General features: G+C 45.2%; 1 long non-coding RNA gene across 1 annotated transcript; it reads right to left on the bottom strand.

Moving 5' to 3' along the window:
• Nucleotides 1-4,705: 4,705 nt before the first annotated feature.
• On the bottom strand, nt 4,706-48,623 carry LOC141160999 (uncharacterized). Its single transcript, XR_012250609.1, has 3 exons — nt 48,341-48,623; nt 47,976-48,041; nt 4,706-5,360 (listed from the first exon to the last, which is right to left on the bottom strand). It is a non-coding gene; the product is annotated as an uncharacterized lncRNA (long non-coding RNA).
• Nucleotides 48,624-72,089: the final 23,466 nt, after the last annotated feature.

Genomic DNA, 72,089 nt, shown 5'->3' on the forward strand with positions numbered 1-72,089 from the left:
GCAGCAGCACAGCCACACCTTTTTTGTGGGTGTACTATCTACCAAAAAAAACTTCCCAATCCAAAAATGGATTTATGTTTTCTCTTACTAATAATAACAATTCATGAATTATAACTTTTAAAGGGGTTATTTAAAGCGGTTATCCAGGACTATTTTTTTTTTTACTACAGGCCTATGAACTTATCTCTGCCGGCACAGAACGGGCACAGATCACTCCTGCCGGCGATTCAGCAGCTTCCGCTAACATCACGTCGACCGCGCAGTGGCTTCTCGGCTTCTCTTCTGCTCTGCTGACGGGGTGTGATTATCAACGTCATGCTGACAGCCAGCTCCCAGCTGCCTAACTGTGGGGAGCAGGCTGTCAATCAGCATGAAGTTGGCAGTCAAGCCCTGTCGACAGAGCAGCATGGAAGAAGAAGACCTGCTCTGTTGATGTGGAGCAGCTGAACCTTTGGCAGGAGCAGTCAGTGATCTCTCTGAGCTAGTACCGGGTACATGAGGCAGGTAGACCCAGAATAAATAAAATAGTCCTGGACATTCCCTTTAGTCTATTTCTTCAGGAGCGTACCACTCCCCAGCCTTGTGACTTCCTGCCTGCTGGGGGATGGTGCACTTCTGAAAATTGACTGTTCAGACCAGCAGAGTGACCATGCCACTTGTAGAGGTGCAAGCGATCTCCTGTACACCCGAAGATTGTATTGCAGCTACGTGATACTAAAATGTGTTTATAAACTTAGTGAAGTGTATCAAATGCCTTGTCTTTTCTGTGTTATACACATCCTGGGAAATTAATATTTGATATAATTCTGTTATTGCACTGTAATCCCTTTAAGGAGGACCTTTCACTAAATTTTTCATGTTGAACTGGACACACAATGTAATAGTGGCTGCAGAACAGTTGGTAAGGCCTGTTTCTTTTCTGTGATGTTTTTTGAAGTCATGTTGTTTTCTGTGAGCCATTTTTAATTTTAGAGTAGGGACTCGCAAGTATGAGGACCCTTGACGTGGGTTGCGAGCTTGCGTATTTTGGCCAAAATGTCAACCAATACCTCACGTTATGTATTTATCCTATACTCAAATTGCCTCTTCAGAGAAAAAGAGGACTTGTACTCTATAGCTCCACCTATTGGAAGCAGCAATCCCAGATTTCCCAGAGGAGCATTGCATGGCGAATAAGCCTCCTTACCTTGATGTGCCAGAGCTGGTGTGTCACTCTCCATAAGGAGAAACGCTACCCCTTAGACCTTTATCCTATACATTATTTTTCATCTTTTTATTGCACATTTTCCATTTTTTGCAGGATGCAGCCGGGCCCTCTAGTGTTGGTTTGGTAAATTGGGGCATCTATCTTGTGGGATGCACGTATATAGTGCTGAACAGCCCGCCTGATTTAAAATTATGGACGTCATCAATAGGCTGTAAGCCGGAAACTGTTCACCACACCTATCTGTGTGACTGGCGTTCTATGCAAGCCCCATCTGTGTGCATTTGTAATTCTATACAGCCACTCATATATCTGCCAATTCATGGAGGGGGTGGCTGTCGCATCAGTATTTCGCACCTGTGCTGCCCCCACCTTTATCATGGAGGTCTGCTGCATCCTTCTTGTGCATTGGTAATCTGACCTGGTGTTGGTAAGACCTGTTTCTTTTCTGTGATGTTTTTTGAATTCATGTCCTTTTCTGTGAGCCATGTTTAATAAAGTTAGTTTTAATCACCAAAAACTCTGCAAGAAACTCTTTGCTTCAGCGCGTTTGCGGCATTATTGCACTCTCATTACCTTCTATGGGTGAAGAAACGCTGAAAGAATTGACATGCTGCAGATTCAAAAAAATGCTGCAGTTTTCCAAATCCGTCCGAAAAAAAAACAGTAATGAGATTTCTGAACTTTCATAGCTTTTCTGGTACTGTAAAAAGCAGGTTTTAATTTGTATTTTTTTTTTTAAATGCTGCAAAAAAAAGCAAATGTGTGAACATAGCCTTAAATTTTGCCTCTGTTGCAGAGATATTAGCAATTAAAGTATTTGGCACCTAATATGTTAACTTTTGTTAAGTCCAAGTGGGTGTTATCAGGTAGCAACTCAAGAAGGGACAAGAAATACATGCCTCCGGGTTTCATACAGGGAGAAGAAATACATGCCCCCAGTTTTCATACGGGGAGAAATACATACCCCCAGTAGTCATACAGGGAGAAGAAGTACAGGCCTCCGTTTTCACACTGGGAGAAGAAGTACACATCCCCAGTTTTTATACAGGGAGAAGAAGTACATGCCCCCAGTTTTCATACAGGGGGAAATGCATGCGCCAGTACTCATACAGGGAGAAGAAGTACACATCCCCAGTTTTCATACAGGGAGAAGAAGTACACGCCCCCAGTTTTGGCACTGGGAGAAGTACACGCCCCCAGTTTTCACACTGGGAGAAGAAGTACACATCCTCAGTTTTCATACAGGGAGAAATACACACCCCAGTGCTCATACAGGGAGAAGAAGTACACGCCCCCAGTTTTCATACAGGGAGAAGAAGTACACACCCCCAGTTTTCATACAGGGAGAAGAAGTACACATCCCCAGTTTTCATACAGGGAGAAGAAGTACACGCCCCCAGTTTTGGCACTGGGAGAAGTACACGCCCCCAGTTTTCACACTGGGAGAAGAAGTACACATCCTCAGTTTTCATACAGGGAGAAATACACACCCCAGTGCTCATACAGGGAGAAGAAGTACACGCCCCCAGTTTTCATACAGGGAGAAGAAGTACACGCCCCCAGTTTTCATACAGGGAGAAGAAGTACACGCCCCCAGTTTTCATACAGGGAGAAGAAGTACACGCCCCCAGTTTTCACACTGGGAGAAGAAGTACACATCCCCAGTTTTCATACAGGGAGAAGTACACATCCCCAGTTTTCATACAGGGAGAAGAAGTGCACATCCCCAGTTTTCACACTGGGAGAAGAAGTACATGCCCTTTGTGAAAACGCCCACCTGGACCTAACTAAAATTCACTCAGATGCAAAATACTTTGATTGTTAATCTCTCGGCAACGGAGAGGTAAAAAGAAAAATAAACTTTTATTCCCCTCTGCAGCCACTATTGCATCCTGTGTCCAGCACAACATGAAAAATTCGGTGAAAGGTCCTGATAGTTGTAGAGTGAGAGATCAACATTTCAGACACGGGGTCAGGGAAGACTGAATAGTTATGCCAGGCCCTGCAGCAGGGAGGGGTTTTAAAGGGAGTCCACATGGACTTACCACTTCTCATAGAGAACCCAGGAGCAAGTGGCCTAGTGGGACAATTGAGATGGCTGTGAGTCAAACAATTGTTCGGCCCACAGCCATCTAATGTGTATGGTCGGCTTTAGATGGGTGAAACCAGCCTAAGTCCAGTCATATCATAGCCTACTAGGAATCCATTCACTACTCTAGACCACCAGGGCTGTTACTCATTATCTGTCCACTTTCCACAGTTAAAATAGCAACAATTTTTTTTTACAGTCATTAGAAGATATCAGCTGTGGGAATACTGGCAGAAGCCCCCTTCACGTGCTATTTTTGCACAAGGGCCTTTGGTTATCTGTGTCCACTCATGAGTCCATGTTGTGCATAATTGTCCCGTATGAATTATGTATGTTTTTCCTTTAGTGAAAATGTGGACGGCCTACCAACCTCATAAACGTTAACTTCATAGTGCACATAGGACATATCTGCCGGTTTGGGACTTTATCTACTGCAGGCGACATGTAACGATCTACAGGAAATATCCCCTCCATCTCTAAAGAGAGTTCCTATTGCTTACAGGTTCCCTACACAATGCGCACAGGATATTAAAGAAAGTAACACTCACTTCCTTGTGTTAATCTCATGACAGGTGCTTTGTTTGGTGTGTTGGCGCCCAGGTGTGTCATTTGCAGATGCCATGAGCCAAAAAACACACATAGATGTGTCAGCTTTTAATGTGATACTGTTTAAAGCAGCTTTGTACCATAATCGCTCCTAATTTGCTAATTTTATGTGTGTTGGTATTGGGTGTTAATTGGTGCGTTTACGATAGCTCGGTCTGACTATTACGTGAACATCAGAAATGTTTTCTTACTGTGTGGTTCCCAAATTAAAAAAAAAAGACAAACACGCTCCAAGAATTGGTCTGTCTGTCTTAGAAGACACGAAATACAAGCTATTTTAAGCCTCAAATCTATTCTACTTTTATGCATAAGTGGAATTTGTTGTCTTAAAAGAGATTTAATGATCCTTTGTGATTGAGCTTAAAGGAAATGTATCACCGTAAATTAGCTAATCTCATTTTATTTTATTATTTTTATATATTTTTTTATTCCCGCCATTTTGATAAAGTTGCACTAATGGGAATGCAATTGGGCACAGTGTCCTCAAGCTTTAGAGGTCGGCTCAGGCAGTGAATCACCACCTGAGTATTCAGGTAATTAGAACTACCTTCCAAAGTAGTCCAAGTTTTCAGGATAATTACACCTTCCTGAAACTTACAATGTAATTCTTATTAAGAAGTGTAATTAATGGAAAATGGCAGTCAACACCCATTATGTCCTTTGGCCTGTGCAATGTTCTAACCATATTCTACAACTGAATATTAAGGTAGTTTGCGTCCAGTCCATACTGTGGACTGCAGACCAGCTATTAGTGGCCACCTGACAAAGCTAGCTCTGCACTTCCATTAACCAGCTCTGCTGTACTGGACTTTCTGACAATCCCCTATAATGCTGATCAGCTCTGCTACGCTAGACTCCTCATCTCTTTTCTACCACTGTGTTAACTCTACCGTACCCCTGCTAGCTCTGCAGTGGACTTCATGACAAACATAGCTCTGCTAAATTTTTAATTCAACTCTGCCATGCTGCTGCCAGCTCTGCGTTGGACTCCAACAAACTCAGCTTTGCTATATCACTGACTTTACAACACTTCTGGTCCAATCCCACCATAAAACCTCTTATGTGACTCAGTTTGGTTCCAAATCACTGAGTCTCTTCTGCTTCGTTATGGTTTACAACTCTTTTACTCCTGTGACTGTTTTTGCAACTCGGCTTCATCTGTTCACGTGACTCCCGTTTTCTCTCTTTGTTGCTGTTCTGCCACCAGTTTCATTTTGCAAAAATTTTCCATACTTCCTGGCCTTTCTGTTCTTAAGGACATCTATCCATTGGATCTCTCCTATTCTCTTTTTGAGTCCCTTAAAACCTGCCTTTCTGTAACCCAACCTTGAAGTCAAACTTCCATTGTTCCATGTGGATCTCTCTGAAGTATCAACATCATCTGTCCGTGTTGGATTCGCAACTGCTCATCCAGACCAAAGGCTTCGAAGATCCATCTCACCAGGCGAGATGTAACACCTATAATGCAGAAAACAGGGGGCTATAACAATCATTAATGAGCTGGCCAAAGAGGTCAATTCCTTTACTGAGATCACTTCATTCAGGCTAATAGTCAATGTTTTTGGTCTAATGGATAAAATGGTGTGACACTACTAAGAAGGCAGGATATTCTGGTACTGAGAAACCCAAACAACTTGTTAAATATGCTCTATAAAAGCCTATTACACCCATTTGTCTTTGATAAAAACCTAAACCTAATACAATGGATTTCTGAAAGATAACTGTCCTTCCTTGGTGTCTGATTACATATGACCCAGGAGACTAATTTTAGGCCATTTTGTCTATAAGGATACCTTCACACAAGTACAGCCGTTATAATTAGACCACCTGGGCACATGCGGGGATTAAAATGACACCTGACCTGTCAGTAGCCTCTAAGGACTGGTATCGGTAATCACTTCTGCTCTCTCGCTGTAAGCCCCCAAAGGCCATGTTTTCTGGGTTTTAGTTGGTTTGAATTAGTTCAATTGACAATGAAAATAATTATTGCTCTTAAAGGTCACACACTTGAGAACAGGAATGGTAATCTGCAGATATGATTACTGGAAGCAGCTCATTTCCTATGAATGGGTCAATTACCAACAACAGCAAATGTATTTTATGCAACCCAGATAAGGTCATGGATTCTTACAACCTTCCAGCCATCGTCAGCATACCTATCGTTTCAGGTAACTTTTCGGAATAAGCTGTGGTGTTTGTGTGCATGAGGAATAATATTATTTCTGGTCATTATATGTCTTGTATTCTCCATTTTTCACATGTTTTCCCTTTTGTAAGCTCCATCTCTAATTTTCAGTTCACTCTAAGCTAGTGGGTGGAGACAACTGTTCCCTCTAAATTGTGCACTCTGGAAATGGTAGAATTAAAGAAAGAATATCAAACTCTACAGTGAATTATATATGTAATTGGGCTCATTAACCTAAAAATTAGGCTGTTTTATTTCTTTTCTTTCCAGATTGCTAAACTTAAAGGAAACTTTGGTGGAGATTTCAGGGAATCTGTCAACAGGTTTTTGCTTTGTAATCCGAGAAAATCTAAAACAAAAACAAAATGAGAAAATACCCTGCAGTAAGTAAATAAATAGCAATAGTGCATGAAAATAACATAGGGTACTTAGTTAACATTGTTTTGATAAAAAAAAATGTAAAAACCATCCTACCATGTCAAGGTGACCCTACTCGGGATGGTACTAACCTCTAGGATTAAAACCTTACCATGTGTCAAATGACTTAAATGTAAATAAGTGCCGAGCAGAACTATTGGACACCCAGCAATGGGAAGCTATATAAACGTAATGTCCAGCTCAAAGAAAAGAGAGGCTATACCATTATTTGCACTGACTGCAAAAACCTAAAGCAAAATGGTGCATGTTCACACTGGCCATTAAACAGACAAAATCTAAGATAAAAACAACATAAGAAAATACCTATGTGAATAAGGGCCAAGCAGGTTTTTGCAAATAAGGTCCCTGAGTGTCAAATAGTCGGGGCCCCAGTCCTGCTCAGTCCTTATGTCAAATGGCACAAATGTCAATATGGTAATGTTTTAGTACTAGAGGTTAGGACCATCCCAAGTAGGGTCACCTTGACGTGGTGAGATGGCTTCTACGTTTTTGTTATCAATGTTAGCTAAGTACCCTATGTCACTATTGCTATTTATTTACTCACTATAGGGTATTTTCTCATTTTGTTTTTATCTTAGATTTTCTCTGTTTATTGGCAGCTGTGAACATGCGCCTACACGTTGCATGCATACTAACTTGTATGCCAGTTCTTTTCTTTCGATTTTGTCAGTAGCATGACGAAGAGGCTGAGAGCCTGATTCCAGCGATGTGTCACTTAGTAGGCTGTGTGTTGTTTTAATAAAATCAGTGCTTTATCAACAGTAGATTATCACTACAGAACTAGTTGTCTCCTGCCTCCTAGTCTTCCTGCTCTGTGCAACTCCGCCCACACCACTGATTGGTAGCTCTCTGTCAATGTACAGTGAGGTGTGCACAGAAATCTGCCAATCAGAGTTTTTTTCGCAGGAAATTCAATTTACTGCAAATCAAAATTAGTTCAAAGCCTTGAAAAAGGTGTATGACACTTTTCTCTTTTCCACACACTCAAATTTTTTTTCACCGCTGTGCTATCGCATACCATTTGTAATGTTTATTCAGTGTTTTATGGCTTTTTCTCCCTATCTCTATAACTAAGCTATGAGCTTTGACGTCCACTCAGTATCCAGATTCTCAAAAAATGGCTGCTACATTTACTGTTTCTGCTTTTATACTGGCTATCAAAGTCCCTCCTAGTGTTCTATACCATGTAATATGATAGCTGCAAGGAATTATAGGGAAGTCTGCCTGAGGTCAGATGATCTGGCTCGTTCAATCTTCTGCAAATGGTTCACCAAATTCCTAAAAAATTGACACAAATAAGTAAATTGTGCTCCTCTCTCTAGTTTTGATGTGTAAATGTATATTCCATGTACAGTGGTGAAGCATGGCATGTATATAATGGTGAGACTAAACTACGCAGGAGAATGATGGACTTATCTGCTAACAAATTTGTTCATCAGGCAAACTTGATCTGCTGGCCTATCTTGGCATGAACCACCAAACTTAACAAGGAAGTGGGTCTTTGGGCCCTCAAATCATCTATTTTCAATCTAGTATGCAGTGTAGGGTAGGGGCATACCATGGGCCCACCACAATAACAGATTCTAATGGCCAACTATCTATTGATGCAGAGTGTACAAGTCCACTCTTACAGAGTAGCTTAGCATATGTCATCAGTGGCGGTTAAGTTATTATTATTTATTATTATAGCGCCATTTATTTCATGGCGCTTTACATGTGAGAAAGGGGGTATATGTAGCACCCTGAGGGCTCGGTTGCTACAGAGGTATTGCATCTCATCCAGATGTGCGATATCTCACTTCCAGGTAAGGATGGAGTGTGGATCAGGACCCCGACACCTGCATGCATTACACCACATTTCCGGGGGGCAGGGCGACCGATATGCTCCAAGTAGAGCATGACAGTCCCTGTCCCTGGCTGGAGTGGGGGGAGGGAACACCGAGGTAGGGGGAACCCTGTAGTGCATAGGAGGGAGAGGGCAGTTCCTGGGTGCACCTAGAGGGAGGTATAAAAGGGGGGCACCATCTTAGAGATAGAGAGAAGTTGAGTACAGACAGAGAGAAGAGGGAGCAGGAGGTGGGAGCAGAGGCTCTGCATGGGCTCTGCTCCGCAGGCAGGCCTAAGAGAGAGGCCGGGGCCTGGAGGAAGCAGAAGGAAGGAGAAGGAAGGAAAAGGAGCGGAGGAGGCTCCAGGAACAAGGAACGAAGGGACCCCAGGGGTGTGGACCGGCAAGTCGCCACCACACGCCCGAATCTACCTGCATAGGGGGGTCAGGCCAAAGGGGGGAGACCGGTCCCCGAAACTAGTGGAGGCGGGGAACTACCCTCAGCTAGAAACCGGAGGCTGTGACATTTTACATGGCGCAGCCCCTAGCTACACCCGCTAGGAAGGCACCATATAGGGTCTGGGAAACTGGCGCCAAGGTTTACCAGAGAAGGCCCGAGGCAGCCGGACAGAAGCGAGGTCACTGGCGGGGTATGACAGGCCAGAGAAAGGACACACAAAGGGGGTCCTGTGAAATGCTCCAAAGTTACCTGGGAGTAGGCCGAGCCCCTCACCTGGTGAGCACAGTGCGACGTGGAACGTTATGACCAGCTGTAGTAACGTGGATAAAGAACTGTGAGTAAATACCCTGGACTGCATTACAGGACTCTGTGTCGTTACTGCTGCTTCCGCGCACCATCACCCCCAACATCCCCACTTGCTGCCCTGAGGCTATACTCCTCCCGTGGGGAGTTATACTATCCTCTGCTGCACTCACAACATCAGCCTCTGCGGTCTGCCCTGCAGCGGCGGTTCACTCTGACCGCAATCCACGGGTGGCGCAGTCGGACATTCAGCTTATAGACTGCCATTTGGTTTGACCGCCCAGGGCACGGACCGGGTCGCCGCCACGGAGACTACAACCTCCAGCGTCCACAACAGGCCCGGTTCCGGGTATCCCCACACACACACGGCCCAGGGGGCGCGTCATATACATAGCAAAAACAATTACAATAATCTTGAACAAACGTGACTGGTGCAGGAGGAGAGACAACCCTGCCCGCGAGGGCCCACAATCTACAAGGGATGGGTGAGGATACAGTAGGTGAGGGTAGAGCTGGTCGTGCAGCAGTATGGTGGACAGGGGCAGACCTACCGCCCGTGCAGCCGGTTCATTGAACGGGGGCCCCCGAGGGAGAGCGGGCCCCTCCAGCCTCCAGCAGGGCCGCCATCAGGGCATGACTGCCCTGACTCCAGCATGGGGCCCGGCCGGTCGGGGCCCCCTCGGAGCCCCGTTGGGGCCCCCCTCTTGTGCGTCTCCTCATGGGGCCCCCCCGCCGTCACATGACCGGAGATGTCCCTGCACTCAGCATGGGCCCCAGGCCCCACGCTGAGCACAGGGACATCTCCGGTCATGTGACGGCGCCGGCACAATACTTACCCCTCCCCGTGCCTCCGCAGCGTCTTCCGCGTCCTTTGACTGTGACGTTTCAGGTCAGAGGGCGCGGTGACGTCTTTACACCGCGCGCGCTCTCTCCTGACCTGTCACAGTGCAGAGCAGGAAGACGCGGACGATGCTGGAGTCCGAAGCAGCGCCAGCAGCAGGTAAGAAGTGAGGTGAGTATTGGATTTTGTTATTTTTTTCATGTATGGGGGCATGGGGCATTATATGGTGGGGGGTGTGTGTGACATCCTGCATGGGGCATTAATTATAAGGTGAGGGGGGGTGACATCCTGCATGGGGCATTATATGGGGGGGGTGACATCCTGCATGGGGCATTATATGGGGGGGTGACATACTGCATGGGGCATTATAAGGGGGGGTGGTGACATACTGCATGGGGCATTATATGGGGGAGGGGGGAATTGACATCCTGCATGGGGGCATTATATGGGGGGGGTGACATCCTGCATGGTGCATTATATGGGGGGGTGACATCCTGCATGGGGCATTATATGGGGGGGTGACATCCTGCATGGGGCATTATATGGGGGGGTGGTGACATACTGCATGGGACATTATAAGGGGGGGTGACATACTGCATGGGGCATTATATGGGGGGTGACATACTGCATGGGGCATTATAAGAGGGGAAGGGGTGAAGTGACATCCTGCATGGGGCATTATAAGAGAGGGGTGTGACATCCTGCATGGGCATTATATGGGGGGGTGACATCCTGCATGGGGCATTATATGGGGGGGTGACATACTGCATGGGGCATTGTAAGAGGGGAAGGGGGGGAAGTGATGTCCTGCATGGGGCATTATAAGGGAGGGGGTGTGACATCCTGCATGGGGCATTTTAAGAGGGGGAGGGGGGAATTGACATCCTGCATGGGGCATTATATGGGGGAGGGGGGAATTGACATCCTGCATGGGGGCATTATATGGGGGGGTGACATCCTGCATGGGGCATTATAAGAGGGGAAGGGGGGGAAATGACATCCTGCATGGGGCATTATAAGAGGGGAAGGGGGGAAGTGACATCCTGCATGGGGAATTATAAGGGAGGGGGGGTGACATCCTGCATGGGGCAGTATAAGAGGGGGAGGGGGGAATTGACATCCTGCATGGGGCATTATATGGGGGTGGGGGGGAGTGTGACATCCTGCATGGGGCATTATAAGAGGGGAAGGGGGGAAGTGACATCCGGCATGGGGCATTATAAGGGAGGGGGTGTGACATCCTGAATGGGGCATTATAAGAGGGGGAGGGGGAAATTGACATCCTGCATGGGGCATTATAAGGAGGGTGGGTGTGTGACATACTGCATGGGGCATTATAAGGGAGGGGGTGTGACATCCTGAATGGGGCATTATAAGAGGGGGAGGGGGAAATTGACATCCTGCATGGGGCATTATAAGGAGGGTGGGTGTGTGACATACTGCATGGGGCATTATAAGGAGGGGGGGTGTGACCTGCATGGGGCATTATAAGGGAGGGGGTGGTCTGACATACTGCATGGGGCATTGAAAAGGGGGTGTAAGGCAACGCTTGTCATCATCCTGGGGGATACTCGCTTCGCTGCGACAATCAATGCACACGTACAATGTCTTTCCGTTTTTTCACAATGCTGCAGTTTATTGCTTCATAAACCACATATGACCGGGTCCAACTCAGTGGCACGCCGACACACATATATACAGTATTCGTGAGCCAAGTGGCACACAGGCCCACTTGCTCCAGGTACAGCCTTCAGCAAGGTAATCATATAGCAATGTCCATAGCAATGTCCATATAACGTAGTGTATTATCTTTGCCGGGTTTACCTGTCTCAGTCTATTAGGTTTTCCACCACTGTGGCTTTAAGGCTTACCACACGTGGTCTCCTGACCTTATCCCATCCAAGACCACTGGCATCTCTCACACACAGATCCAGGCTCTGTCCTCCAGGACGTTTACATTCCAGCCTCTGGCACTCCAAGGCTTACTGGCATCATGTTCACACTCTCAGCGATCCAGGCTTCACCCTCCAGGAGTCCACCAGGCTTCCCCAGGCCTCACCAGGCCTCACACGAGCGGTGTTCCCCCCACACACAGGGAACAGCCTCATGCCTCTCACACGGTGCCCACACGGGAGCACCTAACACAGGAACTCCCAACACAGGAACACACCTGTCACAAATCACCCAGGGTTTATATATCCTGTAGCACACACACACACACACACACACACAGACAGGACCTTGCTGATGTCACAGTCATGTGATCAGACAGACATTCTGTGCGCACAGGACCTGAGCTATGTCACAGTCATGTGACCAGTCACCTGAGGGGGAAGAAAATAGCATAAACAGACATACTAGATCATTATAGCAGGGGGAAGTGACATCCTGCAAGGGGCATTATATGGGGGGGAGAGGTGACATCCTGCATGGGGCATTTTATGGGGGGTAGAGGTGACATCCTGCATAGGGCATTAAAAGGGGGGTGTCATCCTGCATGGGGCATTATAAGGGGGAACAGCCTGCATGGAGCATTACATGGGGGCCAATATTCTGTATGGAGCGTTATATGGGGGCCAGTATTCTGTATGGAGCGTTATATGAGGGCCAGTATTCTGTATGGAGCGTTATATGGGGGTCAGTATTCTGTATGGAGCGTTATATGGGGGTCAGTATTCTGTATGGAGCATTTTATGGGGGCCAGTATTCTGTATGCAGTGTTATATGGGGACCAGTATCCTGTATGGAGCGTTATATGGGGACCAGTATCCTGTATGGAGCATTATATGGGGACCAGTATCCTGTATGGAGCATTATAAGGGGGTCAGTTTCCTGTATGGAGCATTATATGGGGCCCATAATACTGTATGGAGGACTATACTGTCCGGTCTGCACTGTGCGCTGTGAGGATTCGCCGGTTTCTGAGCTATTGTAGAATTTACAATAGATATCGCTCATGTAATGTAGTAAGTGAAATCTTTGGCCTTGTACTATATATATATATTTCCCTGCGGTATCTGTGCATCGTGAATCGTGGTATGTGTTAAAGGGGCCCACTGAAACTCTGTCACCCAGGGCCCACAAAAACCTGGAGCCGGCCCTGGGGGTAAGTATAACAAGTTGTTTTTTTTTAAAATACAATTAATTAACTAGGAGTGGGGGGAATCAGAGATGCACGGGGGGGGGGGGCTTCATGCCCCCTATGAAGGGCAGGGGGGGGCCCAAAAAAATTCTTGCACAGGGGTCCACTACAGTCTGTGTCCTCCCCTGATGGTGGAGCAGTGGTTACTGCAGGTTGAAGGCTTGTCGTAAGAGGTGGGTCTTCAGGTTCCTTTTGAAGGTTTCCACAGAATGCGAGAGACTGATATGTTGGGGTAGAGAGTTCCAGAGTAGGGGTGAATCATGGGAGAAATCTTGTATGTGATTATGGGAAGAGGAGATAAGAGGGGAGTAGAGAAGGAGATCTTGTGAGGATTGGAGGTTGCGTGCAGGTAAGTACCGGGAGACTAGGTCACAGATGTATGGAGGAGACAGGTTGTGGGTGGCTTTGTATGCCAAGGTTAGGGTTTTGAACTGGAGTCTCTGGGCAATGGGGAGCCAGTAAAGGGATTGACAGAGAAGAGAGGCCGGGGAATAGCGGGGGGGACAGGTGAATTAGTCGGGCAGCAGAGTTTAGGATAGATTGGAGGGTGCAAGAGTGTTAGAAAAGAGGCCACAGAGCAGGAGGTTGCAGTAGTCGAGGCGGGAGATGATGAGGGCGTGCACTAGTGTTTTTGCAGATTCATGGTTGAGGAACGTGCGGATCGGAGAGATATTGTTGAGTTGGAGTCGGCAGGAAGTGTAAAGAGCTTGGATATGTGGTTTGAAGGAGCGATTATAGTCCAGGGTTACCCCAAGGCAGCGAGCTTGCGGGACTGGGGAGAGTGGACAGTCATTGACGTTGATAGATTGGTCAGATGGGGTGGTTGAGTGAGACGGTGGAAAGATGATGAATTCTCTTTTATCCATGTTAAGTTTTAGAAATGTAGCAGAGAAGAAGGATGAAATAGCGGACAAATATTGAGGGATTCTGGTTAGTAGGGAGGAGATATCGGGTCCAAAGAGGTAGATCTGTGTGTCATCCGCATAGAAGTGATACTGAAAGCTGTGAGACTCTATGAGCTGTCCCAGGCCGAAGGTGTAAATGGAGAAGAGCAGGGGCCCTAGAACTGAACCTTGAGTGACACCGACAGATAGGGGGTGAGATGAGGAGGTGGTGTGTGAGTGGGAGATGCTGAATGTCCTGTCTGTTAGGTATGAGAAGATCCAAGATAGGGCCAAGTCTGTGATGTCGAGAGATGAGAGAATCTGTAGTAAGAGGGAATGGTCCACTGTGTCGAAGGCAGATGACAGGTCCAGGAGGAGGAGGACAGAGTAGTGCCGCTTTGATTTGGCGGTTAGTAGGTTGTTGATGAGTTTAGTCTAGGCAGTTTCAGTAGAATGGTGCAGTCATAATTTCTAAGTCATAATTAGTCATAATTTCTAAGTCAATCATTGGTCTTTCAATTATGTACCTTAAGGACCCAGTACTATATTAAAACGTGGGCCTACTGGAGAACATATGGGTCCTCTGGTGGCCTGTCCAACTGGACTATTATGCCCAAATTGCATCCAACTATGACTAGTGTTGAGCATTCCGATACTGAAATATCGGGTATCGGCCGATATTCGCGGTATCGGAATTCCGATACTTAATTCCGATACTATTGCAATATCGTATACCGGAATCGGAAGTTCCCATAATGCAATGAGACATTTTCATTTTATTCAGCCAATGAGGATCCTAAGAAGTGTGGGCACATCCTGTTAGGCATGTAGGCATCTTAACTAATGGCATGGCTGTGATTGGCTGCTGAAATGATGTCATGATGCACTATAAAAGCCACCGCCGCCATTTTGAGCTCACTCTGCTGTGAATTCAGTTAGGGATAGGACGCTGTTGTTCTGAGGGACAGTTTTAGCTACCTATTTGCTCTATACTGCTTTACCCAAGCTACTTTCTAAATCACTGTGCCTTGCAGTGCTAGTGCACAGTTCCCTGTGCTGTTCACCGCTATCTGCAAGGTCTGTGTGTGTGAGTGCAGCTCACCCTGTAGTGTGTGCTTCAGCCAAGTCTGGTTGTAGTGCACTCAGTGTGTGTCACTGCCTCATACATTGTCCTTTTTTGCCAATTCATAATTTTTCCTGATATCTCCTATTAGTGTGGTGGTTCCATCTGTATTCAGCTAAATTGGTTCCAAACACACTATATAGGAGTAGATAGAGAAATTTTTTTCCGTCTTGCAGCACTAGTGCACAGTGCTCTGCATCTGTACTGTTCACCGCTGTCTGCAAGGTCTGGTGTGTGAGTGCAGCTCACCCTGTAGTGTGTGCTTCAACCCCGTCTGGTTGTAGTGCACTCAGTGTGTGTCACTGCCTCATACATTGTCCTTTATTGCCAATTCATAATTTTTCCTGATATCTCCTATTAGTGTGGTGGTTCCATCTGTATTCAGCTAAATTGGTTCCAAACACACTATATAGGAGTAGATAGAGAATTTTTTTCCGTCTTGCAGCACTAGTGCACAGTGCTCTGCATCTGTACTGTTCACCGCTGTCTGCAAGGTCTGGTGTGTGAGTGCAGCTCACCCTGTAGTGTGTGCTTCAACCCCGTCTGGTTGTAGTGCACTCAGTGTGTGTCACTGCCTCATACATTGTCCTTTATTGCCAATTCATAATTTTTCCTGATATCTCCTATTAGTGTGGTGGTTCCATCCATATTCAGCTAAATTGATTCCAAACACACTATATAGGAGTAGATAGAGGAGCCTTTCTGCAGCATTGGGCCCTGCAGCCCCAGCCAGATTAGTATTAGCCTATTTTTTGCAGCCTCATCTATTGCATTGTAGGTTACCTTCCTACATTGTAATAGCTACAAAAAGTTTGTGATACTATCGTTATTACATCTTTAGGCACATCCAGTGTCTTTTTGTGACAAAAAAAACCTAAATAAAGTTCACCAAACACTCCACTTTACAGTTGTGTAGGCCACATTAGCTCATATTAAAGTCTAGTCCACACTTTATAAAATTAGTGTTTCTTATACCTGTTAGCAGCTGTTCAGGAATAAGCACACTAAGCCCTTAGTACTTTTCTGCCTATCTTTATCAGTCTACCAAGATGAAGAAGGCAGGGAGTAAGGCATGTGGTCGTGGTCGTGGGCGTGGGCGTGGAGTTTCTGCAGGGAGAGGACGTGAGGATTCTGTGCCTGCAGGGAGAGGACGTGGGGATTCTGTGCCTGCTGCGGGCACCAGTGACTCAGCATCCCCCAGTTTTACCAGGGAACAGTCCTTTATGCGCAGCTTTGTAGGAGCTAGCCGTACCCCACTGCTGCGCGAGGACCAAATTGAAGCCGTTGTCGGATGGATGGCAGCTAACGCATCGACTTCAATTAGTTCCAGATCCTCTCAGGTCCTGAGCACTGAAGAGCACCCATCTGTCTCTTCACCACCTGCCAAATTGCCCAGGCAGTCAGAGAGCCCTGGACAGGAGCCATCTCTACTTCTGTTCTCTGAATCTCTTGGCTTGGAAAGAGGGGGCCAGCCAAGCAGAATTCGAGAATTTGAAGAAGAGGTAGTATGCAGTGATGCGCAACCGTTTTGTCTCTCTGAATCTGAAGAGGCGGGTGGGCCAGTGCCTATGGTCAGCAGCACACCTCAGTACGCATCTGATGATGAGACTCAGGTGCCACTTTCTGGTGCGTACTGTGCTGTCGAGACTACCCAGGAGAAGCAGTTGTTTGAAGAGGGTGGTGTAGATGATGAGGTCCTTGACCCATCATGGCGTGAGGGACAGGAAGGTGGTGGGAGCAGCTCTGAGGAAGATATTCCCCGAACGGCCCAAAAAGGAGGGAGAGGGAGGGGGCAGACTTGGTTGCCTGTAGCCTCCACTTCGGCACCCATTAGGAGCATGGCTCTTCCAAAATCCAAAGCGGGCGCTCCCAAGACTTGCAGTGCCTGGTCCTTTTTTGACACAGTTGCAGATGACATTTGCTTTGTCAAATGCAAGCTGTGTAATCAGAAGGTGAAAAGAGGGAAAAGTGTCAGCAACCTCAATACCACAAATATGTGGAAACATGTGCGGACCAAGCACGTGGTGGAGTTACACAAACACACTGAAGACCTAGGCCAACCTACAGCGCCACCTACCACCTCTTCAGCTCGTGTTGTAGCCTCTTCCTCCAGCTCACACACAGCTGGTTCGGCTTCCTCACAGGATCGCCATGGAAGAATCTCTGGCACTGTTGTACAGAGACACAGTGTAATTCCACCCACAGCACCACTTTCCCAGTCATCCTCACACTCCCAGGCCAGTCTACAGCCATCGTTAGCACAGGCATGGGAGAAAAGGCGCCCATACTCGGCAAACCACCCCCGAGCACAGGCTCTGAATGCTGGCATTGCTAAACTACTGGCCCTTGAAATGCTATCATTCAGGCTGGTGGAGACTGACACATTCCGTAACTTTATGGCATTGGCAGTCCCACAATACAACGTGCCCAGCCGCTTTTATTTCAGCAGGCAAGCCGTCCCTGCCCTGCAACATCATGTGGAGGGAAAAATTAAACATGCGCTACAAAACGCCGTCAGTAGCAAGGTCCACCTGACCACTGATGCGTGGACCAGTAAGCATGGACAGGGACGATACCTTTCCCTCACTGCCCATTGGGTAAATGTTGTGGAGCCGGGTACAGATCTTGAGAGTGGCGCTGTACGTGTTCTGCCAACTCCAAGGATTGCAGGAATCCAGTCTGTACACATTGACTCCTCCTCATACTCCAGTTCCTCTGAATCAGCGCTGCAGGAGCCGTCACGGTCTACCTCCACATCGACCCGTGAACGGTTACCTGTTATGATGACCGATATGAGCACAGCCGTGGCCAAACGTCAACAGGCCGTATTAAAATTAATTTCTTTGGGGAATCGAAGCCACACAGCGCAGGAGCTCTGGAATGCCATCAAGCAGCAGAGTGACGTGTGGTTTGTGCCAGCGAATCTCCAGCCAGGCATGGTAGTGTGTGACAATGGCCGAAATCTGGTGGCAGCTCTGGGCCTAGGCAACCTCACTCACATCCCATGTCTGGCACATGTGCTCAACTTGGTCGTGCAGAGTTTTTTGAGGGACTATCCGGATCTTGATGCACTGCTTCACAAGGTCCGCATAGAGTGCGCTCACTTGCGGCGTTCCAGCAATGCAAGATCACGCATTGCAGCTCTGCAGCGCCGATTATGTCTTCCGGAACATCGCATCATATGTGACCTACCCACCAGGTGGAATTCAACGTTACATATGTTGGAGAGGTTGTGTGAGCAGCAGGCAGCAGTAATGGAGTACCAGCTGCAGCAGGCGCAAACAAGTCGCAGTGCGCGCCGTTCACACTTCACCACCACTGAGTGGGCCTCTATGAAGGACATTTGCCACGTTTTGCGTGCCTTCGATTATTCCACGCGGATGGCGAGTGCAGATGATGCACTAGTCAGCATGACTATCCCCCTTATCTGCCTGCTTGAAAAAACACTGCAAGCACTAAGGGACGAGGTTTTGGAAGAGGTGGAGGATGAGGAGTCACAAATGCCATCTGCTTCTCTACAGTCTGCGCAACGTGGTTCCTCACAAAGGCCTAGGCAGGGGACACTTTGTGAGGAGGATGAGGAGGAGTCAATGGATGAGGAAGACATCTGTCCAGAGGAGGGAGGTACACAATGCTCTAGTAGTCAGTATCTAGAGCGAGGGTGGGGTGATGCAGAGCAGGCAGAGATCACGCCTCAAGCAGGGGACAGCGTTTCTTGGCCAGTTGGCAGTCTGCAGCACATGGTTGATTTCATGCTGCAGTGCCTCAGAAACGACCGCCGCATCGCCCACATTCTCAACACGGCTGATTATTGGGTGTCCACCCTCCTAGATCCTCGCTACCGGGACAACTTACAAAGCCTCATAACACCATTGAACCGGGAGCGTAAAATGCGGGAGTACCAAGACGCACTGGTGCATTCCATCATGTTCTCCATTCCAACCGAGAGCAGTGCTGCTAGTGCTTTACAAAGCAGCTCAGTGCGTCGAGGCAGTGGAGGAAGCTCTGCACAAAGAGGGAGCAGAAGCAGCGCCTCAGCACAAGGCAAGACCAGTATGGCCGAAATGTGGCAAAGTTTTGTGTCCCCGCCGCCACAAATGTCTACACCATCACAGACAGCTCCAGTCAGCAGGAGGCAACGTTTCCGTCAGATGGTGACAGACTACATGTCTTGCCCTCTTAGTGTACTCCCAGACGGCTCTTCTCCCTTCAAGTTTTGGGTCTGTAAGCTGGATACATGGCCAGAGCTTAGTCAGTATGCACTGGAGGTGCTAGCTTGCCCTGCTGCTAGTGTATTATCGGAACGCGTCTTTAGTGCCGCAGGTGGTGTACTAACAGACCGTCGCATGCGACTATCCTCCGATAACGTTGACCGGCTTACTTTTCTCAAAATGAACAAGGCCTGGATCTCTCATGAATTTGCCAGTCCTCTTCCAGAATAAATAATTGGTTGGCAACAGTATCCAGGTCTCCTGTTCTGTTCATGTTTCTACCACCTGAACTGTAATCCCTGAGCTCCAACACCGCCAGTTGGCGCTCGGAAGTGCCGTCTGCACAGTCAACACTTGCTGCCGTGTTATTGGGGTTCAGTAACGTCAGCTGTTCTCCTGCTGTGCGGACGGCAATTTCTCCTGATTTGTCCACATCCACTGTACTACACATTTTAAAGTTGCTCCAATTACTCCTCTGGCTCCTCTGTTTTCATTCTTATCCCTGGGCTCCAGCACCGCCAGTTGGCGCTCGGAAGTGCTGTCTGCACAGTCAACACTTGCTACCATGTTATTGGGGTTCAGTAACGTCAGCTGTTCCCCTGCTGTGCGGACGGCAATTTCTCCTGCTCTGTCCACATTCTCACTACTACAGATTTTAAAGTTGCTCCAATTACACCTCTGGCTCCTCTGTTTTCATTCTTATCCCTGGGCTCCAGCACCGCCAGTTGGCGCTCGGAAGTGCCGTCTGCACAGTCAACACTTGCTGCGGTGTTATTGGGGTTCGGTAACGTCAGCTGTTCCCCTGCTGTGTTCACGGCAATTTCTCCTGCTCTGTCCATATTCACTGTGCTACTTATTTAAAACTTGCTCCAATTACACCTCTGGCTCCTCCGTTTTTAGTATTTACCCTGGGCTCCAACACCGCCAGTTGGCGCTCGGAAGTGCTGTCTGCACAGTCAACACTTGCTGCCGTGTTATTGGGGTTCAGTAACGTCAGCTGTTCTCCTGCTGTGCGGACGGCAATTTCTCCTGCTTTGTCCACATCCACTGTACTACACATTTTAAAGTTGCTCGAATTACACCTCTGGCTCCTCTGTTTTCATTCTTATCCCTGGGCTCCAGCACCGCCAGTTGGCGCTCGGAAGTGCCGTCTGCACAGTCAACACTTGCTGCCGTGTTATTGGGGTTCAGTAACGTCAGCTGTTCTCCTGCTGTGCGGACGGCAATTTCTCCTGCTTTGTCCACATCCACTGTACTACACATTTTAAAGTTGCTCGAATTACACCTCTGGCTCCTCTGTTTTCATTCTTATCCCTGGGCTCCAGCACCGCCAGTTGGCGCTCGGAAGTGCCGTCTGCACAGTCAACACTTGCTACCATGTTATTGGGGTTCAGTAACGTCAGCTGTTCCCCTGCTGTGTTCACGGCAATTTCTCCTGCTCTGTCCATATTCACTGTGCTACTTATTTAAAACTTGCTCCAATTACACCTCTGGCTCCTCCGTTTTTAGTATTTACCCTGGGCTCCAACACCGCCAGTTGGCGCTCGGAAGTGCCGTCTGCACAGTCAACACTTGCTGCGGTGTTATTGGGGTTCGGTAACGTCAGCTGTTCCCCTGCTGTGTTCACGGCAATTTCTCCTGCTCTGTCCATATTCACTGTGCTACTTATTTAAAACTTGCTCCAATTACACCTCTGGCTCCTCCGTTTTTAGTATTTACCCTGGGCTCCAACACCGCCAGTTGGCGCTCGGAAGTGCTGTCTGCACAGTCAACACTTGCTGCCGTGTTATTGGGGTTCAGTAACGTCAGCTGTTCTCCTGCTGTGCGGACGGCAATTTCTCCTGCTTTGTCCACATCCACTGTACTACACATTTTAAAGTTGCTCGAATTACACCTCTGGCTCCTCTGTTTTCATTCTTATCCCTGGGCTCCAGCACCGCCAGTTGGCGCTCGGAAGTGCCGTCTGCACAGTCAACACTTGCTGCGGTGTTATTGGGGTTCGGTAACGTCAGCTGTTCCCCTGCTGTGTTCACGGCAATTTCTCCTGCTCTGTCCATATTCACTGTGCTACTTATTTAAAACTTGCTCCAATTACACCTCTGGCTCCTCCGTTTTTAGTATTTACCCTGGGCTCCAATACCGCTAGTTGCTGCTCAGAAGTGCCGTCTGCACAGTCAACGCTTGCTCCAGTGTTATTGGGATTCAGTAACGTCAGCTGATCCCCAGCTGTGTGTCCGGCAAATTCTCCTGCTTTGTCCACATCCACTGTAGTACGGATTTAAAACCTCCTCCAAATACACCTCTGGCTCTTCTGTTTTTAGTATTTACCCTGGGCTCCAGCACCGCCAGCTGGTTCTCGGCAGTTCCATTGGCTCTTGTACCTTCTGCTACCCATCCGGGTTCCAGTACCGTCAGCTGGTTCTCGGCAGTGTCTTTGGCACGGGTACTCCCTCCTGCCCAGCCTGGTTCCAGCACGCCAGCTGTTTCCGGGTAGTGTCAACGTCACTTTGCCTCCAATGCGTTGTCCTGTCGTGTTGCGGTCGGGTTAGCCGACTCTATGGTGCCTGCAGTTTAGGTGACTCCTATGTGGGCTGCGGGATCTGGCAATGAAGGCTGGTTCCATAGTGCCAATAGGACAAGCACCCTCTGTAGGACTGTGGGTTTTGGTAACTGCGGCCGGCTCGCGGCCTTGAACTTTTTTTTTACATGGGTACCTTCTGCTACCCATCCGGGTTCCAGTACCGTCAGCTGGTTCTCGGCAGTGCCTTTGGATTAGGTGCCTCCTTCTCGGTATCCAAGTTCCACCAACGTCTGCTGGTCCTTGGTAGTGCTTTCTGGCACAGGTACCTCCTGCTTAGTAACCGAGTTCCAGTAACATCAGCTGGTCCTCGGTAGTTCCATTGGCTCTTGTACCTTCTGCTACCCATCCGGGTTCCAGTACCGTCAGCTGGTCCTCGGTAGTTCCATTTGCTCTTGTATCTTCTGCTACCCATCCGGGTTCCAGTACCGTCAGCTGGTTCTCGGCAGTGTCTTTGGCACGGGTACTCCCTCCTGCCCAGCCTGGTTCCAGCACGCCAGCTGTTTCCGGGTAGTGTCAACGTCACTTTGCCTCCAATGCGTTGTCCTGTCGTGTTGCGGTCGGGTTAGCCGACTCTATGGTGCCTGCAGTTTAGGTGACTCCTATGTGGGCTGCGGGATCTGGCAATGAAGGCTGGTTCCATAGTGCCAATAGGACAAGCACCCTCTGTAGGACTGTGGGTTTTGGTAACTGCGGCCGGCTCGCGGCCTTGAACTTTTTTTTTACATGGGTACCTTCTGCTACCCATCCGGGTTCCAGTACCGTCAGCTGGTTCTCGGCAGTGCCTTTGGATTAGGTGCCTCCTTCTCGGTATCCAAGTTCCACCAACGTCTGCTGGTCCTTGGTAGTGCTTTCTGGCACAGGTACCTCCTGCTTAGTAACCGAGTTCCAGTAACATCAGCTGGTCCTCGGTAGTTCCATTGGCTCTTGTACCTTCTGCTACCCATCCGGGTTCCAGTACCGTCAGCTGGTCCTCGGTAGTTCCATTTGCTCTTGTATCTTCTGCTACCCATCCGGGTTCCAGTACCGTCAGCTGGTTCTCGGCAGTGTCTTTGGCACGGGTACTCCCTCCTGCCCAGCCTGGTTCCAGCACGCCAGCTGTTTCCGGGTAGTGTCAACGTCACTTTGCCTCCAATGCGTTGTCCTGTCGTGTTGCGGTCGGGTTAGCCGACTCTATGGTGCCTGCAGTTTAGGTGACTCCTATGTGGGCTGCGGGATCTGGCAATGAAGGCTGGTTCCATAGTGCCAATAGGACAAGCACCCTCTGTAGGACTGTGGGTTTTGGTAACTGCGGCCGGCTCGCGGCCTTGAACTTTTTTTTTACATGGGTACCTTCTGCTACCCATCCGGGTTCCAGTACCGTCAGCTGGTTCTCGGCAGTGCCTTTGGATTAGGTGCCTCCTTCTCGGTATCCAAGTTCCACCAACGTCTGCTGGTCCTTGGTAGTGCTTTCTGGCACAGGTACCTCCTGCTTAGTAACCGAGTTCCAGTAACATCAGCTGGTCCTCGGTAGTTCCATTGGCTCTTGTACCTTCTGCTACCCATCCGGGTTCCAGTAACATCAGCTGGTCCTCGGTAGTTCCATTTGCTCTTGTATCTTCTGCTACCCATCCGGGTTCCAGTACCGTCAGCTGGTTCTCGGCAGTGTCTTTGGCACGGGTACTCCCTCCTGCCCAGCCTGGTTCCAGCACGCCAGCTGTTTCCGGGTAGTGTCAACGTCACTTTGCCTCCAATGCGTTGTCCTGTCGTGTTGCGGTCGGGTTAGCCGACTCTATGGTGCCTGCAGTTTAGGTGACTCCTATGTGGGCTGCGGGATCTGGCAATGAAGGCTGGTTCCATAGTGCCAATAGGACAAGCACCCTCTGTAGGACTGTGGGTTTTGGTAACTGCGGCCGGCTCGCGGCCTTGAACTTTTTTTTTACATGGGTACCTTCTGCTACCCATCCGGGTTCCAGTACCGTCAGCTGGTTCTCGGCAGTGCCTTTGGATTAGGTGCCTCCTTCTCGGTATCCAAGTTCCACCAACGTCTGCTGGTCCTTGGTAGTGCTTTCTGGCACAGGTACCTCCTGCTTAGTAACCGAGTTCCAGTAACATCAGCTGGTCCTCGGTAGTTCCATTGGCTCTTGTACCTTCTGCTACCCATCCGGGTTCCAGTAACATCAGCTGGTCCTCGGTAGTTCCATTTGCTCTTGTATCTTCTGCTACCCATCCGGGTTCCAGTACCGTCAGCTGGTTCTCGGCAGTGTCTTTGGCACGGGTACTCCCTCCTGCCCAGCCTGGTTCCAGCACGCCAGCTGTTTCCGGGTAGTGTCAACGTCACTTTGCCTCCAATGCGTTGTCCTGTCGTGTTGCGGTCGGGTTAGCCGACTCTATGGTGCCTGCAGTTTAGGTGACTCCTATGTGGGCTGCGGGATCTGGCAATGAAGGCTGGTTCCATAGTGCCAATAGGACAAGCACCCTCTGTAGGACTGTGGGTTTTGGTAACTGCGGCCGGCTCGCGGCCTTGAACTTTTTTTTTACATGGGTACCTTCTGCTACCCATCCGGGTTCCAGTACCGTCAGCTGGTTCTCGGCAGTGCCTTTGGATTAGGTGCCTCCTTCTCGGTATCCAAGTTCCACCAACGTCTGCTGGTCCTTGGTAGTGCTTTCTGGCACAGGTACCTCCTGCTTAGTAACCGAGTTCCAGTAACATCAGCTGGTCCTCGGTAGTTCCATTGGCTCTTGTACCTTCTGCTACCCATCCGGGTTCCAGTAACATCAGCTGGTCCTCGGTAGTTCCATTGGCTCTTGTACCTTCTGCTACCCATCCGGGTTCCAGTACCGTCAGCTGGTTCTCGGCAGTGCCTTTGGATTAGGTGCCTCCTTCTCGGTATCCAAGTTCCACCAACGTCTGCTGGTCCTTGGTAGTGCTTTCTGGCACAGGTACCTCCTGCTTAGTAACCGAGTTCCAGTAACATCAGCTGGTCCTCGGTAGTTCCATTGGCTCTTGTACCTTCTGCTATCCATCCGGGTTCCAGTACCGTCAGCTGGTCCTCGGTAGTTCCTCAGCTTTCTTGTACCTTCTGCTACATTTCCAAGTTCAAGCTTTTTGAAATGGTTCTTGGTAATCACTCTGGATCTCCCTGACGAGGACCCTGAAGACGAGGACCCTGAAGACCAACCCTAAGAAGACGAGGACCCCGAAGACAATGACCCTGAAGACGAGGACCCTGAAGACCACCCCGAAGAAGACGAGGACCCTGAAGACCACCCCGAAGAAGACGAGGACCCTGAAGACCACCCCGAAGAAGACGAGGACCCCGAAGACGAGGACCCAGAAGACCAACCCGAAGAAGACGAGGACCCCGAAGACGAGGACCCCCGAAGACGACGACCCTGAAGACCACCCCGAAGAAGACCAAGAAGATGACCCTGAAGAAGTTGACCAAGAAGACAAAGAAGAGAAGACAAGCACCAAGATACAGAAAAACAAGAGACAGAAAACCAAGAAGCAGAAATACAAGAAGCTGCAGAACAAAAAGCGGAAGAACATTAAGCATAAGACTAAAAATCAGAGCAAAAGATAATATCTAAATTATAAGCAGAAGATGACTAAGCAGTGTATGGGGGTGAGTCCGTTCCTCCTCGTGGTGCCCCTGGAAAAGACCTGCTGCTGCAGGCCAAACTGAACGCGGACAAATCCTGTTGTAAATCTTTTGTGACGGGCAGAACGAAAGGTGTAATGTCCAACCTTTTATAGATAACAACTACAGGAATGCCTGTCACAAATAAGAATATGATGAAGAAGAAGAATATGAAGAAGATGAAGAAGTAGAATATGAAGAATGTAAAAAAAAGAATAATACGAAGAAGGTGAAGAAGAAGAAGGTGAAGAAGAAGTGGATGAAAAAGATGCTGAGGATGATGAAGGAGAAAGTGTGGGAGAAGTAAAAAAGAAGGTGAAGAGCATGGAAGTAGTGAAACATAAATATCTGACAAAATATAAAAATACTTAACATAGTTAATATTTCCGTAACTCAGAACATAATAAAAAAATATTAATTCCTGCTATTCCATTTGACTGGGCTAAACCTCTATGCCTTTATTGTCTCCCCCACCTCCCCCAATACATTCTACATTATTCTTAGTTGTTTTCCTTCATGTAGAAATAACCTACAAGGAAAGAAAGGGTTTATTTTAATTCCGATATTTATGTCCCATTGACTTGCATTGGTTTCCGGTATCGGAATCGGCGATATCCGATACTTTTTCGGTATCGGTCCGATCCAATCCGATCCGATATTTCCCGATATCGGAAGGTATCGCTCAACACTAACTATGACAATTAGTTTTGAGCTACCCTTAATGCATATCGAATCGAGTTCATGGTTCCCTTTGATATATCTAGATAAAAGATCAACTTTAACCAGTTCAAGACCAGGACATTTACCCCACTTCCTGGCCAGACACATTTTTGTTTTTTTTCGCACATGCAAAGAGCTGTAACATTTTTTCTCGTTCAGATATTCAAATCATTTTTGTATCTTACTTTCAAGATACGTGGGGGCCTAATTTTCATGTTATTTTCATACTCTCTTTATTTTTTGTCAAAATAAAGAAAATACATGCCAGTTTTTCAATTTTTTTTACAACCATAAAGGACCACTAAAACGTATTTTAAAATGTAATCACATTTCCATAACAATTATTTTTACATATTGGACACTTTTTTTGTTTTTATTTTTTCAATGTGTCTTTTGAGTTATTTTCACTTTTTATTTATTTATTTCACACGTCATGCCCCACCATAAGGTCATAAAAGACATTTGGGGGGCATTTCAACACTGAAAGACCTTTTTTTATGATTTCCTCTGTAATTTGGTCTGGTATATTAGCCCCAGTTACAGAGAGAATTTAGGCTCCTGACTGCATAGCAGAGCTAATTGGATCTCCAAGGACCTGGCAGCTCTCTCCCTACACCCAGTGATCATATAATCACTGGGTCTGAGGAAGGAAGCGCTATCAGCACATTCTATACTGTAAACACAGCACTTGTTCAATGCTGTGTATAAAGTGAACAGGAAGGCAGAGACGGTAATAAACCCTCTCTGCCTTCTCTATGGGGAGTCTGGCTGTGTCTGATAGCCAGCTCCCAGCTCTCGCAGCTGCTGTGCAGTGATATTTTAGAATGTCACTGCAGAGTATAATGCGGACCACCCAGATGTTTTAAGTCTGTGGGTGGTCCGGAAGTAGTTACACTAATATTGACTGCCTGAAATGTTTAGAAATGACAATAAAGTCTGTATTTTGTAATGCCTTTCTAATAATATGCGGTTTCTTCTTAACCTTTGGTACACCACAATTACTCGCCCTGCCACTCACTGCGGTTAATAGTCGAGATTATCTGTTCAATTTGCCGAAACTACATGAAGGCTAGATGAATAGGGTCAAACGCAACTTCCGAAAACATTGCCCAAAATAGCCCTTTTTCCATTCCCAAGCGCTAATATCTTACCGTCCGAATCCAGTCCAAGATATTAATTAAGATAAATCTACCTTAATTTTAAGATCCTGTTACCACATAATTTATCAAAATTATGTTAATTATTTCTGCAGGGCAGCAAAATTATTACCTCTTCCGTGTATGATTTGTATTAATATTCATAATTTAATAATTCAGCATTCACGCCATCTGGTCTAGGGACTGCTGTACCTTTCCTTTGCATTCTACGAGCCAAAAAATTTCAACCCTCCCCTGTCTGCACAAATGAAGCTTATCCCATGTGGCTTTAAATCAAAAAAAGTGGCGAAACCACCACCACCCCCTCTCCCTCCCGCAACTGTTCTATGAATATCCCCATCCAATCTACGTATGGTTCCATGGTGAACCAGCGAACGCCGCTATTCACAGGCAATTCTATGTCTGTCATATAGACGCAAACATACACACTCGCTGGCATTTCATCCCGGCAGGTGAACACAGCTGAATTGACATTTTCCACACTCTGTGATTTTTACACTGTAATTTGACATAATTAATGCCTACATTACTGCTGATAATTTAGCTAGTTAATTAAACTCGGAGGAGATAATTAAGGAGAGGCTACTGCTTGGATTGCTAATTGTTTTTGTCATTATTTTAGGAAGCCGACAGCTGCCGGCTGAGTCATCCTGTTTTGTCAGGTGATGGGTCACATGATTGCGGTTTTTCTCGAAGCTATAGACTTGCACGATTTTCTGGGTTGGTTCTTGGAAAAAAAAAAAAAAACAATTTACCTGAGCTTGTCTGGAACGACGCCAAGCTAAATAGACCCTTCCTTGTATGTAACTAGCGGAGTCAGTCTGAGTGAGAATTTGGTGTCTGGCACAAGACAGAAAATAGCTTTAAATACCGCGCTTGTGCAGGAACTTCAAATGAGACATTCTGTTCTGCGTTAATTGAACATACTCATTCTCATCGCCTTTGAAGGTGTGATAACATGTAGCGGACTGGAAAACTTTTTTTTTTTTTTTTAGAATTTAAGATACTAATTGGCATCTTCAACAAGTAAAGAATTAAGTGGAGGCAAGAAAATTTTAATAATCCAAGAATCTCGGAGTAAATTAATTTCAATCTTATTAGATGGAACAATTAACTTTTAGATGAGGGTGCAAAGGCCGAATTACACGTTAGGATTGGCTCAAATTAATTAGTATTTTTAGCCTTTAGAACTTGAGGACAAATATTTTTTTTTATTATTATTATTGTTGTTATTATTGTTATTTCATTGTTACATTTCAGACTAAACTTTTTTTTTTTCATCAAAATAATTGTACAAGGGTTGTTGTTTTTTTTTTTGTGGCATGAGCCGTGTTCTTCAAGGCACTGGGATCTAAGGGGTGAAGTTTTCCCTTGTGGAGAGTGACAAGCCAGGTCTGGCATGTCAGTGTGAGGAGACTTATACGCCATGCAATGCTCCTCTGGGAAATTAAATATGCAAATTGTCTCTTAAGAAAGAAGAGGATTAGAACTCTAGTGCCACCTATTAGAAGCAGCAATCCTATAAGTCAATATCGACACTTTAACGAGCCTTGCCACATGACTTTGGATAAAAGCCAAACCGGAATCTCCATTTGCAGACACGTGTTTCGGCGTATTGGCCCACATCAGTGCAAAGTATGTGATCTGATTTGGTTAGGTGAGAGGCTTAAGACTGGGATCTACTGGGTAACATTTCTCCTTGTGGAGAGTGATAAGTCATGCCTGGCATGTCAGAGTGAGGAGACTTATATACCTACCATGTATGCTCCTCTGGGAAATTAAATATGCAAATTGTCTCTTCAGAGAAGAAGAGGACTAGAACTCTAGCGCCACCTATTGGAAGTAGCAATCATAAAAGTCACATTTTAACGAGCCTTGCCATATGACTTAAGATAAAAGCCAAACCAGAATCTCAATTTACAGACACCATATTGCCCCTCATCAGTGCAAAGTATGAGATCTGATTTGGCTAGGTGAGAGGCTTAAGACTGGGATCTAAGGGGGTAACATTTCACCTTGTAGAGAGTGACAAGCCAGGCCTGGCATATCAAGGCACTGTATTGGAGTGCCTATATTCTAGCTTGTTCATTCATTGTATTATGTTCTTTTTTGGTCTATCCTGATGATATTATTGATGTTCATTTTAGATTTTTTTTTAACACTTGCAAATAAAAGACACTTTTTTATTGGAAAAAAAATTACTGCAAAATGTTTTATAAACTTTATACAGATGTATTTGGTTATTTTTTTATTTTTCCTAGGGCAATTTTTAACCAATTTAATCATGTTTTAATAAACTCAATATACAAATAAATAGTTCTTGTCATTGCAAAAGTCTTAGGGCTCATCCGGTTTTCTCGTACGAGTGCCATCTATGGTTTTCTTTTCATGGATAGCACTCGTGCCTATGATATTCTATGGGGATGGGCACATGTCCAATTTTTTCCTCAGACTGAGAGGTCTGTGTAAAATATCAGATACAGGTCCTATTTCGATCCGAGGGCCTGATCAAAATCGGCAAAGCAAGTCTATGGGTCCATGAAAAAATCAGACCGCACTCGGATGACATCTGATTGCAGTCTGATTTTCTCAGACTGTCAGAAAAGAGAAGGCGGAGAAACGCTTTTTTCTATCCATGTACAAGAGAAATACTTATGACACTTGGACCAAAAATTGATCTAATCTGATCAGAATAATCAGTCAATCACCAACTCTGCCTAAAATGTAGTGTCATGGGCATTAATAAGTATACCATGACTCTGCTTATTCCAACTCCGCCCCTATGACTCCTGGTAAACCCTTAGGATGTAATAAAACAACTTTTTCTGCCCAAATGAGAAGAATACGATTTTAATAAAGTTGTATCCTACAACATCATGCCATCAGATTAATCACTAAAAATATGTTGTCAGGTCCCTTTTAAAAGAAACCCTCAATAAAAAACGGTGCTGTGTCTAGCAGAGGGGATAGGGACATTTTATGACTTTTATCTTTGGAGGGCTTCTCATTCTAAGGCCTTACCCCTACACTAGACTTAACATAGTATATCAGTTTTAATTTCCCCTAAAGAGATGCAAAATAAACTATCAGGTAAGTTTCACACATCCAACATTCACAGTCTGGGTGCAGACCATGATGTTGTGGCTGGCCATGGGTCTTGGAATTTTTGCACTGGCCACTGAGTTTTTTTTAAACTCTACCCATTATTTCAGAAAACTTACATGTATATTAGCCACAATGATCAGACCCTGGCTCTATCTTTAGTGTTAAAGCATCTAATGAGTGTGTGCAAAGGTCATTGAAAAAGGAGAGGTTCAACTGTGATGTCTCCTATTGTGATTGGTGGATACTGTGTTACCAGCTGTGTATAGATGTGTTACCTGTTATTGTAATCTTGCCTCTGATGATAAGGAGCCTGTTGAAAATCCTTTCTGCAAGTGCAGGAAGAACGACTCTAAAAAAAAACAAGTGGCCTCTGTGAAAATGTCAAGATTACTCATTTTGACTACCCGGTCACTATGTTTACCCCATAGAAAATAATTACAGCTATACTCAACTCCGATTCCGGCACCGTTCCTACATTATGTCACGCTTCTCACTTGTCTCGGATGAAATTCACATCCGAAAGAAGTGAGAGCTGCTGCTCCCCCTTTTCCTCCTGGTGTCAGTTTTGTCTGAAGGAGGTGAGAGTGAAGCAGATGCTGATTGGCTGCAGGGCTCAAGTTGCAATGTTATGGAATACTAGGCACCAACATTGCAGGAACGACGCCAGCACCAGAGGTGAGTACAAGCTGTTATTATTTAACATTGAGGAAACCTGGTAATTGAGAAGGGTTGTCTGAGTAGTGGACAACCTCTGTATAAAAAACACAAAATGTGTAATATAAACATTTTCACAGTGGCCCCTTGGACTTTTTTTTAGACTCATACGATGAGTTTTCAGAAAGCTCCTTATCATCAGAAACAGGATTATAGTCATAGGCGGATTATAATGAGGTCAATCTGGGCTACCGCCCGGGGCCCGAGGCTAAAGGGGGGGCCCATGAATTGCCCCCATTATAATTCGCAATCGCATGTGTGTTATCATCTCCGCGGGCCAACGGCCGTAGGCTGTTCAAATAATGCTGGGCCCGCCCTGCCGCATGATGTCACGCAGAGCAGGACCCAGCATACACAGCACGGGTGTGTCTGTTCAGAAGCTGTGACTCAGGCGCCTGTAGTCTGCTGAAGAGGAACCGCTCCACCCCCCTCGCTTCCCTGCCTGAGCTGAGTAGCTGAACAAGCCAGCCTGTTCTGATCTTCTATAGGTTGGCAGAGCTGCAGTTAGCTCCTCCCCATGAGCGCCCTGATTGGTCCACACTGGACCCTGAATCCTAGTGAGCTGCTGCAGCAGAGATTGTGCCTGGCCCGGACCAATCACCATCAGTCTCATATATGTAAGTGCTGCTGGAACAAATTTAGTTTTTTTTAATGAATTGCAGCATGTACTGTTACTGTGGGAGTGGGGTGGATGTGAGGGGTATAGGGGGAGCTGATTTGGGGTAGTGGGGGTGGGGCACTGGGGGCCTTGTGTACTGAGTTTATGTGCAATCTCATGTTATAGCTGCTGTCTGGGGAGGGTGGAGATAGGGGGTTTATTATATTTAAAGCTTAGGTCTTATAATAAGCCCCTGCCTGATAATATAATAACAATGGCATGAGCTGCACTCTGTCTAAAGGGGTTGTCCGGTCTAAATCTACAAGTCTGCCATGCCGCTTTGTGGCTACAGACATGTGACTCCTTACATTACGCATACTGTGAGGATTCACCATTGCCCGTATCGGCGAGTATGCGCGGCCTCATGCAATACAAGTGTATTGGAGTATTGAGCAAGACCGGAAACAGTGTAAGTGGAATGTGGCCAGGTGTATGCAAATCACATACTTGAGGTCACATGACAACCCGCTCCCTGCACTGGAGAGTCCTGACAGTGTGCTGTGCATGCAATGTGAGGATTCACAAGTCTGCAGTCATATAGTCACTGCAGACTTGTAGCTGAAGACCAGACAATACCTCTAATTGTTTCATAATGAGCAGCTTATTATTTGTATAAAGTTATTAGAGAGGTTGTGTGGGCTTGGGATAAAAGTCTGCAGTCACTTTATGTGACTGCAGACTGGTAAATCATGACAGGGTGTGGTGCAACTGCTGTCATGAGTCACCAGCATCACTTATGTGATCAGCCGGTCATGCGACCACATGTTTGCTATTTGCATGTGTCGACTAGATACGTTTGGCTTCTCTCAATAGAAGAGAATTGAGAAAAGCAGAAAGAAAGTAGTCATCACATGCAAATAGCAAACGTGGTCACATGACCGGCCGATCACATAAGAGATGCTGTGGACTCATGGGCCATTATTACTATACATGTACACTGTAACTGCGTCCCAGCACTGACTGAAAATCGGCTTTAAGGCCTCTTTCACACGTCAGTATCTCCAGCATGTGTGGGAACAGATTCCACACGTACTGGAGACACTGACACATGTACACCTATTCAAATGAATGGGTCTGTGCACATGTCAGTGTGTTTCCACAGACCGTGTGTAAAACACGCTGACATGTTCGTTCTTTGCACACCGCATGGGCCGCAAAACGTCCCACACTGATGGCATCCATGTGTCATCCGTGTGACACGTACCGGTGCCTGGGAATCAGTGTAAAGTTAGCGCTGTTCCCAAGCCGGGTGCTGAACGCTGCCCTCATCATGGTTCCCTGTCGGCGCTGCGATCAGCACGAGCAGGGGATAATGTTGATTGTTGACAGTTGTATCTAGCCCCCGCTGTGTCCAGCAAGTGTAAAAGTAAGAATACAATTTAAAAAATCCTTATACTCACCTATTTGTAGTTGGAAAAATCCAGTGTCTAACGCTGTAATCCATCCGACCGACAGGCGACCGCACACACCAAGGAGCAAAGCAGAATGACTCGCTGCAGCGAACGGGACTCTGACCTGCCCTGAGCTCACTGAGTGACAGCGCAGGTCAGGGGTCCGTTGGCTGCAGTGAGTCATTCTGCTCTGCTCCTCGGTGTATACGGTCGCCTGTCGGTCAGATGGATTACAGCGTGGGACAGGTGAGTATAAGGATTTTATTTTATTCTTATTTTAACACTTGCTGGAAACAGCAGCCGCACAATACAACTCTCAACATTGTCCTCTGCTGGTGCTAATTGGAGTGCAAGCAGGGGACAATGATGAGTGATGCCTCCAGCACCCCGTGCTTGGGAACAGCATTAACTGTACCGCTAATTTCCAGGCATCGGTACGTGTGATCCTGATGCCGCACACGGGCAGCACACGGTTGCCACACGGTTGCCACACGTATTCCACACAGGTACACACTGACCCGGATATCTCCAGTACTGTTTTTTCCAATACCTGTAATATCCGGACATGTGAAAGAGCCCTAATGCTGAGCAGCTGTCAGTGCCAGGGCGCAGTTACAACCAGGATCTGTCTCTCACAGTCGTGGGTGGAACAGAGCTCCACCAGCTGCTGTTAACGCCTTAAAGGGGTTTTCCACTACTCAAACAACCCCATTTTAGGCCTCTTTCAGACATCAGTGTGTCTGGTACGTGTGGTGTGGTGACAGTTTCCACACGTACCATAGACACTGACACACACAAACCCATTGTAACATACCTGGCGGCGTTCTTGCATAGGGCACCATCTCCCACTATGCAAGATCGCATGTCTGTGTGTTTCCACGGACCGTGTGATCCACACGCTAACATGTCTGTTTTTAGCCGGCAGCACATATTGTAATGCACACGCCCGGGCTGAGCAGCGTGTGCGTGTATATGTAGTGATTCCACTGGACCGTGCCGGAGAGTGAATGCCTGGAGGGGCGTAACTAAGTATTCACCCGATCCGACCAGGGTCGCACGACGGCATACGACGCCAGTGCACCCAGGCGGAACCGAGCAGAGGGACCAGATGCTACTCCAGGACAGACCCCAGACACGGCTGTTGACCCACACCGGGGAACTCAGGAACAGACAGGCTAGGCTGGCACACAGACTGGTGGGTAGAGGCAGGCACGACTGGTATGCAGGCAGGTGGGTATGCAGGCAGGGGGGTACAGGGCTAGAGTGCAGACAGGGAGGCACTAGCAGGCAGGAACACAGGCGGGATAGGACCCAGTACACACTGGGACTCAGGAACAGAACCACAGACGTGGCGGACAAACACAGCAGAGTGAGGCCGCCAAGAGTGGTGAGCGAGAGCAGGGCAAGACGAGACCGCCTGGAGCGGTGAGCAAGAGTAGAGCAGGACGAGACCGCCTGGAGTGGTGAGCAAGAGTAGAGCAGGACGAGGCCGCCTGGAGCGGTGAGCGAGAGAAGAGCAGGACGAGGCCGCCTGGAGCGGTGAGCGAGAGTAGAGCAGGATGAGGCCGCCTGGAGCGGTGAGCGAGAGTAGAGCAGGACGAGGCAGGCACAACTGGTATGCAGGCAGGTGGGTATGCAGGCAGGGGGGTACAGGGCTAGAGTGCAGACAGGGAGGCACTAGCAGGCAGGAACACAGGCGGGATAGGACCCAGTACACACTGGGACTCAGGAACAGAACCACAGACGTGGCGGACAAACACAGCAGAGTGAGGCCGCCAAGAGTGGTGAGCAAGAGTAGAGCAAGACGAGGCCGCCTGGAGCGGTGAGCAAGAGTAGAGCAGGACGAGGCCGCCTGGAGCGGTGAGCAAGAGTAGAGTAGGATGAGGCCGCCTGGAGCGGTGAGCAAAGGCTCAGAGCAGAGCGAGACTGCCGGAGCGGCGAGCAAAGGGTCAGAGCAGAGCGAGACTGCCGGAGCAGCGAGCAAAGGGTCAGAGCAGAGCGAGACTGCTGGAGCAGCGAGCAAAGGGTCAGAGCAGAGCGAGACTGCTGGAGCAGCAAGCAAAGGGTCAGAGCAGAGCGAGACTGCCGGAGCAGCGAGCAAAGGGTCAGAGCAGAGCGAGACTGCCGGAGCAGCGAGCAAAGGGTCAGAGCAGAGCGAGACTGCCGGAGCAGCGAGCAAATGGTCAGAGCAGAGCGAGACTGCCGGAGCAGCGAGCAAAGGGTCAGAGCAGAGCGAGACTGCCGGAGCAGCGAGCAAAGGGTCAGAGCAGAGCGAGACTGCCGGAGCAGCAAGCAAAGGGTCAGAGCAGAGTGAGACTGCCGGAGCAGCAAGCAAAGGGTCAGAGTAGAGCGAGACTGCTGGAGCAGCGAGCAAAGGGTCAGAGCAGAGCGAGACTGCCGGAGCAGCGAGCAAAGGGTCAGAGCGGGGCGAGAACCGCAGGAGCGGAGAGCGAGGCAGGGCAGAGGGGACAGGGCTCTGTTCACACGGAACAGACAGGAAGGGAAAGGCAGAACCAGATACCCACAGGGTACTTGCAGTGAAGTAGCGAGTGGACCACAAACTCACAAACGGGAGTACAGTGACAACGAACAGGAGTTAGGTACGAATTCAGACTCTGCAGAAAAAGGAAAGGTACGGACATAGAGAAAAACAGGAAACAGGCTAGAAGAGTATTCAGACAAGAACAGACACAGTAGCAAGATACAGGAGCGGGTCTAGGTATGCTGCCCCTAGAAGGCGGAAGGAACAGGCTAGGAGCGTGTTCAGACAGGACAGACGAGATACAGGAGAGGGTCTAGGTATGCAGCCCCTAGAAGGTGGAAGGAACAGGCTAGGAGCGTGTTCAGACAGGCCTAGAAATACAGCCTCCAGGAAAGGCAGGCAAGCAAACACAAAAAGGGACCTGGCACATTCAGAGTGCAAGAGCACACTGAATGAAACACAATGCTCAGGCAGGGTTTCCTGGGAGGAGCTGGGTTAAATACCAGGTGACAGACAGCAATAGGCTGAGGACGCACAAGGGGTGTGCCCGCAGCAGGTACAAGAAACAGGAAGTGATCGGGCGCCGCCCTTAAGCAGCAGAAACAGAGGCAAGCAAACAGCATGGAGGGAAGCCAGGCTAGCAGACTGGATTGGAGATCAAGTGCGCGCTCTTGCACAGTGGGAGATGGACCACTATGCAAGGACGCCGCCAGGTATGTTACACATATCACATGGACCCATTCAAGTCAATGGGTCCAAGTAAACACTTACTGCACACGGATGACATCCGTGTGCTTGGGAATCAGTGTACAGTTCGTGCTGTTCCCAAGTGCAGGGTGCTGAACACTGCCCTCATCAAGGTTCCCTGCCGGTGCTGCGATCAGCACCAGCAGGGACAATGATGAGAGTAGTAGTGTTTGCTTCTGCATTGTCCATGTGTAAAAATAAGAATAAAATAAAAAAAATCCATATACTTATATATATACACTGTGTGCAGAATTATTAGGCAAGTTGTATTTTAGAGGATTATTTTTATTATTGATCAACAACTATGTTCTCAATCAACCCAAAAGACTCATAAATATCCAAGCTTAATATTTTTGGAAGTTGGAGTGGGTTTTTTTTAGACTTGGCTATCTTAGGATGATATCTGTTTGTGCAGTTAACTATTAATGTGCCGAATTATTAGGCAACTTAATAAAAACCAAATGTAATCCCATCTCACTTGTTTATTTTCTCCAGGTAAACCAATATCAGTGCACAAAATTTAGAAATAAACATTTCTGACATGCAAAAACAAAAACCAAAAAAATCAGTGATCAATATAGCTACCGTACTTTATGATGACACTCAACAGCCTTCCATCCATAGATTCTGTCAGTTGCTTGATCTGCTTTCGATCAACATTGCATGCAGCAGTCACCACAGCCTCCCAGACACTGTTCCGAGAGGTGTACTGTTTTCCCTCCCTGTAGATCTCACATTTTATGATGGACCATAGGTTCTCTATGGGGTTCAGATCAGGTGAACAAGGGGGCCATGTCATTATTTTTTCTTCTTTTAGACCTTTACTGGCCAGTCACGCTGAGGAGTAGTTGGATGCATGTGATGGAGCATTGTCCTGCATGAAAATCATGTTTTTCTTGAACGATACCGACTTCTTCCTGTACCACTGCTTGAAGAAGTTGTCTTCCAGAAACTGACAGTAGGTCTGGGAGTTGAGCTTCACTCCATCCTCAACCCGAACAGGTCCCACAAGTTCATCTTTGATGATACCAACCCATACCAGTACCCCACCTCCACCTTGTTGGCGTCTCAGTCGGAGTGGAGCTCTCTGCCCTTTATTGATCCAACATTTGGCCCATCCATCTGGCCCATCAAGAGTCACTCTCATTTCATCAGTCCATAAAACCTTTGAAAAATCAGTCTTAAGATATTTCTTGGCCCATTCTTGACGTTTTATCTTATGTTTCTTGTTCAAAGGTGGTCGTTTTTCAGCCTTCCTTACCTTGGCCATGTCCCTGAGTATCGCACACCTTGTTCATTTGTGATACTCCAGTAACTTTGCAGCTCTGAAATATGGTAAAACTGGTGGCGAATGGCATCTTGGCAGCTTCACGCTTGATTTTCCTCAATTCATGGGCAGTTATTTTGCGCATTTTTTGGCCAACACACTACTTGGGACCCTGTTGGCTATTTGCCATGAAACGCTTGATTGTTCGGTGATCACGCTTCAAAACTTTGGAAATTTCAAGACTGCTGCATCCCTCTGCAAGACATCTCACAATTTTGGACTTTTCAGAGCCCGTCAAATCTCTCTTCTGACCCATTTTGCCCAAGGAAATGAAGTTGCCTAATAATTAAGCACACCTTATATAGGATGTTGATGTCATTAGTCAACACCCCTCCTCATTACAGAGATGCACATCACCAGATTTACTTAATTGTTAGTTGTCTCTCAAGCCTATGCAGCTTGGAGTAGGACAACATGTATAAAAAGTATCATGTGATCAAAATATGCATTTGCCTAATAATTCGGCACGCAGTGTATACACACACATACCCCTCAGCCCACTAGTATCTATATTGTGTGTGTGTGTGTATATATATATATATATGTTCATTACATATAGAGGATGCCTGGCCAAGTACAGTAGTGGTCGGGATACATAGGGGTGGTCGACGAGGAGCGGGGCGCCATACCGAACCTAGGGTGCCAACCTCCGCTGTCAGGAAGGGAATTGTGAAGGGCAAAACTAGTCCCTGTCTCCCCTCATTTCTGCTCTTTTTTTAAATCACTGTTTTTCTGTGCAAATGTGTGCATTTATGTCTTTATGTATTGGGGTTTTAAATTAACTAATTAATGAAATAATTTTTTAATGTCTTTTTTTGTTATGGTTTACAAGAATAATGGCCCCATAGGTTGATCGCTTTGGTTGTTGATTGAGGGGGCTATGTGGGGACTCATACTGTATACAGGGGGATGTCAGCATAATTAATTGTGCTCAATATTAAGTCATACAATTAATATAAAAAATAATTATAATTAATATTGAGTAAAATTAATGTCAGCCTATTCGTTCAGCCTCCATAACAGTCACTGTTTCTCATGTGGCCGTTTGGGAAAATTAATCTCCCACCCCTGCTTTATTATGTATAGTGCTGTGTTATGTATAGTGCTGTACATAAGGGAAAAATTTGCACGGTGCGCTATGCACGCCGCTATCTCTGTCATTTTCCATCTACATATGTGCTCCAGAGCACCTGTGTGTTACATGACCTATCACATGATCTATCAAACGGGATCATGTGACATATCACGTGACACATCGGATACCTGGGGGGGGAGCCCACACCTTCTAAACTGCCCGAGGCTCTGGCTACTCTTAATCCACCCCTGATTATAGTATAATGACAGGTGACACCTCTATACACAGCAGAAGGACAACCCCTTTAATAAAGATCATGATAAAAAAAACATTCCCAAAAGTGTTTAAAAAATGTAACACAAAAACCTTTTTTAAACAATAGGTCATTTTCTGATAATAGGCTGCATTCACACATCCGCGTGGAGTGTCGGTGTGCTGCCCAATTTTTGTTATCATAGAGCACACAGACATTGAGTGTGTCCTATTCTGAAGCTCACGATCGGATCAGAAAAGGACATTTTCTAAGTTTCATGGATCTCATTCTGAGATCCGTCATTTTAAATAGATCAATTTGACTCAATGGGTCCGTTTTATGTCCGATAAAAAAATGGAACATGCTGGGACATTTTACATGTGAGAATACAGCCATTGTCAGACTGAAGAACATTGGGCCCATCAGAAGATTTGATTCTGAGGGCCCACCTTTCTCCCCCACTCAAGAGCCCCATAGCCGCTGCAAGGTTTGCACTATGAACTCTCCTGAAGGAGAAGCCAGGGCCCACCAGAGGATTTTCCGGTTCTCTGGTGGGCCAGTCCAACCCTGAATACAGCCTTAACCTGAGTCGTGCATTTTCCCTTTAAGAAAAGTTATTTTGTTAATGCTTTTGCTTTTCATCATTCTTCCAGTGGACTAATTCACTATCCAAATAGCCCGGCACATACGACTACATTAAAGCACTTCAGGCAATATTACATGATAAATAATCAATCAATCCTTGCAAAATCCTTAAGTGCTTGATGTATCCTCTCCAAAATTGAATCAAACCTTCTACCAGGAAGTTCTCTCTGGTAAATAAATGAGGGAAGAAATGGTCCATATTGAAAAATAATGTTGTTACAAGCCCTGATTAAGTTCTACACAAGCATATGAGAGCAAACTAAAAGGTTTTAGCTTTTTAATTTAAGAAATGAGGAATATGATATAATTTCAATTTGTGGCGGAGATAAGATGTTCCTGATAGTGAGGATGCAATTGGATTACATTCTAATGTACTTCATAAAGTGTCAGGCGAGCCGCAGATTAAGGTATAGGTGTAATTTTCTTTATTAACAATTTAATGGACTTGTGTTCAGTCTATCTGTCTTCATCAATGATTCCGTCCACCCGGGAGATGTAGTTAGTGCAGCACCTGAAACTGACTATGATGAGTCTCGAAAGTGGGAGATTCATCAGTGTCGGATACGTGTAGAAGGATCTGATAAGAGAAGAGTTATCGGCGTTCCTCCCTCCCTCGCAGTACACACACAAATCAGCCTATTCGGTTACGTGTTGATTTGTGGCGGTACATTGCACCGAGGATGTTTTCACCTTTAATTCATCAGATGTCGGCCTTAAATAGTTTACCTTCTCAAGTGATCAATCTGCAGACGATTTTCATTCCATCCATTAACTAGAAAGTCTTGAGACGTTAAAAAGTGTACAGCTTCACCTGTTTTAAGTGATTAGGAACTATCGGTTTATACTTTCACCTCACCAGATTTCACAAAACACGCTGAATATATTGATAAATAGACCTTTTAAGGGTTAAGGAGGCTGATGTACTTACTTTGAAAATATATGTAAGGTGTGGGAAAGACTAAGTGCAACACGAAGGGAAGAGGGGAAGGGAGCTCAGACTCTAGAGAATGGGGGAGTGGAGACCTCCTAGGCTGATCTGATATCACCCTGTCTCCCCTATCGTCCCTATATTGGTTCCTCACAGAAACCTAAATCCTGCATTTCCCTAGCGCTTGGCCCTGGATAGGAAAGGGGGGAATGAGCACTAGTCAGTCCTCATTAACAACTAAAGACAACAAAGGAGACAAACACGGGGGAAAGTTACTTAGCTTGAGCCGACCTCAGAGAGATTACTCCTAACATTCTTCAAGCACCAAAGAGTAAGTAAGCTGACTGCAACAGCTCCAAGCGTTCACAAGTGATCATGTGAAAATCACTAGCACCTCCCTGTAGCAAACAGCAAGTATTTAAACACCCAGGCCTGGATGTCAATTAGCTGGAAGGAGGTAGCCGCCGGGTCCTAGAGTGAGACAGCTAAGAAGGTGTATGTAATGCCAAATGAAGAGATCTTCTGCAACCAACTGCAGGGAGACTGTCTGTCACTTCTGACACACCCGTGACAATAGGTATCAGAATGTTAGTATAGTTCTAATATTAAAATGAGCATTGAGAGAGCTCATCATGAGTCTAAATGTACTCAGTCTCTGCTCGTCCAGCCGAACTGACAGATGTAGCTTGTACTAAGCAGCGCAAGATCTCAGCCGGGAGGAGGGACACTGAGGATCAGTTAATCGGAAATTGAGTTTAAACTTTTAGAAAGGATTATACAGTTATTCTGACTCAGATTTTCACACTAACTACAGCAGCCTCATCAGGTCTTAAAGAGCTATTTAATAATGTATGCAGTTTCTATTGTGAAAGCTTAATATTGAGCAGAACTAAGTATGCTGACATCACCCTATATACAGTATGAGCCCCCACATAGTCCCCTACATACAATATGAGCCCCCACATAGCTCCCTAAATCAACAACCAAAGTGATCAACCTATGGGGCCTCTAATACATGTAACCATAAGAAAAAGTACCCTTAAAAATTGTCTTTAGTTAGTTTAAAAACCCCAATACATACAGACATAAATGCACAGAAAAACAATGATTTAGAAAAAAAAAAAGAGCAGAAATAAGGGGAGATGGGGACTAGTTTTGCCCTTCACAATTCCCTTTGTGATGGCAGAGGTCGGCACCCTAGGTTCAGGATGGCGCCCCCTCTCCTCATCCACTGCCCCTATGTAGCCCTATCACTACTCTAACTGACCAGGCCTCCTCAATAGGTGATCAGACAATATATAATGAACATATATAAATACAGTGCCTACAAGTAGTATTCAACCCCCTGCAGATTTAGCTGGTTTGATAAGATGCAAATAAGTTAGAGCCTTCAAACTGCAAACGAGAGTAGGTTTTATGAACAGAAGCATAAATCTTACAAACCAAAAAGTTATGTTGCTCAGTTGAATTTTATTACATTTTAAACATAAAAGTGTGGGTCAATTATTATACAACCCCTATGTTTAATATTTTGTGGAATAGCCCTTGTTTGCAATTACAGCTAATAATCGTCTTTTCTAAGACCTGATCAGGCCGGCACAGGTCTGTGGAGTTATCTTGGCCCACTCCTCCATGCAGATCTTCTCCAAGTTATCTAGGTTCTTTGGGTGTCTCATGTGGACTTTATTCTTGAGCTCCTTCCACAAGTTTTCAATTGGGTTAAGGTCAGGAGACTGACTAGGCCACTCCAACACCTTGACTTTTTCCCTATTGAACCAGGCCTTGGTTTTCTTGGTTGTGTGCTTTGGGTCGTTGTCTTGTTGGAAGATGAAATTACGACCCATCTTAAGATCCTTGATGGAGGAGCGGAGGTTCTTGGCCAAAATCTCCAGGTAGGCCGTGCTATCCATCTTCCCATGGATGCGGACCAGATGGCCAGGCCCCTTGGCAGAGAAATAGCCCCACAGCATGATGCTGCCACCACCATGCTTGACTGTAGGGATGGTATTCTTGGGGTCGTATGCAGTGCCATCCAGTCTCCAAACGTCACGTGTGTGGTTGGCACCAAAGATCTCGATCTTGGTCTCATCAGACCATAGAACCTTGAACCAGTCTGTCTCAGAGTCCTCCAAGTGATCATGAGCAAACTGTAGACGAGCCTTGACATGACGCTTTGAAAGTAAAGGTACCTTACGGGCTCGTCTGGACCGGAGACCATTGCGGTGGAGTACGTTACTTATGGTATTGACTGAAACCAATGTCCCCACTGCCATGAGATCTTCCCGGAGCTCCTTCCTTGTTGTCCTTGGGTTAGCCTTGACTCTTCGGACAAGCCTGGCCTCAGCACGGGAGGACACTTTCAAAGGCTGTCCTGGCCGTGGAAGGCTAACAGTAGTTCCATAAGCCTTCCACTTACGGATGATGCTCCCAACAGTGGAGACAGGTAGGCCCAACTCCTTGGAAAGGGTTTTGTACCCCTTGCCAGCCTTGTGACACTCCACGATCTTGTCTCTGATGGCCTTGGAATGCTCCTTTGTCTTTCCCATGTTGACCATGTCTGAGTGCTGTTCACAAGTTTGGGGAGGGTCTTAAATAGTCAGAAAAGGCTGGCAAAAGAGATCTTTAATCCACACATGTGAAGCTCATTATTCTTGGTGCCTGAACTACTTCTTAATACTTTAGGGGGACCAAACAGAATTCTTGTGGTTTGAGGGGTTGAATAATAAATGACACTCTGAATTAACTTTTTACGTTTTAAAAAAACAAAAACAAAATTTGCTGCAGTGCATTTCCCACTTCCAGGCTGATCTACAGTACAAATGTCACAATGCCAAGTTAATTCCGCATGTGTCAACCAGCTAAATCTGCAGGGGGTTGAATACTACTTGCAGGCACTGTATATGCAATATAGATACTAGTGGGCTGAGGGGTAGCTCATCAATATTATTCAACAATCTGACCAGAAAAAAACCCTAGCAAAATCCAAGAAGAAACACATATGATGTCCTTGTCAAACAAAGAATAACCACAATAGTATAATGTACCCCATAGACATCCATATTAGTATCCATAGCCAATAGTAGTATAATTCACCCCCATAGGCATTCACGGTAGTATAATCCTCCCCCATAGGCATCCACAGTAGTATAATGCACCCCCATAGACATCCATAGTATAATGCACCCCATAGCTAATAGTAGTATAATACACCCCCACAGGCACCCCATAGCCAATAGTAGTAAAATGCACCCACATAGGCATCCACAGTAGTATAATGCACTTCCATAGTCATCCACAGTAGTATAATGCACTCCATAGGCATCCACAGTAGTATAATGTGCACCCCATAGACATCCATATTAGTATAATGCACCCCATAGGCATCCATAGTAGTGTGGCACTCCTGAGGGTTCGACCGCCACAGGGATGCTGCACCTCTTTAATGAGGTGTAGTGTTCCTCCTTTGAGGTAAGAACAGTGCGATGGTCAGGACCCTACCTCCACATCCAACACCATACTTCTCCCACCAGAGGGGGCTAGTAAGCACTAGGTGCTGCCCCTACTGGAAGTTGGGAGACTGGGGAACCAAGAGATAGGGGAACCAAATAGTGGGTGAGGGTGGAGGCCTCACATTTAGTGACACTTAAAATTTCATATTTAATACACAGCCATCTTGGTTCTGTGTTCTTTGATCGTGATCTCCCTCCCTGAGCGTGGATCCTGTGTGGACCTGCAGAAGATGGAGACATGCCCCTCATACCCTGGCCTTGGGTCGAGGGGCATTTTGCAGATAATGTATGTCTCAGCCCGGTCAAGGACCATGACAAAGAAGGCCCGGAGCTTAGGAGTGTAGCTCCACCGCAAATGGATCCCAGGGGGGATGCAGACGGAGCGGTATACGCCACTTGTCCTCGCCTACCTGATCTATTCAGAGGGATTCCGGCTGCAAGAGGGGTACCGGCCCCCGACACCTGACCTTGTTACTCTACGTCCTGGTCAGGGAAGCCCGGTAGGCCCTGAGGATCCCACCGGGTAACGGAAGGAGCGGAGCTGCCCCCGTACCCTTTTTCTGAGTGAAGTTCAGAGGGAGACCCGGCCTATCTACACACACAGACAGGAAAGGACCCGGTCTGAAGTCTAGGAACACTCTGGTGCGGGGTCCTGATTGAACACTGGACTTACTCGGAGGTTGTCGGACCCCCCGTCTCTGGTGACCGCAGAACTCCGCGAGGATCAGGGAGAAGCCTTTCAACTGCAATCTCCACTGTGAGTAAAAACCTTGGAAGTTAACCCCTATGGCCTCCGGACTCTTTATTCTGCATTACAGCGCGCTACGCAGCACCAGAACTCCTATACTACAACCCCCTCCATCCTGTCTCTCTGCCCTGAAGCCCTGCTCCGCCTGCGCCAGGTGCCACAGGTGGCGTAGTCGAGATCAGCCACTCAACCCGGATAAGCCCGTACCATCTCTTTTTAATGTGACGGCCCTGGGCACGGAGCGGGTCCGGGCCACGGCTGCATCCCATCGACAACTTAGGACCCGGCTCCGAGTCCCCCATCTCCCAGGGTAGGGCTTCCAGCGTCACACAGTAGTATAATGTGCACCCCATAGACATCCATATTAGTATAATGCACCCCATAGCCAATAATAGGATAATGCACCCCCATAGGCATCCACAGTAGTATAATGCACCCCATAGGAATCCACAGTAGTATAATGCACCCGTATACATCCATATTAGTATAATGCACCCTATAGCCAATAATAGTATAATGCACCCCCATAGGCATCCACAGTAGTATAATGCACCCCATAGGCATCCACAGTAGTATAATGTGCACCCCATAGACATCCATATTAGTATAATGCACCCCATAGGCATCCACATTAGTATAATGTACCACATAGGCATCCACAGTAGCATAATGTGCACCCCATAGACAACCATATTAGTATAATTCACCCCATAGGCATCCATAGTAGTATAATGCCCCCAATAGACATTCATATTAGTATATTGCAACCCATAGCCAATAGTAGTATAATGCACCCCATAGGCATCCACAGTAGTATACTGTCCCTCCACAGACATCCACAGTAGTATAATGCAACCCATAGGAATCCACAGTAGCATAATATACCCCATAGACATCCATATTAGTATAATGCACCCCATAGCCAATAATAGTATAATGCACCCCGATAGGCATCCACAGTAGTATAATGCACCCCATCCTTAGTAGTATAATGCACCCTCAAAGACATCCATAGTAGTATAATGCACCCCCATAGGCATCTATAGTAGTATAATGCACCCCCATAGGCATCCACAGTAGTATAATGCACCCCATAGACATCCATAGTAGTATAATGCACCCCATTCATAGTAGTATAGTGTACCCCATCCATAGTAGTATAATGCACCCCCATAGACATCCACAGTAGTATAATGCACCCCCATATTTAAAATAAATACTCCCGCTTCTTGTAAAGCCAGCAGGTCTCGGTGTGCGACGGGAGCATGGCGTCACTGCCATGGACGTGAGTCACTTCAGCTTTTGAACAGATGCGCCCGCGCTGTGTATGCCTCTTTCCTGCTCTGTCTGACATCATTAGGTAACGCAGGCCCAACATCATTACAACAGCCTGCGGCCTCGGGCCTGTGGCGGTGAGAGTTTAAACATGGGGCCACGGCGGTGGCAAACATGCGATTGTGAATTATAATGGGGGCAATTCAAGGGCACCCCCCCGGAGCCTCAGTCCCTGGGTGGCATCCCAGATTGCCCCCCTAATAATCCGCCTATGGTTCTAAGTTAAGTGGGCATGTTATTCTTTCTTATGATTATTGCTGCCTGCTTATTATTCGTCAACATTATACAGGAGAAAGAAGGACACGCCCCTGGTGAAAACTATCTGATAATGTCCTATTGGACTTAACCAAACTTAATGTATTATGTGCCAAATACTTTGATTGTTAATATCTCCGCTGCAGAGAGGCAAAGTTAAAAAGGAAAAAATGTTTTATTCTGCTCTGCAGCTGCTATTACATCATGTGTTCATTTCAACATGAAAAATATGGAGAAAAAGATCCCCCTGTAGATTTGATAGTGTAAGTTCCATTGTCAATGTCAATCATGCCTGGGGTTGGACTAGTCTGGTGGGACAAAAGCCCCCCTAAACAAGTCCTTCTTAGTTGCATATATCAAGCTGGGGAATAAAAGTACATATTTAAAAGATAGCAGATTCACTATAGTAGCAGTTTGGGACAGTTTAACTCCTTTAGAGTATGTTCAAAGTTGCTTTTTTGCCACATGCAGAGGTCAGTGATGTCACTTGCGGTGGTGGCGCTGGTCTCTGCATGCCAGGTATTCTGACGTTGTTCTGTTGCTGGCTCGTTACTTCTAGTCCCTGCATGCTGTGTACTGTGCGATGTGCACAATGACAGCACATTCTCTGTTACTGGCTCAGATCATTAGTAATAAGCCAGCAAAAGAGCGGTGTCAGAATACCTGGCATGCAAAGACCAGCACCACCGCAAGTGACGTCACTGACCTCTGCAGACAGGGTATTTTGACAATGCCGACTCGTTACTACTGATCTGAGCCGGCAACAGAGCGTGCGCTGTTATTGTGCACATCGTTCAGGGACTAGCTCAGTCCCTGAAATGAGCATTACTACAGAAGTGACCCCAGCCTCTGCTCCCTGATGATGCTTTGTTTGGGTATCCCAGCATGCACTGGGATTCTCAAACAAAGAGTCATCAAAAGGGAAGTAGGGAAAAAATAGAATAACAGATAGTGTAGTTAGGGAAGGATAGGGAATTTTTAATGCAAGTATATTAGAAAATAGGTTAGATTATGGCACTAAATAGATAGGTATTTAGAATGAAAAATGACTTTGTCTTTGGACCACCCCTTTAAGATATTGAAGACCTATCTTCAAAAGCCAATATCCTGTGTAGTGGCCATTCCCGGATATTGCAGCTCATTTCAATAGACGCTGAGTTGCAGTACCAGAGAATGGCCACTACACAATGAACGGCACTGTGCTATTTCGACTCCATTCACTGTTTACGTCCAACTGAAATCCGCTGATCGGTGAGTGTTTCGGGTGTCAAACCTCCACCGATCTGATATTGATGACCCCTATCTTAGGGATAGGTTATGATTTATGAATGTCTTAAGCATGGAAATTAATTTTAACATTATGGTCCCAGCGTTAACTCAGAGCTGGCCAGAAAAAAAGAATTGACCTCACCTCGGTTCAGGTGTATGTATTCCCTTTATGTTACCAGGATCCAGCAGAATGTCAATTATAGAACATCTGTAAACAAAGCAATGGCAAGCATTAATTAAAATCCTTATCTCTACGCCCTACAAAGAGCAAGGTATTATCACTGTTTATCAAACTGTTTTTAACATCATCCTTAAGGTATGTTTATTACCAGCTACTAATTGCTGGCAAACGCATTCAGCATCAGATCATTAGTCAAGACAATTGCATCCTTAATGTCAGTAATGAGCCTTTCATACCTTTACACGCAACTTAATTAATTGTAAAGAAGCCTTGTCAATAGATATAGCGTAGATTATTTGTTCAATAGCAATTATGTTACCACTCACCTTTTTTTATATGCAAAAATATCCAAAAATAAACACTCGTCGGCCAGGATCCCAGATTGCGCTCGTAGAACTTGGCAGCGTGTACTCAGCCTGCAGGTAGGGATGCATATTTTTTTTCTGCATAGATTTAGCCAATTAGCATACGCAGTGCAGGATGGAGACATTCACAAATTAAAAGAAAAAAAAAAGTTTTTAACAATGATTTGCGCGTGCGGTAATGAGCAAGGGGGAAAAAAACTTTGCTTACGAAAATTGTATCTAGAGTTTATTTACTGATACATCATGGATTCTTTATAGACTAGAGATATCACTAAAAGTGTCCATACACATTAAATAGCTGCTGGCTGGCTGATAGTCATCTCTTCCGACTCCCACCCCATAACCATGCAACCTCAGCTCAGCAGAGCCTACATGCACATGGAGAGGAGAGTGCTCATTAGACCAAAGTCGTCCGGTTCTGAAAGCGATTAGATCAGTAAACGTCGGAGGAAAGAAGTATCCCACCTTGTTGAATCCTTTTGTTTTCCATAGGTATAAGCCACTGTCAGAGGATTCAGGCAGCAGCTTTGTCAGAGTACACAGGCGCGCACGGACGAGATGAGCTCTCTTGTGTATGGGCGAGTCGGGAAAGATAGCTGTCGGCTGAACGATCATTGTGCACGTGGGTCTTCAGGCCGGCTGCAGACGAGCATATGAAAAATCGTCCAAGATTCCTCCAGAAAACCATTTTCAACTAATTTTCATCCATGTGCCATCCGGGTGTCCATTTTTTACGTCCATATGAAGTCTGTGTGCAATCCGTTCACATACTGTATATCTACATTAAAAAATGTACATGGTCAAATACACTATTCAAGGTTAATAATAGAAATATATCCATACATATCGGATGTCACACATTCTGTGTTGGATCAGATTTTTTTTTCTACCCATTGAATGGGTGAGTCTCATCCAAAATCCGCAAGAAAGTAGTGCATGCTGCTATAACATGGCACGGGGCGGTAGCCGTGGGCTAAGCGCTCGTCTTTGGCGCCCTGGCACTTTACATGAAAGTGGAGGTCCTGGTTGGGTATGTGGACGTGTGCTGTAAGGGCATTATGCCCATGCAGACCGCATATAGCCGGTGTTGTGGGCTAAACAGGACCAGATGTTTCACAGTTCAATGAGGGAGACCACCATTCATAAATAAACTCTTTTCTGAAAGGTAACTTAATAAGGCTTATATACAAGTAATAGCGGGCACACAGTCTTATGAACGTTTCTTTTTCAACTTGAAGCATTTTCCACACAGTTTCCTTCCTCAGTAGTATACTTCAGGGCTCCCTGTGCTCCCTGTTTCTCCCTACTTCGCCACAACCCAGCTTTAACACAACAGTGCTGAGTAACAGGTGTCCTTTACTTGTTCTGCGGTTCCGTGTCATTTTTCCCCCTCAGCTTGCCAGTATGGCTGGTAAAGCTGACGCTCTGGAACTCCCGCCCAGGACATTCATCCCACGTACTCAGTCCGACTTGAGTCCGTTATCTTCTAGTGTTATAAGCTTAGGGTCTTATGGCTAGACGTCCTCTCCGAGGACACCTTTTCGGAAGGTCACTCTGTCTCTTATTCACTTGTAATCCGGATCTCGCTATCCCTTCTCTTCGGGCTCCTCTAACTTAGGGTCACCCCATTTACTCACTATACACACTCCAGGCCCTATCTGATTCTCTGACAGTAACTTGTCACTTTGCCTGCAGCTTAGTCACCCCACTCTGGGCTAGTCCCAAACATTAACTCTACCTGTTTCTACGGTCAAAGTACTAATCATTAACACATTATAGTATTCACTTTACAAAACACCGTTCACAATACATCACAATCACGCGATTGGTGTGTTCAGGGAAAGGTAAGTGACGAAGCAATCCACCTCCTTACACTGCTGAAAAAAAATTCTCATAGACACCCAGACCAAGAGAAAAATGGTTCATCTGAACAGCCCTAGTGAATAACATGGGTTAGTGTGCTGTCCATGTAAAAAACGGGATAGCACACATCCGATTTATATGCTCTTCTGCATGAGCTCTAAGTCTTTACGCGGCAGCTAATCTCCAGGGGAAACAAAGGATTGGGTGTTTAAACTCAAAATCATCTATTGGGGAAGATGATTGGTTGGTCCTTCCAAAATCAGCATGGGTATAAAAGCTTTAAGGGTCTTACTAAGACAACCCTTTTCCAAATGTCCTAGTAGGGTAACTCAAAGTCATAGACAGGGATCCCCTGCTTTGTATCCCACTTTGTTAGCCAGAGTGGAGATCCTGAAACAAACATTGGAATGGCAAGTATGTGATGATAGATTTTCTCTGTAGTGAAAACTGTAGGGGACATTACCAGGGTTTGATCAAGATTAACCTGCAGTGATCAGCTAATTTTGGCAACTGAATTCATGCCTTGGGTTAGTCTGATCCCTCCGAGCTTAGCAGTGACCCAATGGAGCCACTGAGTGAGCAAACAAAGAGGTTCTGGCCCAAGAAGACACGGCCTCAATGGGGCAGTATGATACTTAGTGCTAGAGGCCGTAGTACACAGCTCGGAGGAGCAGCATGTCCCCACTAAAATGGTCATTAGAGAAGTGGGTAGTTCTTCAAGAAAGAAGACAAGAGCATCTCGGTAAAGGGTTACTATGCAGTGGTTTACAATAAAGAAGGGTTTTTTGGATTTGTGGTGTGGAAGCGTGGAAATCATTGTGCACAGGAGGTTTACCAAGCCAAAAAGGGACAATAGGTGGAATTCAATTTAGTGGAAGGAAATCAAGGAACTTGCACAACCTGTGCACAACCAAACCTGAGGAGCTAAGTTCAGAACAGGGTTGAGATCCACACTACCTAATAGCCCATTCTGGAAGAAAGACTTTAGAGTCTGTGACATCGTTGAGAAGCTAGACAGGCAGAGCTTTACCATAATCTCATGGTTTGTGAACCATCCGTAAAGGCCTTGTATACATTACAGCTCGACAGGGGCATGCTGTCACCAGATCCAAGTTCAGTACAGGGTTGAGGACCCACTATGGTCCATTTTGGGAAGTCTTTGACAGCGTTGAGGAGCAGGATGGGCAAAGCTCTACCACTGTCCTATGGTTTGCCAACCATCCTCTTTTATCTTGTAGGCCTTTTACACATTACAGCTCTACTTCGGGACTTTGGAAAGGTAATTTGGAAAAGGACATTAGAGAAATAAAGCAATGTGTTTATTGAAAGTTTCATAAACCAAAATAAGCATAAAAAAGCATTTGAGCGTATAGACCGAGCTATAAACAGCGCACTTCTTAACGGGATTTGTGTCCGTAAATTTCTTCACTGATACAGAATGGCTGTTGTAAACACAGCCGAGGAGCGGCCGCCGCTTCACGAACAGAAATTGTGTTGTTTGTTTTTATTCTGATCCCGTTCCTAGAATTATTTACAGCTGCAGGCTATATTAAACTGTGTATGGCAAGTGTCCTCATTTACATGCTAATTCATTTATATGTTGCAGATTTGTTTCTTCAAATCATTTTAACTCGTTCGCTCGTAGTGTAAATAATACCAATCGCTCCTGGAAAGTAAAAGCGGAAAACTAGGCAAAAAAAATGGATCTGAGAACTACAAAAACTCTGGTGTGAATATATGCCACCCAACAGAAAATAATCACATGTGTCCAATAAGTTGAGATATGAGGAGTTGCTTGATGGGGTTCTTCACGCTGTAGAACTTTCAGTCTTTCTATGAAGGGAATGTGACCATTGGAAATTTTTGCCAAAAATTGTATTTTTGTTACCGTATCACTAGGATATATCATCACTTTCTGATTTCTAGGGGAAGGAGACCCATAAAATCTGATCCTCAGAAGGTCCTCTTCAAACTTTTTCCGTGCACCTCAGTGCTGTGGGCCACTAGCTATGCAGGGTATTGCAGCACAGTCCCATTCACAAAACTATTCCAGGGAAACCGTGAAGGAGCTGCAGCAATTTTCAGTCCACTTGCCAACTTTTTTATATAGTTGTGCAGAAACTCAGATACCTCCACCTTGAATTTTTTATCACAGTCATGGTCCTTTTCAAGGACATGTCCCTTCCAACCCCCTGAATGTGCTGGTGTTAAAGGGGTTATCCAAGACTAAATATTTTTTTTTACTAAGAGCTAAAAAAGTTTTTGCGAACTAGTTCTGCCTGTTCTACCCGGCATCGGCTCAGAATGGTTACCGACCGCTCCTGCTGGCAATACAGATCCATGTTAACAGAGCAGCTCTTTTTCTTCCGGACTGCTCTGTCAACGGGGTGTGACTGCTGACGTCATGCTGATTGACAGCTGGCTTCCTGCAGTTAGGTAGCGGGGAACTGGGTGTCAATCAGCATAACATCTGCAGTTACGCCCTGTCAACAGAGCAAAGTGGAAGAGAAGCTGCTCTGTTGATGTGACATCAGCGGAAGCTACACAATCACCGGCACAAGCGGTCAGTGACTGCTCTGTGCCGGCAGAGATCTACGCTGGGCAAGGATGCCTGTTAGTTCTTAGGCCCACAAAAAAAATTACTAGTCCTGGTTAACCCCTTTAATGACTTTGTTTTTGCATAGAAGAAAAAAATTGACCTTTTTTCATCAGTGTGCTGGATCCCATTTTCATCAATTTTTGATCCATATGTCCATTTTTACCATCACTATGGTATCTGTTTTTATTATATGCTAAAAAAAATTCCAAGCTTCTGCCACCCAGTAGGCCTCATTCAGAAATATGCATTTTTCACATCTATTTTTTATCTGTGTTTTTCATGGATAGATCACATATACATTATAGTCTATGGGATATTCACATGTCTGTGTTTTTTAGTGGACCATGTGCCTGAAAAAAATCATGGAGACATGGCTGATTTTGATCTGAGACACGGGTCAAAATCACTAATACTTGTCTATGGGTCTGTGAAAATGATGGACAGCAAAGAAACCATCAATGTGCCACCTGTGTGTTGTCCATTCTTAACATTGTAATGGATAGTAAAAGATATGCATTTTTCGTCAAATGAAAAAATCGCTGATTGTAATGCTTACATACTGACCAAACGCTGATAAAAATATGATGAAGCACACTCATGGAAATCGGTCTGATATTTTTATGGATGAGTAAAAAACAAACTTCTAAGTGGGGCCTTCAAATGCTACTGTCTTTTCAACAAAGTTTGCATAAATCATTAATACAGGCAAATATTAGAAATTTTGCAAATATATTATTAGAGAAATTTGCTTCACCCTCTGTATAGAGGGGAAGAAAAATAAGAAGCAGAGTGAGAAATGAGGCAGAGGGAGACACAGAAAGGACATGCTGAACTTTCCAACAAGTCTTTTATCTCACATCAGAGCTTGATTCATACCCTGACAGTTCAGCTCTGCTGAAAAATATCCTCCATACAGCTTCTGATTGCCTCTGTCTACCAAAAAAGGAAAGGAGAGCAGGAATCTCTCTCTGTGGGCTGTGCTTTGCCGTGTATAGTAGAGATCACTCCAGCTCCTCTCCTCCCACCAGCTCAGAGTAGACTGCAAATTAGAGAAAGAGCCTGCACAGGGGAAAACTGGGGAAAATGCACGGTACAGGTCATATAATGGCCAGATATGGTGTTATTCTTCACATATATAGAGGACAGTTTTTGCTGAAAAGTTACTTGAAAAACAGTAAAAAAACAGACAGCACTAGATGACATGCAGTCCATCACAAAAAACAGACGTGAACTGCCTGTTCTACCTGTGAAAAACATGGATGTATATGAAAAGCGGATGTCCAAATGCAGCCTTAGAGCTCCTGCACATGACCGTATTTTTGGTCTGAGTGCAGTCCGGCAAAATATTGGATCGCACTCGGACCAATGTTATTCTATGGGGCTGTACACATGTAGGATTTTTTCCACCGATCAAGGCGGTGCGAGGGAAAGATCAATGCATGTCCTGTCTGATACGATATTCGGATCTCACTCGGCCATGCAAGTTAATGCGTCCATTGAAACCATAGGACTGCACTCGGATGACATCTGAGTGCAGTCCAATTTCTATGAACTGCAGAATGGATACGATAGAGTCATTTTTTTCTCCATATTCTCCTCCTGCATGAGAGAATCGGATCACACTTTGATTAGCATTCGACCCGATTCTCTCTGAAAATGCACAATCGTCTACACCTAGCCTTAGTTTGATGATGAAGCATCTCAGAGTAATACACAGCTTATTCCGATAAGTTTCAGTGACTCCCAAGGGATTTGCCAACTCTACCGAGAGTCTGGGAAATTTATTTTTCAAGAGCTTTGGCAAGTTTGATTTCTTAGTAAATTTGACTTTTTATCTTTTCATAATTTTTTTTTTTCGTATTTTAATACAGAATATGGGTTCCTCAACAATTTCTTATCTCTGTAAGGAATGAGTGTACTTTTAAACATTACCGTAAAGTTCCGGCATCTGCTTACAGCTTCCAAATATATGACCTGCTGGGTTAATAAAAAATCCTACAAATACTCGGTTTCCGCACTCCAGCGATACACAGCATTATCAGGCATAAAACAACATTAACTTGATTCCTTGACAAGTGTAAACATCCTGAATGGATGCTCAAGCTGCAAGATGCTGTGTGACGGAGGGATGCTGACACAAGTCATCAGATAGGGACATGCAGATGGGGCCTGTGCACTGAAGTGGAATCGGATCTTCATGTATGAGTACATAGTAGAACAAGTCACACATTATTTAAAGAATTTGCCAGTGGGCTTAACTCTTTATTGTGCAGGTGCAAAGTAAAGGGATAGAAACTTGATTGTAGCAATTAAAGTGACATTATGACTATGGTGTGGTCCATGGGAAATTGTTTCACAGGGTGTAGGAAAGACTAAGTGCAACACGAAGGGAAGAGAGGGAGGAAGCCCAAAGACTAGGGAAAGAGGGAGTGGAGACCCCTAGGCAGATCTAATATCACCTTGCCTACCCTACTGTCCCAATATAGGTTCCACACCTATCGCCAAGAAAGACCCTAAGCCCTAGAAGTCCCTAGAGCTTGGTCCTAGATAGGGAGGGGGAAAGTGAGCACTGGTCAAACCCCACTACAAACTAAACACAACAAGGTAGACAAACAAAGGGGATAAACTTAGCTTGAGCAGACACCAGAGGAGAAATACCAACTGTCCTCCAAGGGCCCCAGAGAAGAAGCTAGTCGACTGCTAGTGCTCCAAGCCTGCACAAAGGTAGAAAGAAGTATTCCCTGGAGCAAACTGAGTGCTTTTAATTCCCAGGCAAGGGTGTGTCAATCAGCAGCAGAAGGGAGGTCGCCTCTGGGTCCAAAAGAAAGAAGGCTTAAGAAGGCGTCTGTAATGCCAAGCGCAGTGACCTTCTACAGCCAGATCCAGATCAACTGTCTATTACACCTGACACACCCGTGACAGTAATGGCTAGTGGGGTTAAAGCATTGGCTGCTCTGAGAAGGAAAAGTGCTTAGATTTCCTGAAAGACTTTGTCTGAATGGCAGCATTAAGAATGTGTTGCCACCATGTTCTGCATGGAGATAATGTGGATCCTCTTGACCATAATTTTTTTGGTGCACACTAAACCAAGAAGTTTTTTATTTTCATTCTTTAAAAGGTAACCTGTCAACACTTTTTGAAAAGTAGTAGTATGGCTGTATAGTCTCTTGTCCCCCGATAAAAATGATACCTTTTTTTGTAGAAATCCGATGTACCAGTCATTAGAAATCTAAAGTAGAAGCCAAATGCACTGGGAGCATCTTAATGCACTTGGAAGAAGTAGTCTCAGCAAATTGGCCTACCTCCTGTGCACTTTTGGTCTGATTTGCATATATCTTCTATGCTAGATTTCTCATGACTGGGACTTCAGCTCTGAACAATAATAGCGTAATTTTTATTGGGGAACAATGACGTACACAGTTGTACCTCTACTTCTGAATATAAAAATGTGCTGACATTGTTCCTTTAAGCCCCTCATGATCAGATCTTTAAGTTGCTCCTTGGTGGTTGTGTCTAGAATGCAGAAAAAACAGACTGGGCATGGAATGACCAGCTTAAATGTTGGATAGTAAGCTGAAATTGCTAACATTTCCAAATTTTTGGGGAGCATATTCAGACATGTTCTCGTCCGAAAAGGGGCATTCTTTACCAAAAATCCAACCCTAAACTGGAGCTCAGAGGGCAGAATTTAAACCTCCATATTTGACTAACTGCTGGCAGTGTACTCGCTAAAAGTTTCAAACTCTCTAAACTCTCTAAACATTCTATGAGCTGCAATTTTGCAATTTTTCCATCAGAAAGATAAGCTACTATACTTTATAATGCAAGTAGTAGCAGTTAGGGCTAAAGTATAGATATACGCCATGTTTATGCGTCTTTAACAAGGGGTCTTATTTTTTCATACTTATCTATATAATGGTCATTCGTGTAATTATTTGCACAAAAATAACAAGAATACAGAAATTTATAAAGGCTGAAATGATATCAAATCTTTACATGGGGTGTTAGATACATTAAGGAAATAGATGAAATCATAAATTTTATATAAGACAAATATATTTATTAGTGACATGTAAGGGACACATGAAAAAATATAAACTGCGCCCCCCTACTGATCCATTTGTATCATCACGTAAAACTGCTCTCAGCTAGTTGCTAGTTACCAACAATAAATGTGATTTTTGGACACCTGTAGGGTCTACACACACCCCAAAATTATACCTACGTCCCCAATTATAATCTTCTAGCGTTAATGCTCCTGCTATTAACCTGTATTTATTCCCATGGCTGGAAAATGAGTATAATACACACAAGTCTTAGCAAAACAAATAAAACTGAAGGTCCTGCACTAACTAATGTATTCATAAGTGTAATGCATAATTTATATGACCAGAGCTGCTCACCCTGGATTTAGCAAGTATTTAATAGAATACATAATACCCAGTATCCTACAAGACTGTATTACATACACATGTTCATTAAGTGAAGTGCATAACGACATACTTAATTAAATAAGTCATAAATTTTCCACTCTTCTCATGTTCAGTTATTTTTCGCTATCTTGTATTTGGTGATCAAGTAATACACATGTATACAAAGTTATTATATAACTCGACCACTCATATAGTAAAATAAAGGGGTAACACATAATTTCATGATATGCTTTACATATATGCAATCTCTTCTTAAAGTTTCATCATCTGAACAAGTTACCTTGGCTCCACAAGCTCCTTAGATGCACCATGACACCCAAGGGTATTAGGGAGCTTTGCTGAGAATTTCCTGAGGACTGAAAATTAATTGCGAGCTGTTATTAATATATGATTCTTCGTTAGCAAGGAAGATGAAAACAGCAATGTTTTCTTAGGTAATAGCTACTTTCCAAAATTTCTTGTACAGTACATCAACTTTTTGATGGATTTGTTGTATAACATTACAAAATGTATTGCTTACTTTTAATGTTATATATCAGCGGGTGGATGCTGTTGTCTTGTGGAACTAATATTTTGTGCATATGTTTTTATGTTATATTTTATGTCATTCTTGTAACTGTTGTACTTCAGCTCTGCCTACTTAATTATGGAGACAGATATATATATAGATATATACATAGATATATATATATATAGATATATATAGATATATATAAGCTCATTGTATTGACTACTCTCTAGACACCTGATGAAGGGTGGATACAGCCAAAACGCGTTGTGATTGTTCAATAAATATTTTTTATTTTTATTGTAAGTTTTTCACTTTACATTTTTATCACTGCAGGAACGCTTATTGACCCATTTTGGATGGTGAGATGAGACATAGTTACTAACTTTCCTTAATACACAGGGGTGGTCCCATCTTATATGTGTTTGCTAAAAGGGTTTTGTCCAGGAATACAAAAAAGGGTCTGAGAAATTTCTAGGTACTGAAAATTTAATTGTGAGTTGAGTCATTATCAATTCAAGATTCTTCGTTAGTGAGAAAAATGAAGACAGTCCGTTATATTAGGATGTGCCTACTCTAATATCATGTACAGTACATGAACTTTTTGATGGAATGGTGAGAAGACATAGTTACTAACTCTCCTTAATACACAGGGCTGAACCCAGATTCTGCAGCTTCTGCAAAACACAAACCTTTTTTTGTAATCCAAAAAATTGACAAATATGTAACTGTAAAACTGCCATCTAAAAGGTGTATGTATTTTTATCTGATTATTTTCACCCTCAAGTGTCAAGATAAGGAACCCTGTGTTATACTGTACACTTCAAGGACCATCAGCTTGATGACTGGCTGGGCTGGAGCTCTGCTCACATTTTTGCAAAATATGTGCACATCCACTATTCTAAGGGTTGTCAACAGGAGGAGTTTCCTGTTTTGGCGAAAGACCAGTTCAGTGTGTAAAAGGGACTGGCTGACTGGTTGATTTCAATAGCTAAGCCAGACCCCTTCTCTGCCTATCCATCTGCTTAGCGATTAAAATGACACAACCAGCCACCTCCCTTCATAAATAGCACTGGTCACTTGCCAACACAAGAAACACTCCCGTATAATCAGCATAAACCAGAAGTGGAACTAAAAACATGATATCAGGAGAGATTTGCTAATACAAGTATACGCCCAAAAACACCATTTGGACAAGACTAGAAGTTAGCAAATTGATTTGGAACAAACCAAATTTGTTGCAAATATCCTGAAAACTTTGGATTCGGGAATTTAATTAGAACAAATTCAGAGAAATGTTGGCCGCCATTTTGCTGATTCTTTATATGGCTGGGAAGAGTTTAAAAATAATAAAATATTATACTCATGTGTCCTACGCTCCCCCCTCACTTGCCCTGCTATGGCAGCCTCTTCTAGAACCCCGGCTTATGTTTAGATTAGACTTTGGTAGGGCGTCGCGCCCCACATGACCACAACGCTGGAAGATTTGGACTGAAGACCGATCTGAAACTAGCAATAAAGAGATTGTCATGGTTTCAAAACTGATGGTGGCCTAGGGACGCAGTGAGTGACAGCTCTGCCGCCCTATGGAACCTGGAGTGTGCTGGACTGTTGGTTTTGTGAGTGACAGTCCAGTCATCCAATCTGATCCTGGGGCGTGCTGGGCTGTCAGCATTTTAATTGACAGCCCTGCTGTTCAAACTGGTCTGGTCTGTGGAAGGTTCCCCAGATCCCTAATTATTTGTAGTGTATTTAGCTGGCTAGCCGCTAGTACTTAGTGTCGGTTGTAGCTTTGCTCTAAGTAGGTGTGTGTGCACTTAGCTCTGTGTTTGACTTCTGATCTTGTGAAGGACCTTGGATCTGTTGTGACTATTCTCCTACATTTTCCCTTTAGCTTTGACTTCTCTGACTTTGGGTATTGGACTCTGGAATTGGCCTTTGAGTATCCTTTGTTGTACTCCCTGGTTTTGACGTACCCTTTTGGCATTTGACCCCAGACTGTTTTCTGACCACTCCTTTGACTTACCCCTCTGTACTATGAGACCTCCTGGTATCTGACCTCCTGACTACTGTGGCACCCTGCTGTTCACAGGTACCACAGGACCCAGGGTGCATGGATGGACTTCTCAACAAGAGGCCCTCATTACATACAAACACCTCCACCCTTCCACCTCACACCAACAGAGGGAGCCCGGATAGGGATATATATATATATATGGAGGGTGGAGCCAGGCAGTTCAGTTAGTGGGTCAGACAGAGCCAGAGAGTCTGAGAGCGTGCTGACGCTGAGAGCAACGAAGACGCAGCACGTCTGCTGCTGAGTTCTGAGGGCCCCGAGTGTGGCCGAAGGCAAGAGGAGAAAGGAGAGAGGAGTTGAGGGGGCAGAGGAGCATCATAGGCTCACCCCAATATACAAACCGGACACCAGGTCCGCACCTACAGGGTCCCTTTACACCCAGTAGGGATCACCGGCATTCCAGGAGGACTACAAGTCCCTGGCCGACCTGAAGCTAGATGCATTACAGGACCAGGAACCACGAAGGCCCCGGCGACCAGGGATAGTGGTTGCCAGCAGAAGGTCCTACTACCGAGCGACAGGTGAAGGAACAGCACGACACATAAGCTAGGCCCAGTTGAAGGCTGGCCAGGAGCATACAGAGAGGCAGACACGGACCAGGAAGCCTTATACCCGCTCACTGGGGAGAAGTCCTGAAGTGCACCCATCCTACTGAGTACCCGGGGCAGTACCTGACATCCGCACCAGTAAAGGTATTGAAGCGAATCCCCTGTCTCTGTCAGTTACTTCTGCTGCGCCATCCCGCCTGCACTACAAGTCCCAGCACCACCCACCACCAAACAACACACTGCCCCGGGGGCCCGCTCCACCTGTGGGGAGCAGAAACACCTCAGCTGCCATCCCAACACCCCCAGAGGTCTGAAGCAGCGCTGGTAATCCTTACCAGGTACCACAGGTGGCGTCACGAACTGTTTATTTATTTTATCCACGTTCCAATCCCCTTTTTCAAGAGTGACCCCAGGGTACGGGCCCGGGAGCCGACCACCGCGACACCCCCAAACCAGGCAAAGGCCCGGGTACCGAGTCATCCCCATCCCCTGGGCGCGTCACTACCCTGTCTCACAGCTTGCCTGTGAGTAGTGACTCAGCGTCCCAGAGATCAGGTTAGGGGTGGGCCTAGAGCATGTGAGTATAATATTTTAGCATTTTTCAAACTCTCTATTCAATGTGTTTTGGGCTCTAGAAACTCCTTAGAGAATAATTTAAAAAAATGTAGGGGCAGGTTCGATTCGAACCAAATTATATTCAGACCATATCAAATACCGTATGCCAGCCGATTCAAGCGAATCTGCCCAAAACAAATTTTGGAAGATTCGCTCATCCCTAGACAGCACCTTTAACATCACCATAATATTTGTTGCTATTGCACAAATAGCACTGATATGACCTAATAAGTAACCAATAAATCAGTAAACAAGAAATAAACCCTAATTTAAAGTGATTGGCTCCGAATAATGTTGTCTTCTACTAGTCCTTTGGAGCCCTGTTGCACTTGATGTCCATTATTGGGCCAAAGACTAGAGCTATTGGAGGAGTCTATTGTAGGGACCCTAAAAGGGTGATAAATGCCTAAAATGAACATTCTAGAAAATCCTATACTCTGTGGTTTGCCAACTGCAGAACCTTAGGGTATGAAGCATTACACAGATTTTTTGCATGGTGTTCTTTGGGCTCCTGTCTCATTCTTTGGGCCCGGAAATGTGTCTAAAAGAATATATCAGTTTTACCTAGAAGTTCCTTTATGCATAATTTGTAAAAGTCCTGCAGAACAGTCATACATCTATGCCAGCCTATATTGCATTGTGCCACCACGTCAATCATACACACACGTATGAACAAACATACATGTAAGATATAAGAATTGAACTTATATTACGAAGCTGCTGAGTTACTCTCCGGAGGCTGCTGCTAGAGGAAAAGCTCCTTTCATCATCCATAGTTACTTACTATGTGTTTTTGGCATATTACTTGATGCATGACCCTTGTTTATTTTGCACCTTTAATGATCTTTTAGAAGGTTCCTCTGGGATCGTAATTAAGAAGCTCGGCAGCCGGGAAGTCAGAGAGGAGGAGTCTGGGGAAACTTCTGTAATAGCAGTGGGGCCTTCAGAGGCGACATTGTCTTTAACACTTGTTTTTCCTGTAAGCACTGATGAGCTCGACTAGATATTAATTAATCTTTTATCTGCGCTCCCCTGTTCACATCACTCCTAACTTGACATTATGGATTCACATAGAAAGCAAGCTCCTTTGCCTCAGTGCAAAGTCTGCAACAAAGCACCCACAATGCAAGTACGGACTGGGGTGCACGGGCCGGTCTCGAGTTTACTGATCTGAAATTACAGCCTCATATGTAAGTTTATGAGGCTGTCGAAATCAAGTCAGGAGACCCTTGGCTGGTCCATGCATCGCGGTCCATACTAAGACCATCCATGATACATGGACGTGTGAATTTGACCTAATACTGGACTTTGTGCCTTAGGCATCAAGACCGGGAGGCGGCTGTTACCACTGCACCCAATATGGCTTTACAAATCCCATTGGGTTTGTCATCCATGTAATCTGGGGATTGGAAAATAATTCCAATACTAATAATTCCAATAAGTCACGTCATCAGCACTGCAGCCAATAACTAAGCTCATCAGCTGTGCCCGAGATGACGGCACAAGCCACTCAGAGCCACTGAGCTCACTGATGGCGCTGCAGACAGTAACAGACACCAGTAGCAGCGGTGGAAACTCAGTGCTGGACCAGGGAGAGTTCGTAAATCACAGTTTTGTTTTTTAAAACAAACTGCAGCCAGGGGACAAAGGTTTACTGAAACTGGAAAACCCCTTTGGAGCACCCAAACACATTAAATAAATGTCAGCGGAACCGGACTCAGATCAACATGATGCCAAAATGGTTGGACCCATAACTTTTGGCCCCACCATTGTACGATTATGGCCTACAGGACATCAGTGTCCCAACGCAGGTGGTGCAATGATGTCACTGCATTGTGCCGCCTGTGTCGGCCCTCTGTGTGTAAGGTAACAGTGTTTTCCGAAGCGCCGGTTAGATGAGGATAATCAATTTTTTTGAGAAGGGTGGCAAAAGGTGCAATTATGTATTCAGAGGGTATCATTACCGTCTAAAAGTATGTGCATACATCGTCTTTTTAGGTAGGCAAACCCACTGACTTATTTTTTCCTGAAGTGTCTTTTTAGCGGGTTTTTATTGCGTTTCTTGAGCACTGTTTTAAAGTTTTTCATTATCTAATGTTTTTGAGCGTTTTTCTAGAATTTAACTGGCATTTTCTAGTCGTTTTTTAACTCTTTTTCAATCAAAAATGGTGGCAAAATTTTCAAACAATGTGAGTTTTGAACTTTCCCATTGACTTCTATCATAAAGTATAGAGCGTCTTCCAAGAGGAAACCACCTGAAGAATGGTCTGCTCACTTTTTTTTTAGCCACTTGGAAACCTGAAGTGGTTAAAAGACTCTCAAAAGAATCAACATATGAACGGGAAGTTGTTTTACATTCTCATTCTTTTGAGCGTTTGCTTAGCGCTTTTTCAGGCGGTTTTCAGATTGGAATTCACCTGAAAAAGCCATTGAGTCCACATACCCCGGGGGGAACTAATACTTTCTAAAGAATTACTCAGGGGGCATTCTTTAATGTAAGAGGGCAATTATTACTGGGTTAAAGGGTAACAAACTTGCCTTGCTCCAGGTGTTGTCAAGCCTATGCCCCTGGTCCCATCAGCATGAAACATTCTTTAAAAAAAAATTGCAGAAAGTAATTGAAGAAAAGTGAAAGATCCCTTTAAAATGACAATTGCATTCAGAAAATCTTGAACTTTTTTTGAGATTTTCCTAGAGCCAAATTTGCACCTTTCAGTAACAAAACATAACATTAATACAATATATTAATAATATTTATTTTTTTCCATTGCTTTCCGTAGAGTGTCAAAGATTCACGCGATGGAAGTCTATCATGTCACATTATTGTTAGCTGTCACAGCAAAACCAGAAGACAATGAGACAATGCGGCTCAGCTAATTGTGTAACAACACCACAAATGCTATAATCTATAGCTTCCAATTAGATAATAGCTTTTATTGATCCAGGCTCCTCACCACTTATCAAAGCTAATATCTCTGGCGTCAACTGACATGAATTGCTTTCCTATATTTTTACATAGGCTAAAAAAATATGGATAAAACATATAAAAAAATCATGCCATTCAGTTTCCTGAAAAATCTGGGTGACACGTTGGATCTGGGTGCCAAGTTGGTCTAATCATATAGGGGATTTTATAATTGAAAAATTTGTAATTTAGCCACCGCTATTGTAACCCTGTAACACTCACTGGTCAGTACCCCAATGAGCGTTTCACCCGGAAGTCCAGTGCATTGAGATGGCGATTGACCATCGATGGATATTTTTGCCTCAAACTTTGGATACACTCCTTGACAGAAGTTATGTTGCTTATCCATGTTATGTAAATAAAAGCTTATAACCTGATGTTAAATTCATCCATTGGTTTTATAAATTACTCTTTTGAAAGCTGAAACCCTCCCAAATTTGGTTTAGGTTAAGAAAATAAATTGGCATCAATGCTAAAATATTGATCATTTAATGAACACAGAATGGTCAGATTTTGGCAAGACAAAAGTTTTGTCACCTGGTCATATAATGCACCCAATCCTAGTTTACATCCTCACCAGTGCTCAGTAAATGATCGGTTAATTAGTGGGTGTGTATATAAAGAAACCCAGCACCCCAGACCTTCACTTGAACTGCAACTCGAGCTCTGACAACATGCCAAAAATCAACCCTCCAACCAAATCGTTGATTATCAAGAGGCTGAAGATCAGATCCACTGCAGAGGTGGCTGGCACCTTTAATGTGTCTCAGCGTCAAGTACAAAGAATTAAAAAAAGATTTGAAGAGACGGGAGATGTGTTTGACAAGCCCAGGTCCGGCAGACCCCGCAAGACAACTGCTCAGGAGGAACGTTTGTTGGTTAGAAAATCCAAAGCAAGCCCCTCTTCCACTGCAGCAGAGCTCCAACAGGCCTGGTCACCTCAAGTCCCTGTGTCAACTAGAACAGTTTGTAGGATTCTGTCTCGAAATGGCCTCCATGGTCGAATCAGTGCCCAGAAGCCAGCACTAAACAAAAGGCAAATAAACAACCGTGTGGCATTTGCAAAGTCACACAGCCTGCTAAACAGATGGACGCTGGAAAAGTGGCATAAGGTGGATTTCTCTGATGAATCTTCAGTAGAATTACACCACCGCTGCCGCCACCGCCAAAATACACCCAGAAAACAGTTCAATTTGGTGGTGGAAAGATCATGGTCTGGGGTTACATTCAGTATGGGGTGTGCAAAACATTTGCAAGGTGGAAGGCAATATCAATAGCCTAAAATATCAAGACGTATTAGCTACCTCTTACATTCCAAATCATAAAAGGGGTCAAATTCTTCAACAGGATGGTGCTCCATCTCATACATCCATCTCTACAACAACGTTCCTCCAGGTAAAAAAGATCAAGGTGCTCAAGGACTGGCCAGCCCAGTCACCAGACATGAACATCATTGAGCATGTTTGGGGTAGGATGAAAGAGGAAGCTTGGAAGACAAAACCAAAGAATCTAGATGACCCCTGGGAGGCATGGAAGACTGCATTCTCTGCTATTTCTGATGACTTCATTAAAAAATTGTATGAATCATTGTTGAACCGCATGGATGCAGTCCTTCAAGCTCATTGAAGTCACACAAAATATTAAATATGACTCTAATAGCATCACAACTTCATTCACCAATGTTATGCAACATATATTAGTATTTTAAGATAATTATTTGTTTGAATATCACATTACTTTCTGTGGGCGACAAAACTTTTGTCTTGCCAAAATCTGACCATTCTGTGTTCATTAAATGAACAATATTTCAGCATTGATGACAATTTATTTTCTTAACCAAAACCAAATTTGGGAGGGTTTCAGCTTTCAAAAGAGTCATTTATAAAACCAATGGATGAATTTAACGTCAGGTTATAAGCTTTTATTTACATAACATGGATAAGCGACATAAGTTCTGTCAGGGAGTGTATATCTGTATGCCGCATTGTCTGTTGTTGTTCTCTAGATTGATGGGGGTCCTAGCGGTTGGACCTTTGCAATCAGCAAATTTTTACCTATTCTATGGTTCTAATTTCAGATCTTGGTAAAAACTCTTTAAAAAGGTCTTCGATGGTTTGGAAAAACATGGGCGCTTTCTTTCACGAACAGCACCACTCCTGACAATGGATTGTGACAATTTCACTTTAATATGCTAGTGACAATACCAGACATAGCCCATGGTCAGAGGGGAGGGGAGGGGTCCCTAAAAGAACTAAGGACTGGGACAAAAATGGGACAGCTCCTAAACAGAGAAGTTGTTGCAGAACACAAAAAGACAAACAGACAAAAAAGTACTAGAGGTCCCAGAAGGACAAAACAAACTGACAGAGAAAGGCACAGAGGCACCTGGCTAGAGAAACAGTCAAACACTGAAGCCCAGCACAGCCAAAAGGGCGGAGCTGGAATATAAAGGCAGATGGTCACGTGACCGCAAAACACAAGATGGAAAAAACAAACAGGAGGGTTCTAACAGTACCCCCTCTTTTATGAGGATCCTCTGGATCCTCCAGGCCCAGGCCTATGCGGAAACCTCTTGTGGAAAGCTTTAACAAGCCTAGGAGCAGAGACATCATCCATCCTTACCCAGCAGTTGTCTTCAGGACCGAAACCCTTCCAGGAGACAAGATACTGTAATCTCCCTCTATGCCATCTAGAATTCAAGATACGCGAAATTTCATATTCGCCGTCTTCCACCACAGGAGGAACTGTGACAGTGGCGTCCCTATCAGATATGTCAGCCTTTTTCAACAAGGAAACATGAAACACAGGATTAATCTTCCAGGAAGTAGGGACATCCAACCTAACAGCAGATGGGTTAACAACCTGAAGCACTTTAAATGGACCCACAAACTTAGGACCCAGTTTTTTAGAGAGAATCCTCAACCGCAGGTTCTTTGAGGACAACCAAACCATGTCACCCACAGTAAACAAAACCTCTTTACGTTTCCTGTCAAAATTCTTCTTGGACTTCTTGTTAGCCTCTTGCAGGTTGCAACGTACATTAGTCCAAACTCTTTCCAAATCAACGGAAAAATTCTCCTCCTCCGGCACTGCCGACCCCAATTTGGAGAACGAACTAAAAGACGGATGTCTCCCAGTACAACAAAAAAAAGGAGAACACCCAGCAGAGGAGGATGTATAATTTTTAAGAGCAAATTCTGCGAGAGGCAGAAACTCAGACCACACCTCTTGATTGTCTGCCACAAAACAACGCAAAAACTGTTCAACATCCTGGTTCTTTCTTTCAGTCTGTCCATTAGACTCAGGATGATAACCAGACGAAAATGACAAATGAACTCCCAACCTGTCACAAAAAGCACGCCAAAAGCGAGCCACAAACTGAGGTCCTCTATCAGAAACAATATCCGTGGGAACTCCATGGAGCTTGACAATCTCCTTAACAAACGCCTTAGCGAGTGTCTTGGCGCAGGGCAACTTAATGAATGGAACCAAATGACACATCTTACTAAAATGGTCCACGAACACCCAGATGACAGTAAAACCCTCGGACACAGGAAGATCAGTAATAAAATCCATTGTGAGATGCGTCCAAGGTGCACTAGGAACCTCCAGAGGGCAAAGCAACCCTGCATCAGGAGTATGTGAAGCCTTTGACCTAGCACACACAAGACATTGACGCACCCACTTGATGACTTCCTTCTGCCATCCAGGCCACCAAAAACTGCGACTTATAAGTCTCTTAGTCTCCAAAATTCCTGGATGACCTGCCAACCGAGACTCATGACCCTCCACAAACAAATCTCTCCTAAAGGCTCTAGGCACGAACAACTTCCCATGGGGAGTGTTAGATGGAGCATCATCTTGAGCTTTCAGAATCCCATTCTCCAAAACGGAGTCCAATTCCGCCACCACAACTCCTTTCTGTAAAATGCTCTCCTCCTCCTTGGCGCCGACCGTAGGAGAGAAGCTGCGAGATAAAGCATCGGCTTTAACATTCTTAGTACCAGGGATATAGGTAACGGAAAAATGAAACCGAGAAAAAAAAAGTGCCCACCTAGCTTGACGGGCATTCAAGCGCTTGGCAGCATCCAGATAGATCAAATTCTTATGATCTGGGAAAACCTGAATAAGAAATCTAGCGCCTTCCAAAAAATGACGCCAATATTCAAACGCGAGTTTAATAGCCAGCAACTCCCGATTTCCAACATCATAATTCAGTTCGGTTTCCGAATTTTTTTTTGAAAAGAAGGCACAAAGATGTACTCCATCCTTGTTCTCCTGAGACAAAACTGCTCCGACCCCCACCGATGAAGCATCGACCTCAACCAAAAAAGGCTTGGTCTCATCAGGCTGCATAAGGATAGGGGCAGAACTGAACCTCTCTTTGAGATACTTAAACACTTCAATGGCCTCAGTAGTCCACTGGGCCGTATTCGCACCTTTCCTGGTGAGATCGGTCAGAGGCTTAACAATTACAGAAAAATTCTTAATGAATGTCCTGTAATAATTGGCAAAACCCAAAAATCTCAGTATAGATTTCAAACCAATAGGCCTAGGCCATTCCTGCACAGCCTGAACCTTCACCGGGTCCATCTCAAAGCCCTCACTGGAGACAATGTAGCCCAAAAAACTAATTTTCTGCACAGCGAACTCACATTTCTCCAGCTTAGCAAAGAGTGAATTATCACTCAATAACTGCAAACCTTCACGTACACTCTGCCAATGGGACTCTAGATCTGGTGAATAAATCAAAATGTCATCCAAATACGCAACCACATTCTTACCAATCAAAGGTCTCAGGATGTCATTAATAAGGTTCTGAAAAAATGCAGGTGCATTGGTAAGACCGAAAGGCATAACCAGATTCTCAAAATGACCTACCGGAGTGTTAAAAGCAGTTTTCCATTCATCACCATCCTTCACTCGTAATAAATTGTATGCCCCCCGGAGATCAATTTTTGAGAACCACTTGGCCCCCACCAACTGGTTAAACAAGTCATGAATTAACGGCAATGGGTAGGAATTGCGTACAGTAATCTTATTAATTTCACGAAAATCCAGACATGGACGTAAACCGCCGTCCTTTTTTTTAACAAAGAAAAATCCAACTGCCACAGGCGACTTAGAAGGTCTAATGTGACCACAAGCCAGACTAGTCTGTATGTACTCCTCCAAGGCCTTTCTTTCAGGGATAGTCAGATTAAACAAGCGACTCTTGGGAAGAGTAGCTCCAGGAACAAACTCAATGGCGCAATCATAGTCCCTATGAGGAGGTAAAACTTGTGACTCCTCCTCTGAAAAAAAACTCCAAAAATCTTGAATAGGTACAGGTAATTCCCCTTTTTCCACAGCCGCAATGCGACCATTGCAACATTTATCATAGCACTTCGGACTCCAAGACTTAATCACATTAGTAGACCAGTCCAGTAAAGGATTGTGCAGTTTTAACCAAAGCAAACCTAAAGCGACTGGAGAGGGTAAATTATCTAATACAACCAAGTACAAAATTTCTTGGTGAACTCCATTGATAGTGAAGGGAAATGCAGCAACCTTGTGAGTAATACATTTCAAGGGAGTGTTATCAATTGCAATCACAGAAATAGGTGATGACAAAGGTTTTGATTTCAATTTAAGGTTTTCCAAAAACCCTTTATCAATCACATTAAGTGTTGAACCACAATCCACAAATACCTGAAATTCAATCAAATTTTCCTGCAAAGTAGTACTCCCAGAAAGAAACACTCCTGCAGAGCGTAAACAAGCTATACGGGCGTAACTGACCATTTTTTTTTCTTTACTTAAACGAAGCTCACAATACTTAATCAAATGGTCAGCTTTACCACAATAAAGACACAATCCATCGGCGAATCTCCGGTCTCTTTCCTGAGAGGGGAGCGACTTCACCCCAACCTCCATCGGTTCTCCGCCCTCAGAGCAGATTTTCTGGGGACTAGGACCTGGCATTACAGGAGTCTTTACCTCATTCTGTCTAAATCTCAGTCTCCTATCCACATGAACAGCTAATTGCATGTCATCCTGCAGAGTCTAAGGTGCGGGGAATGCAATTAGCAAATCCTTAACCCTTTCACTCAGACCAGCAAGAAATAGACATTTTAGAGCTGGATCATTCCATTTAACTTCTGAGGCCCATCTTCTGAAGTGTGTGCAATAATTTTCAATATCACCTGACCCCTGATTCAAATGCCTGAGTTCTGCCTCAGCAGATGAGATTTGATCAGGATCATCATATAATAGCCCCATAGCAGAAAAAAATTCTTCTACAGACCTTAAACATGGATCATTAGGTTGCAGAGAAAAGGTCCACCTCTGTGGTTCTTTGCGCAAAAGTGACATAATAAAACCAATACGCTGTGATTCATTCCCAGGGGACCTTGGTCTCAAATGAAAATATAACAAACAAGCATTTTTAAAGGAAAAAAAAAATCTTGCTGTTTACCATAAAAAACATCAGGCAGTCCTACCTTGGGTTCCACAAAATGCGCTTCAGAACAGCTACTCATGTGTTGCTGGAACTTGGCTACCTCCAGAGACAATCCCTGCAGGCGTTGAGCCAAATCCTGGATGGAAACCATACTGATCCCCGAATTTCTTTCCTTTTAGTTTTTTTGGGCTGGACTTACTGTTATGATCTGCAACATGTACTAAGGAAAGATAAGGGAAAACTGTCCCTACAGTAAAACTAAGCTGAATCCCTATGATGTAGCGGGCTGCCTGTTCATGGCGAACAGACCCGCCTTAGTCCTCGGCTAGTCTGAGCAAAGACCTATAGCATAAGGGGAGGTGTCCCTAAAAGAACTAAGGACTGGGACAAAAATGGGACACCTCCTAAACAGAGAAGTTGTTGCAGAACACAAAAAGACAAACGGACAAAAAAGTACTAGAGCTCCCAGAAGGACAAAATGAACTGACAGAGAAAGGCACAGAAGCACCTGGATAGAGAAACAGTCAAACACTGAAGTCCAGCACAGCCAAAAGGGCGGAGCTGGAATATAAAGGCAGATGGTCACGTGACCGCAAAACACAAGATGGAAAAAACAAACAGGAGGGTTCTAACAGCAACTATGCTCTCTACAAGACCAAGAGCTGAGTAGGATGCCTATTCAAGGGATTGTATCATGAAGACATGACATCTATGGAATTATTTTGGCATCAGTTAATGCTCCAGACTGGCCCAAGGTAGAGGTCACCAAAAAGATTTGTAGGATTCTGGTCTTTTGTTAGCTGTGGCCGTGGAACCAGAATCCTGAGAAAGTCAGGGGATGCCACAGTTAGTAGAAGGTTCATGGTTCGGTGGTCATAGACTATCGACGTGGTCGCTGGGTTAGGGTCCTGTGACTGTTTTTGCTCAACTCTATCCTAGATCTGAATCAGAAAACTTTGCAAACCATCTTATTTTATTGAGCTATTGAAAGTCACTAAGTGCACAAAGTACACAGCTCGTCATGATTTTTGTCCAGCAAAGACTTCAGGCCAAACCCAACTGATATATGGGAACCCGGCTGTACATGGACAGCCATTCCTTCTAATGGTCTCCTTACAATACTAGTTGCAAATGAAATTTTTGTCTAGCTGCGATGTGATAGAAGCCAGATAGTGGCAAAATACTAATGGAAAATTTAAAGGGCTATAACTAATTTAACTATCTCAGGGTGCTGTAGGAACTATATCCAAGGGGTATTTGTATTTTAGGGCATTGAGGTCAATTGATCCTCCATAAAGATAAAATGCTATGCATTTTGGGGTTCACTACAAATAATGCACAACATTGACACACAAATTATAGATCTATTCATTATTTGTAGATTTCATTTCCTCTTTGCTATTATCCTTGAAATAGTCATTGTTTAATGTCTCTTTCACCCGAAGAACATGGATCCGGGTATCAGAATTAATGATGCCCCTTGCATGCTTTTTAATGGAGTGCTAGTGAAAAGTTCATCCCATATTCGACCAAAACAAACTAGTCTTCTACATTTTCAGAGGTTAGTGCCAGGTAACGCCAGTGCTCTTACTAAATCGACCAGACAAGTTTAATTTTTTCTTAAATATACTGGCAAACAGCTAGTTAATGTCACATATGG

The sequence above is a fragment of the Phyllobates terribilis genome, unplaced genomic scaffold (genome assembly GCF_046119375.1).
Source record: "Phyllobates terribilis strain yellow unplaced genomic scaffold, ASM4611937v1 Scaffold_9__5_contigs__length_417890890, whole genome shotgun sequence".
In the NCBI taxonomy this organism is placed as follows: domain Eukaryota; kingdom Metazoa; phylum Chordata; class Amphibia; order Anura; family Dendrobatidae; genus Phyllobates; species Phyllobates terribilis.